Here is a 72089-nt window from a genome sequence, read left to right on the forward strand (position 1 = left end):
TATGTTGACTACGCTTCTTCTTACCTCTTCATTCAATACTATGGCAACCCCTTTGTTGGCGCTCGTCCCCGCCGCTGTATATTATTCAATACTTATCACTCCAGTAATCCCCGCTATCTTTCCATCTCACCTCGCATAGACCTAAAATATCTATATTTCCACTTTCCATCTCTCGCTTAATATTCTCGAATTTCCCTGTCCTCTTCATTGTCCTAACATTCCACGTTCCTATTTTAACTAATGTGGTCTTCGTCTCCTTCGTCTTCTGTCCTGCTGCTGCTGGTTTTCCCTTGCAAGGGTTTCGTGGGATGGCGACCGCGGAAGCCTTGCCTCCCCCGCTGCCGGGCACGACACACGGCCGATTTGGTCGAGCCCCGTAGTTGCCAGGACTCAAAATATCTGTATAGTCCATCATGTTAATCTTGGGAATGATAATTGAGGTGGTTTCCCGTTGCCTTCCTCAATAGTGTTTTTAACGTGACACCATCACTTACTGGCCGCCCCACTGGGGTCAGACGCCATTGCAGCCGCCTCACTGAGGAACAGACGCTGCGTGGACTACCTTTCGTCTGGCTCCTAACTTTCGACCTATCTGGCTTGGTTGATCCTACCAGGAGAATTTATTATTACTTCCGCCAGCACAGCTCTAGGGGTCATTGGAACGCACAAGCCCTTCCACCACGTCAAGGTTGTAGTCCGGGGAGGGACCTTAGTGATATTAAACGATAAATGACAACAATATATGGTTAACATAATGTAATTGTAAAAATAAACTTAAGCTTTTAATAAGGTGAAGTTTTCCCTTATCTGTATCTACGGACTGCATTTTTAGGATGGAGTTTTTCGCCAAGCATTTTCAAATTGAAACTTAATTACTTTGATGTTCCTTTGCCTCATTATTGTGGCTCACGTGACGGAAAAGTGATGCATTGCGTGCTCCGCACAGCTGAAGACTTCAGCTAACCTATTTTCTGGCTGGGCGTTAGGGGCTTTAATCCGCTAATTTTGTTGGTTAGTACACCCTGCGCGTTTCGCTCCGCCACATTCGGCAGTATTGCATCAATAACACGCTATCCGTGATTCTCTACGCTCCTTGATGAATTATCAACCTGGGAGAAATATTAGTTGCAGTGGAAACACATTTTATTCATGTAGCAATAATTTGCCGAATCATAGGATCGCTATCCTCTCTCATCCCACGAATGTTATTTTCGCGATCTAATTTTCAGCGACGGCTGAAACAAACGTGACAATCAAAGGGATAGAAGAGAGGAGAAATTACAAGAGGGTAACAAGGAATATGGGTAACTCGTTAATGGGAAACGTCTTCCACCATCTTGAAGACGAGAAGACCTCTGAATGTCTCGATGCTCTTCAACGTCGTATGCAGGAGTTGAGAGCGGTAAGGGAAAGTTCAATTGTCACTTACTTTATGCTTTCAGACACGTCTGGAGCTCCTTGGGAAGAACAAGGCTTTAGCCTCGAATATGTTTGCGGTTACGGCATTGCTATTACACCCTCGGCCGCATAATGTAGAACGTAAATGAGTTGCCGAAACTCGACGAATAAGTATAATGATGGCCTTTAGCCGGAGTTTTCACTCTAACTCTTTCATCTCTAGGGTTTATCTTTCTCTATATCTAGAGGGTAGGTGGCTTATCAGTGTTGAGTGTCTTCGCGGTGGAGTAGATTAGCGTAGAGCATGCCTCGTGTTCTCAAGAGATACTCCTTTTTGCATTTCAAGAATGAAAAAGCCGGTGCAGGGGCGTTTTGATTCCAGGTGGTAAATATGGCAGCTGACGGATTTGGTTTAGATTTAAACCCCATTCCCGGCGAAGTCGTGAACGGCAGTTCCAGCATGTCGTTGACGTGAGACGTTCACAAACTTGAAATAAAAAGGGTTAGGAGGAAGATCTTAACTCAGGAAGAATATCCCATAAGATAAGGTCATGCACATAAGTTACAATTGAAACGGAAACGCATGGTTTATCTATCGAATGAACTGACGCCAGCCTTTTTACGCTCCAAATGTTTGAAGACTGTTTCGTCCCAGCATGCCAATATGGTGCTGTAAGCACCCACTTTCATAGCTACATCATTTTATGGGTGATGGAGACGAACAGGATGCATATGGTGCGCAGCGCCCAGCCCAAGATTTTAGGTCATCCACTTTCCCGCTACGACTTTTACACAAGATCCTCTTATTCATCGGCATAAAGCCGACTTGCAAGTGATGTATTGCCAACGTCGACAACATTACGACCCAGAAACGATATCTGATTGGTTCTATGACTCTGGAGAAATGTAGTATATCGTGGAGAACGATAAATATTCAATTTAATGGAATTACTCCTCCACCGCCATTCAATTGAAGGCGATTAAGCCGGACACCTTTCTCCTCGACCATCATCTCACGCACGGAATTTTCGTGAAGGAGTTCACAGCCCCGACCGAGGGATCATGAAAGCTAAGGAGATGGAAAAACGGACGAAATGCCAAGGCCTACTTTGCGAACTTCGGGTATTGTACCCGGGGCACTGGGTGGAGGTAAGAGCTCACTCGGAGAGAACGTCAAGTGCATCCCGTCTCGGAGTGATAGCGTGGAAGCACTTGCGGAAGGCCGTCCTATTTGATTTCCTTCGCTTCCTACATGTACATGACACGATAGTAGGCTCGCCATTTAACAGGCGATGGCTTTCGTGGCTACGACAATGCAACATCTCTCGAGTCTTTGTCGTTTAGGGTGGCAAGGAAACCGGATACTTGCCAAAAACAAAGAGAAGACAATCACAGAACAAAACATCAAGTAATAATTAAATGTCATATTCCCAATCAGCCTAAAAAATCAGAGGTGAAAGGGAGGATTAGTCTCATTTGCTCTTCTATCTCTTGCACTGTATGGCGCCACGAACATAGAATTATTTCATCAATAAATATGAATTCATAAGCGAGAAAAAATCATCGCAGTACTTGTTCTCCGCCTAAGTATCGCGGTAGAATTGTCATCGTGGTTCCTCTGTCAAACGCTGAATTCCGCTTATTACATGAGAAATGATGTTTCCTCATTGACAATGTGAATTTAGGTCACAATCAAACCCATCTGATTCTTTGCATAAAAATCGAGGCAGATGTGTCGAGTAATTGCGCTAAAAATCTCTGGATTCCATTTTATTGAGCACTTAAATATTCAATCATTCTTGCATTGACACTACATCATGGCACCACACGGATCTTTCTCATTAATTTTGAAAAATCTCACTGACCCTCCCATGTTGTCCGTGCAACTGGAGGATCCTTCGTTTTGGCTTCATAAATAACCCGTTTTGGCTTCCTAAATAACCCAGAAATATTATAGGATACAAGAATAAAATTCTAAGTAATGAGGATCAATGTTTCATTTTCAAGAGGTTTATGTGGACTAGAAGACATAAGGTGGTGTGAGGCGTTAGATTGGTTTGTGGACACTAGAGGGTTCCTGCTTCATAGATGTGTTGGGGCCTGAATTCGAAAACACCCGACCATATGAACCAACACCTAGCAATATAAGTTCAAAGGTCGAAAACGTTTAAGCTATAAGTTCAAAAACGACTCAATAGTAACTTAACAGTGGTTAAAGATTATTTGTGAAAATAAATGAAAATTCCGCAGACGCGATTAAATCAAATATAACAACTAATTATTTCAACAACACGAAGCATATTATGACTAAAAATATTATAGAATTTTAAACTTTGCATATTTTTAATAATATTTATTCATTTTCTTGGTAAGTAACGGGTCGCAAAAATCGTGCCATCTAAATTTTTGATACTCCTTGAGAAAGAGCACTTTCGCAGAATAAGCAAAAGGTCACGGGTTTACCTGACGCATAAGCACTGAATTTGGCGTTATGACGTTACATTCTCACTGAATGGCGTGAATGATGCCAAGTGTCCCCACCATCGCGAAGAGCACCACAGCCACCTGCAAAGAATCCCAAGGCGGAAGAAAAGGAGATCGTCGGAGACGGAGAATACGGGGAAGGTAGCCGAGGTGAAGGGGCAGTCGAGGCGTGTGCGGGAAATCCGCCACTGCCACCGCACCGTCCCGAGGACGGGCGGTGCGGGGAAGTGAGGGACGCTGCGAATTTGCACGCCGCGATGCCGGGAGAATTGAAGGGGGGTCTACGGGCAAGATTGCTGAAGGAAGGGCGAGCGGCCGGAAGGCGGTGAAATCACGCACGTGCCCCCGCTGGAAGACGGGAGGGGGTGTGGTGGCGGGGGAACGAACAGCGAGGGTGAATGGGGGGCGTCGGAGGAGACCGCCTCCCTCCTCCGGCGGGAGGCGGCCTAGGGAGGGGAGATCCCTTGCGTAGGTGGGGTAAGAATTGAATTGATGCATGGCACCCACGAACAATGGTTCCTTGGGGAGCGGCGAGGGAGATGTAGAGGGAGGGAAGAGGTCACATCTTCTCGCGAGCCGAGACGCTGTGGAGGAGGAGATGGGGCGGGCGGGGGCCCGGGAGTGAGGGGAGGGGGGAACGGCGCTGGGAGGGGAAGAAGGCCTACGGGGTCGGTAGGAAGAGGATGTGACACGGAGCATCCGAGACAATGGAGGGTGTTGGTCGGGATATACACTCGGGGGGGATGCCGGGTCGGGAGGGGAGGCTCTTCCCCGCTGTTCGAGGGCCCGCCCCCCCCCCCCTGCTGCCCCCTACGACCCCACGACCCTGTCCCACCACCCGCGCGCGTTCGGATTTCACGCCACCCCACCCCACGTCACACCACCCCCTCTGAAACCTTCCTCCCTCACGCCTCCTCCCCCTCGCCTCATCCCCAACGCCTCCTTCCACGCGGCCCCTCCCCCCTGGGGACGTTCCAGATACGAAGTGGGCCTCTCCGACGACCACCCGGGCACCGCGTGCGGACACATGAACGAAACTCATAAGCCCTCCGCCCCCGTCAAACCCTACCTCCGCCCCGAGCAACCCCCGCTGCCACGCTACCCCATGCCAAGAAAGACAGGGTTGCCAACCTCCTGGGGATCCGTCGGGACACGGGATAGTTACCTTCCGTGATAATGGGCTATTGCCGAGGGATGAGGAAGGTTCGTGGATTTTGCGGCAGCGTTTGGAGTGGCCCAAACTCAGGGGGAGCTATGTGGTTCTGAGGTGGCTATCGAACCTCGAGGGTAGCAATTTGGCTCGCTCGACTTTAGTATCCCCTTTGGCCCGCCGCGTGGGTGGCACTTCTCTATAGGTTCTTAGCTCCTCTGTCGACTCGCCTGTTTGAATCTTGGCGATCCTTATAGCAAAGGACTCCTCGTATTTGGACGCCATCCCTCTCGAGCATCCGGGCCGATGTCAGGTTTCTCTCCAATTCCTCCCCACACGAGCGGTCGATCGATACCTGACCGACCCAGGCGAGTGAACACTCAAGGAGCCATCCTCCCGTTTTTCCCTCAGTTAACACACCTGCTAGAAATGTTGGTATCAACTCACTTTTTCAATGATTGCATGATTTTTCTATTGATTTTCATGGTTTTTATTGATAAATTTGACCCGCGTTATATGTATTGATAGAAATATATCGGTATGGTATAATATGGTATGTGACCTCAACTCTTTGATCACTGTGCATGCCTTATGTGGATTAAAAACCTTTTGCAAACCGTGATGTTCGATTCCAGGTGTAATGCGGATATATTAGGAGACTTGAATTTGCCATAGGAAATGTTTGCTAGGCCGGGAGTCGAAAGGTTCAACTTTTTCCTCGTTTCTCGAATTCTTTATTGTCTCTCTGCCTATCACGTCATCCAAAAACTTTCAATCTGCAACGATACAAGGGTTGAAATTATTTAGGATATAGTCCATGTAGTTCATTTACCACAATTTGACAAAAAAATAATATTCTAACGCTTCCTACAAGTGAATCTTGAACTTTGATGATGACACAATGATTTTAAACGGTGATTGCATCGTCAAATCCAAATGACACGGGAAGTGTGATTGTCAAAAATATTGAGTCCAAGTGGCGTTAGACCGTGAGTGAAGAGGAAATGTAGGTCAAGCGCCGTAGTGAAAGGGAGAGAGTTGATTTTTGGACGGGATATCAAGAAATTGGAATGAAGTACTTAAGAGGAGAATATTCAAGGGTTAACAAGAGAATGCCTACACGATACGTACGTCGCACGTGTACCCGCATAGCTGTAAAGGAACGCCCAAAGCCTTCCTTGAATGGTTAAACAAGAATATAGCTTTCGTTGTAAAAGTGGAAGACTGGATATTTGAGTCTGAGAATACAGAATAGGAAAAGATACAGGAAACCATGAATATGGACAAGATTACTCGATAAATAGACGAGAAAATGAAATGTAAGAATGTAAACACGGATTTAGGTACGTGTCGGAAAGCATAAGAAGTTCAATAATAAACTGAGGTGGAAAAATTAGAACGAAAGAAGCGTGGCGGAAGACTTAGTGCGAGGATAGGGAAAGCTTTTAAAGGAAGGGTGAAATTGGTGCAATGTACAGGAAGGCGAAAGTTCCGCTAGGGAATATAATAAGAAATCGTTGCAAACAATGAAAGTTAAGTCAGGTAAAATATTAATTGGGCCCAGGAGGATTCAAGAAAGATGGAAGAAATTTATGGAGCAGCTATACGGTAAAGACGTTAGGTCAGTAAGCTTAGATATAAGAAGAGAATGTGACGTAGATAGGGATGTCCGGGCTTTCTCGATGGTGAGATAGAAATAGTATTAAGGGAATTGAAATGAAATAAGTCCGTAGGGGTAGACAATTTTCCCTCAGAACTACTTAAAGGTTTAGGAATAGGCAGGTGGAAGAACTTTTGGGGGCTAATTAGAATATATACATGTATATACATACATATATTTGAAAATATATAAATAAATATATATATATATGTATATATATATGTGTGTATATATATATACATGCATACATACACACACATATACAGTATATATATATATATATATATATATATATATATATATATATATATATATATATATATATATATATATATATATAATGTATAACACTTAGCACTAGTGGACACAGACAAAAACACAGAAACACACAAAAAAAAGAGACTCACTATTTTTCGAATTTTCGGTGGTCGTTGCCACCTTTATCAAGGAAGAGAGGGACAGAACTGAAGGGAATACGAGGGCTGGAGCGATGGATGGAAGGGGAAGGTGGGGAGGGAATTCCGAAGGGACGGGTTTGGAGGGGCGGCGTTAGAAGGGCGGGGAAAATGTAGAAGGTGATGGGGGTGGAAGGGGGATGAAAATGTAATTAGAGCAGGGTAATTAGTGCCTAATATTGATTCCTGGCCAGTTCCAGGACTCCAAGAGCCAGATGAAGGATTGCTCTAGTGTTTTCAGTTTCAGAGGAGGATCAGAGGGTGGGAGGGATGCTATGATGGATACACTATAGCATTTATCAAAGGGAGTGTTGTGTTCGGAGGCGTGTTTGGGGATAGGGAGCATGTCAATTAAGGAAGAGTTTTTGCATGAGGCTCGGTGGTTGTTGATTCTGATATTGAGGGGTGTGGTGGTTTGCCCAATATAATAGGCAGGGCAAAGTTGGCACTTCAGAAGGGTACCTTCTGTATCCGGTATTGAAGAGGGGCTACTTGTAATATCCGATGTTAGATTGTGTTTTATTAGGAGAGGGCAATGAATGTATTTGTGTATTGAAATTGTAGAGCCAAAACCTACCTTAACCGTCAGATTACCAAAACCAATAATATATCACCTAAATACACGCACCTAATTCAAAAGTATCATCCCTCAAATACGTAGATGATTCCTTTTATTTGTGAATGCAAATGAAATTTTTCTCCTTTTCAAATAGAAAAAGACAACTGGTTGAGGGCAAGAGATTGTTTCCTCTATTGAAAACTGACGACATTTCTCGTCTTAATCTTCTATAGTCTTTCATAAGTCTTCTCTTAGTTAGCTATATTAGCACATCATTCAGATCAGAATAATGGGGGTCGCTACCTTGAGCGAAAGTTTTGTGAACGAATTGTGTTTCAATAAAATTTGTTTGGAACTATCAACTAGTGAGACGAATTAATGTTCATGTAAGGAGTAAGAGCGTGAGTGGAGATGCAAACACATTAAGAGACGGGGAAAGTATCAATTGCGGACTCAAAGAAGGAATCCGAGGAGATTCGTTCTATTGTGTAATCGCGAATAACGAAATTTGAGAATTACGGCTGTCGATACGGGTGAAGATAATTCATAAAAAGCAATAATTGTTCTATTAAAAATTATGGAAATGAACTACAATTTTGGAATATCTAATTTAGCATATGCGCCAACCTTATTATAGAATTTATCAATTAAATTTTGTTATGAATGAGTAGGGTTAAGCTTGCCCTGAGCAACTCTACCCGGGCATTAATGGTTCAGAAATAATTTCTTATTTGTCTTTTTTTATAGAGTGCAGGTAAATTATATATCTATTACATGAACAATTGCCTTTAATTCAGCAACAACAGTGCAAATGAAAAAAGAAAAGTAGTTATAAATCAAAATAAAGGAACTGGACAAGGTGCGATATCTCTCCAGCACTGCATGCATGCGCATGCATGTAAAAGTCGATAAAAGAAACAAAAGAATTTGGCATAAAAAGGGTAAAATGAATATCGAAGAAAATGGTATGGACCAATTTGCAAACGACACATCGCAGTGGTGTCTGAAACGCTAGATGATCTGCCAGGAAGTTTTAGTACTCTGGACAAAGTACTTAATTGGGCATAATATTGTGCGCATCATCAAGAAGAAACATATAACCCTCGTGCGAGGAAAAGTAAAGCTGAAGGCTGATATCACAATTCGCGGGATAGAAATTTAGGAATAATTCATCATATTAATAATTCAAAATGTAACTTGGGATGAAAGAGGTTTGGCCAATATCAACTGATAGCTCAAGCTAAGAAGGCGTTCATTAGGAAGAGCTAACTGCTATGTTAAACGAACCTGTGCTTACAAACAAGGAAGCAGTTCTTCAAAACGTTCGCACGGAGTATGGTACCCTATGGTTCATAGACATGGAACGGAAAGTGAACCAGTGAAGTATAGAAAAAAAGCCTTTGAAGCACGATGCTGGATGAGAATAATGGAGATTGAATGGACGGGAAAAGAGAGGAACGAGGAAGCATTAAGAAGGGCAGGAGAGGAAATTACGATATGGAGAGCTTTACGGCAAAGAAGAAATTACACTCACTCTTAATTTACACTCTTTCTTAATTAGTATTACCTACAGAGGCTGCTGCTACCACTGGTTTTTGCCTTGACATATGTACAAACTCTATTAAATTGTATCAGTTCTGTTCATATGTCATCCTGTCAATGTGCATTAGTTAGATGGAATTAAAATTTTTCTTTCAGTTTTAATATATTCTGGTGCGGATAAATAGCTGCCCTGGATTAACTATTCCTTGGAATATTATGAGTTTGTGTTTTTCCTTTCTTTATTTCATAAGTTGTTTGGATTGGATTCTTAATTATTTATTGCGTCTTCTATGATCTCATTGATAAATAATGTTATTCCCTGCACTGGTCAAAAGATAGTGACTTTGTTTTAACCATGCATGTCTGTTGTAAATTAGTTTATGTTTTGGTGTATGTAATGGTAGAAAAGAAAGGGCCTAGGCATAATTGAAATAGTTCTTATATCTGTGTAACACTGGTGAATAATAGTGAAGAACTTACTGATTTATTTAAATGGTAAACCTCGGTAATGTTTTTTAAAACTCACATTTCAATGTTGTCTTTAGTTGCAGTTTTTGCTCAACAACCTACATAAAAGGACAAAATCTGTTACACTCATTTTATAAAAATACCCATAGTTCGCAGTAGGTGGACAAACCTAGAGGCATAATGTGGACATAATAGAAGGGAAAATTGAAGGGAAAACGCTGCGAAGGAGACCAAAAGACCGGTTCATGAGACGAATGAAGGCGGATATCAAAATTATGCTCTCAGGCGAGGAGAGAATTGACGCTAATTGGAGAAAAGTTAAGGGCTGTAATAAACCAAACTTAAATTTAAATACTGATGATGACGATGCACTTCATGTAAACTCTATCTTCTCTAACAATGAAGCTATACAATGTAACAATTAAATCTATTGATAAGACACCATTACTTCGACAAAGTCAAAACATTAATCATATTTGTCTCATGGAACAATCAATAATTTTGATGATACTCATTGTTCATAGGCTTGACAGTACAGCGGTGGACCGGAGAGCCCGAGTTCAATTCCCAGGCACACCTCAAGGCATCCTCTGCTTCACCCAAGCTTTGTGATTTTTAGGAAACCGGATTCCTGCGGGAAAACAGGTGGCACAGGGAAATAAATTCTTCCCGCTCATTGATTTGTGAATTTCACCCGCCATAGGGCTTAGTCCTAGGTGAGTTCTTATCCACAACTATGAAAAACCTTTGGAATGATAGCTGCTCTGATATTGACTGCATAAATATGTTAATAAAGTCCAATAATATTAATAAAGAGAATGACTTACATGAAGCTGTGAAACTACTGTAGGGACGTAAAAGATACTGGGAAATGTTTTATTTTCATTATAATGATGAACCAAATCCACTGGTCGACATTATTTCGAAGCTACTTTCATGAATGGGATACAATCACAAGGAATGTCTGGAATGAAAGAGGCAATGAGTCCAAGAGACGGTGGTAGCAGCGGACGACAGGGCATGGGCGCCATTTGAGCTCACACTGTAGCTCAGAAATGCCCACTTGTGCATTAGTGGGTTTCAAAAATTCCTATGTGGTCGTAAATATAGTAAATATTTTTTGAAAGATAAATATCTCTATGCCTTATTGAAATTACTGCAACTTATTTAATTTGATAACATAATAAAGGAGCTGTGTTGCAAAATGATATATTCCTTCAACTGGAAAAACTAAAAATCAAATGAAAAAGTTGAGATCAAAATTTCCATCATGGCAGGACATTCTATATATTTCATAAATTCACCTGAAATAGACTAGTGTAACCATTCTGATGATAATTTACAGGCTTTCGACTATTAGTACAAAATAATTAGGCGTCGATATCGAATAAGATGATATACAAATAACGAACTGTTTTGAATTCAAAACATTCACTTGTGAAAGACTATTTTTCCGTGGGCACCCAATCACAAAAAGAGACATACATAGGCGCATCCGTTGGCATTCGGCTCACATCGAGTGCGGTAGTTGGCAGCTTTGCTCGTCTGTCATTGGCATCCCATTCCTGTTGCTGCTCCTTCCTCCTCGGTGCACCCCCTCGATCACTCCTCTCGGGTGCCGCCCACCGAAGCCATGTCACGGTACTCGGCCCCCTCCACCTCAGGCGAGGGACTCCGGGGGACCCGATGTGATCGCTTATTGTCGAATGACGACGAAAGCCCACCCCCGCCGTTCCCCACCTCTCTCTTCCTCGCCACACCCCCTCCCACGCGCCCCCCCCCTCGCGCTCGTGTCGAGGCGTCCACTTTATGACGTCTCGGGAAATAATCGTGACGATGGCCGGCTGTGATAAAGGGGTATGAATGAGTAATCGCCCAGAATAGTATTGGCCGTCCGCCGCGGCTTCACTCCCGTCGACGTTCGATGAAGGCGAGCAGGCGGGGAGGACTCGGCTTGCATATCCCCCCGAAGCATAATGCCCCGTCGGAGGGGGCGCGTTTGCCGGGGCTCCCGCAGTAAATTCCCGATGGTCCCGATACGAGTAGGATAACCCAGACCGCCTGAACATAAGTATTAATTGAATGTCTTCCCGTCGTCTGGACAGCTTTTCACCGAGTGGAGTGGACGCGGGATTATCAGCTAGCGCGCACGGGGCTGGCCGGCTCTCTCCTACTCCTTCGCCTCGCAAGCGAAACTATCCACCTGGGTCGTTCCGATAAGCGGCCTCTTCGTGTCTCAAAGTGAGGCAAATAACACGTATTCTCTATGGTTGGGACTGAATTGTGCTGCCATTCATGGAACGACGAAGGGAACCTAACTTTCTTAGTTGTCTTCTTGCTTCCTCGTAAAGCTCCATGGCTAGTTTTGGTAAAAAAATATTCATACTCCTCCGAGCCTGGAAAGCAATTTTTTCTTAATTTGCCATTTTAGAGAATTGTCCCACACGATTATAAAATAATTTTTTGTTTTCCAATTTTCTATAATGGCCGAATGAGAACTGATTGAAATGACTTGAACAAATTAATTGAATTGTTTATAAAGAAGCATCTCCATAATAGCAGTCATTAAAAAATTTATCCTTTTGGTCTCGGAATTCAAAAATGGCTTATGCAGTACTAGGGATGAGCAGTATTAGGGATCTTCCAAAAGTCTAAGGAGTCTTGCACTGCACGTACTATATACTCCTAATTGGTGCTAAAAGTTTAAAGTCGTAATACACACATTTTTAGTATCAGACGAACATTCAAGAATAAAGTTCATTAAGTTCAAGGAATTCATTGGGTTTAATTTGTGAAATTGTGTGGAAAAATCAAAATGAATTCCCCAAAATTCTTGAAAATACTTTAACATTAAGGTTTTTTAATTATAAAACATGAATTTAATTTTCATGAAACAATAATGAAGGCCAACATAAAATAACTTAAAATTTAATACTTTATTGCATTTAAATATTTAAATGCAATGTATTATCTACGTTGTTGTTTCCTAGTTACGTGGAGCTTTAACCAATATTTTTGGGTGGCTGCGTGGACAAAATAGCTCCAACTCTAAAATTGCTTCCGAATTCCTGGTGATACGGTGACTACATTTGGTATTAACGGGAAGTATCCTGGAACCATTCAGTGCAGTATTTTAAAGGGAAGCGCGTCTCTATAATTCGCACGAATTTTGGATTACCTCTAGGTGAATTTTTCTTCAGCTACGAAGCCTAAATTTCGGTTTTATTACCGTGGTTTATTTTAGCATGCTATCTTCAACGACTTGTGAAAATTACAGCTATTGCGGTTGAATAATATGCTTTTCGCCTCCGTTACCTGTTCGTGCCTCTTTTATCATACGCTTTCGGAAAGCAATAGTTGTACTATGCCCAACTTATTTCAGTCACTTGGTATGTAAACCTCTCATGCGATTGACATGTTGTTGTAAGATGAACCCTGGATGAAAGATTTTATACAACGCGGGATTCCTCCTAAATATTTCAATTGAAAATTTGTTATCCATTACACTCATTTTATTTTATTCCGGCAAATATACCAACTTATCATTTTGGATTAAGCATTTTGATACATAGTACTCCGACAGTGATTCTAATTTAAATACCTCGGAAAATCTATGAGACCAGGATGTCGAATTTGCAAATGATGTGCTTTTAGTGAGATAAACTAATAATTATGGTCATTAAATTATCATTATCTGCAAAACCTTGTTGCCTACTTTAACCTACATAATTTTTGCGTCATACGTAATTGAAGTTTAAGGAGCAATGTTGACGAAAACTAAGGGTGAATTGACGAGCCCAAATTTAATTTTCTCAAAGTCTGTTTTGTAATAAATATATTTGGAGATACGTTGCATTTAATCTGCTATGAAATGATAATTTCTTGAAAAACTTTCTTACCTGCCTTATCGGTCAAGAATAAGTGTTAAAATCGAATCTCACGTCCGCATCTCTTAAGCAAGTGGCTCTGTCGCATGTCTTCGGAAGAAATGAACATTTTAAGATGCGCAGCACGTATTTCATTTCTCATCCTGCGACTGAATGAATGATTTGACCCACCTTATAAATAAAAGATCGAAGGAGATTTATGATAAGAGTGGTTTTAATACTCGCCAAAGACTTAGCTCTTCCTGCCGTAGGTGTGACCGTCCTGTCAACCGGAAGAGCTTATCACCTGTGTCAGTTAAATATGGATTAATTGGGTCGTAGTTGGTATTTTATGGACACAATTTCTATTATTTTTGGTATCTATCATTATTTGAAACACGATGGAATCATTAGTTCAACTCATGAAAAGGCATGGTGCTTTCCTAATGATTTTATACAGGCAAAGTTTAATTTACATTGTTTCTTTTGTCTGGCATCTTCTCTTCTATTTACATACTAGTTCCTACAGACCGTTGGATGTGTTCCGGAAGCGTATCATAGGTGTAAATGAGGTCGGAGACCATGTATTCTGTTGCGGTTGGTTCAGTGTAAGCAAACCCTAAGACCTTTTCCAACCGTGAGCTGAAGGATAAGAGACCTGATTATTTTCCCTGCGTATCCACTGAATAAATTCCACCCAAGTCTTCCACCCGATTAGATCATGATCACTTATTTGTTGTTTACATACAATTGAGATCGTATGAAGTTGGATCTTTTTATACTTATATTGTTTTTATGTACAGATTGCCAAGATTATCAGAAAGGTTGGGACTATATTATTATAATTATTATTGTGCTACCGGCTAGGGTAATTTTTGGACGGACAAAGGCTACATTAATACACTGCGGTACTATAATAATACCTTTTATTACCCCATAGAACACAACCTGACATCCATTACTAAAGTAAGCTCCTCTTCAGTTATGCATTCTCCCTCACTCCTTTCATTATGTCCAACACCCCTATCCAATCCTTGCCCCTTTTTGCTTTGCCGAACGTTCTCCCCTCTGTCACAGTCTTCAACATCCCACCGCCGATCAATACGCCCTTCCTTCATTTTTCCTGTCTCGTTTAGATTTTTTCCAACAGTCCCCTCTTCTCTCCCAACATACCTATCACTTCCTTATTCGTTTTCCTTTCAGCCCATTTCACAACTCTAGCGTTCTCCACCCCCACATATCATAACCCCCAAATCTCTGCCTATTACCTTCTCTGCCTATGAAGGCATATTATTCTAATAGGGTCACCCATGTCAGATAGGTCGAAGGGTAGGTGCCAGACGAACGGTAGAGCATCTGTTCCTCAGTTAGGCTGTTACACAGGCGCCTGAACACAGTGGGGCGTCCATTGAGTGATGGAATCATGGTAATCACTATTGGGGAAGGTATTGGGAAACCACATATATTACCTATCCCCAGAATAGTATGATAGGCGTAATATAGGAAATGAGTCCTGGCAACTATGGGACTCGGCAGAATCGGTCGTGTGTCGTGTAGCCCAGTATTTGTGGAATTAAGTCTTTCATCGTCCCTTATCTCACGCAATCCTTGTACAGCAAAAATGGCAGTAGAAGCATTGAAGACACAAAAAAGGCTAAAAATGTTAAAATAGGGACTTGGGATGTTAAAAAGTTTTTGAGGGCAGTATATTTAAAAATATAAAGCAAGATATGAAGAGATATAAAGAAGAAGTTTTAGGGCTGTGGAAGGTGAGATAGGAGGCTAGCGAAGACTTTAGGATTGATAGGCATATAGTTAACATTGAGTAAGAAACTGGTATAATATTACTAGCAGATAAAGATAACAGATTCAGGTTTAACTTTGTGGAATTCCTTCATTATGAGGGTAAAAAGAAACTTAACAATTCCACAATAAAGATTTAATATTTCACGACCATGGTTTCGATGCTCATCAGGTAGCATGCATCCACATTTTTTCAACTTATATAGTCTGACTCCAAGAGGGGAGTAAGGAAGAGGAGAGGGGGTAAGGTTGGGGGAGTAAGGGAGAGGGGGTAAGTTGAGTTTAGATGCAGCAACCTATCAGTGGTCTAGGGGAGGGGGAGGGTATGTATTGGAAGGCTCCTGGCTCAAATCTGTGAAAGTTTATATTAATTAAATGATCGTTAAATGAAGAACACAATGTAACACTTCACCGTTCTTAGAAATAGCGGCGGAAAAAAACAAACACATTGGGTTCTACATTTAATTAGGGTGTGTTTGTCTACAATGGCTTGACCTCCATTAAGGGACGGTCGACGATCATCACTGCCTTGGCGGGGGTGGGGTTGGTGTGGAAAGATATTAGAGTCTTTTAAGAATATTAGGTGGGGGGAACGGGAGAGGTATAATATTTCATTGGCCACTTCAAACCTGTCAGACTGAAGGGATTGCCAAATTTTCAACTCCTTCAAAGCATTCAACCTGTGTCCTTTCATTTCAGTGTGAAGAATGTCTGCTGTGAAGTTACGGGTGTGATTTTTATCTAGGAGGGGTTAGGCGAATTGGGATTTATTGTCTTTCACTGTGAAGCATGAACGGTGTTCCTTGATCCTAATATCTAATGACCTCCCTGTCTGTCCAAATGGCGTTGCAGTCCGCACAATTGAGTATGTTACCTGATGACGATGCATAGAATCGAAACAATGGTTATGAAATATTAAATCTTTTTTGTGGAAGTGTTAAGTTTTTTACCCGTCATAATTACTAGCAGATGTCAAATCGGAAACAACGAACTAGGTAATTGTTCAGGTGTATACTCGAACGCGTTTATTGGTGTTTTGTACCGCAATTGATACAGTAGTGGACACTTGAAAAGGTTATTTTAGTTTGGAAGAAAAAATCACCAAATGAGGATGTTGGCATCACCTGATATTGGCATGTATTATTTTCATATTTGGCAAAACTAATATTATTCTAACAATTGGTATTATTCATACCATTGGTAATTTACCGGTTAAGGTAGATCTTGGATGGACCAAAGCTACACATCGATAGAACGGCAATACCTTTGAGCTCCTAGCGAAACAACCTGATATTCATCATGACTATAGGCTCATCTTCAATTCCGAAAACTCCCATACGACCGCCATTACGTCCAATATCCCTCTCTATTCCTCCCACTTTCTCGTCGTCTTAACATACTCCCCTCTTACGCAATAATTCAAATGCCTATGGGAACGCGTAAGACTCCTGCATGCGCCAATCTTTTAATGGGAAGACTCGAGCATACCTTTCTCTACCAACAAACCTCTAAACCATTCTTCTGGGCCCACTACATTGATGACATTTTCCTCCTTTGGTCCCTCAGACGCGAATCTTTATTCTCCTTCATTTCCTGTCTCCACTACTTTTCGGTATCCTTCACTTCATCTATATCTAATTCTAATATTACTTTCCTGGATATCGAAATTCACCTCCAAAACAATAAATTTAACACCTAAGTCCACATTAACTCGACCAATATCTAACAATACCTTCACTTAAAGAGCTGCCACCAATAACATACAGAACGCTCCATCCCTTTCTCGCTCTGAGTCCATGGCCTCCATCTCTGCAAAAATACCCCCGCCAATCAGAAATAATTGGACCAGCGACACGACTCTTTCAGAAAACGCTGGTACCCTGAAAAGCTATTGAAGAAAAAAATCCTCAAACCGTCAACCCAATACACTCCTCTACCCAAACCAAACCACTCTAAATTCCCTAACCTAATCACCACTTTCTTCCCCGGAACCCTTTGTCCTACCTTCTACGTGGGTGAATGCACCACCACCCTTTCCCTCCGCATGAATAACCACCGCTACTCCACTAAATCTCCTATCTTCCTTAATTATCCAATCCCTACCCACACTGCTTCCCACGACCAATATTTTGATGACTACTTCTCTGTTTCGGTGGTTGAAATTCCTCCTGAATCTGCAAGTAACATAGTGGTGAGAACCCGCGGGAGGGCGCATTTCAAGGTGCTCCAGTCATTTAAATCTCCCGGGTGGAATTCCGACCACAGAATCCATCCAATAGCCGCCTACACACCCCCTTGCAATACCATATGCCCCCTTATTCATTTCCTTTTCGCCCCTTAACTCTCTCCCCCTCTCCCTCTCCGCTCTTCCCCCTAAACGACATTCTGATGATGACGGCCGTGCCGTTGAAACGTCAAAATAAAAGTGTGTATCCTGTTCACGGTAGTCCAGGGGGTAGAGCGTTGGACTACTGACCGGAGGGTCTCGGGTTCGATTCCCGGGAAAGTCTCCGGGCACCTGCAGCTCCACCCAAGCTAAGTGGTTTTTCGTGTAACAGATCTTTCTGGGAAACCATAACCGGTACAGGGAAAGGAACTGGCCTCCCTACCCTGAGTACTGGGTGGACTCTACCATCACCTACCAAACCGACCTTCGGGTTAATTACTGTGTTTATGGTGTGTATATATATATATATTCTATACATATATACACACACACACACACACACACACACACATATATATATATATATATATCATCAGTATCATCATCATCAATCATTCAAACCCAGGATTGGTTTATGGCAGCCCTCCATTCTACTCTATTCAATGTCTATTTCCTCAATTCCTGATACCTTCCCTGTTTTACGTACTTGATTTGTCCTGCATACACGTCTCTTGGTCTTCCTCGTGGAATCTTCCCTTCTATTTTTCCTTCTATTATATACCTAATCAATCCATTGCTCCTCAAGGTATGTGCAATCTATCTATTTCTTCTTTGCCGTAGAGTTCTCCATTTGGCCCTATCCTCTTCTACTCTTCTATATAATCCCTCGTTTCTTACTTTGTCTGTCCATTTAATCTCCAGCATTCTCCTCCAGGACCATGTTTCAAAGGCTTCAATTCTTCGCTGATCCACTTTTCCAATGTTTTATATCTTGGAACCGTAGTGTGCCATGCTCCACACGAAAGTCTTGACGAAATTCTTCCTTCTTTTCTGCCTTAGGTTCTGTGAACATAGTGATTGCCTCTTCTTCATGAATGTGTTCTTCTCTTGGGCTATTCTTCGCTTGATGTCGGTCAAATTTCTTCCATTGCATATTATGCTGCTGCCCAGGTAGATGAGGGAGTCCACTGTCTTTAGTTTCATCCCTCGAATAGTGATATCTGCATTCAGCTTCTCTCTTCCACACACACGTATTTTAGTTTTCTTCTTGCTGATGTTCATATTATATTCCCCCAGTATTTGGTCCAAAGCACTTAGAGTTGCTTGCAGGTCCTCTCGCACTCCCGTCACTACTGCGATGTCATCTGAAAACCGGAGCATGTTGCTTTCTTCTCCATTTACCTTGACTCCTTTGATACCTAATTCTTGTGTTTCTTTAATTGCCTCTTCCAGGTATACGTTAAATATTGCTGACGAGAGGTTGCATCCTTGTCTTACTCCTTTGTTTTTTTTTTTGACTTCTATTTTTCTTCCGTTTTCCGTTTGCATTGTTGTAACCTGATTCATGTAAAGGTTATGGTTAATTCTTCTGTCGTTGTAGTCCAATCAAAGCGCTTCTAGTATCTTGAAGATCTAGTTCCATTCGATGTTGTCAAAGGCCTTCCCCAAGTCCACGAATGCCACACATAATGGCTTATATACGTTTACCATTTTTTGGCCAGAACTCTAAAGATGAGGATTGCATCTCTTCCTCCTCGGTCTTTCCTGAATCCGAATTGCTTTTTCCAAGAGGTTTCCTTCGAGCCTTCCTTCTATTTTTCGGCTTATATCCGAGTACGGATTTCGGATGCTTGAGTCGCCACGCTCAATGTTCTGTGTTCTTCGCATGTATCTTTTTTCGATTTCCTCGGTATTGTAATCCTTATATTTTTCTCGAAGTCTTCTGGTATCTTTCGCTGTCGTAGCTATCTTTGATTAGTCCGAAGAGGGCATCCTTCGCTTTGACCCCGAGTGCCTTGATTATTTCTCCGTTTATATTTTCTACTCCTGGTGCCTTGTTTTTTCTCAGGTCTGCCACGGTTCTCTCGACTTCGATTCTTAGTATCTGCGGACCCCGATCGTCATTACCCATCATGCTTTCATATTTAACTAAGCCATCTTCTAGTGGTTTGGGAGCTTGATAGAGTACTTCAATGTATTATTTCCATCTATTCCCAATGTCGTCATCATCTATTATTATTTTTCCATTAGCGGCTCGGATGTTTTACGATTTTGTTTTTATTTCCCCGAATTGCTGCCTCACCAGTTTATAAACCATCACGCCATTTCAATTTTCCATGTTGTCATTGATTTCCTCGCAGCAGCTTTCTATCCATTCTTCCTTTGCCTCCTTGCACTCTCGTATGACCTGGTGGCGCAACTGTTGATGTAGGTCTTTCTCACTCTCATTTCTTTGATTCTTGTATTTTTTTCTTTCATCTATGAGACCTCTTATTTGAGCTGTTATCCATGACACAGGAAGCTCAGCTCACAAGCTTTGCAGCTTGGGTAATTATATTATTTATTTATTTCCATCGATTTTCATTATTTCCTTCTACTTCCCTTTTGATGGCCGAGGTGAAATTTTCTCTTGCGTTCTTTTCTTCCGGTATCTTTGTGTTTCATCTGGTTTGTTGCGTCTATTTCTCCATTTTCTGGTATCGCAGTCTGCTGTCCATGATCACCAGGTTGTGATTGCTATTTATATCTGCGCCGGGGTAGCTCTTACGCATTTTCACTTGGCTCTTGTATCTATTCCTTACAAGGATGTAGACAATTTGGTATAGTGTTTTGTATCCAGGCATATTCCATGTGTATCGTCTTCTTGGGTATTGGTCGGTTGAAGATGGTATTTGCCACTGCCATGATTTTATCGATGCAGAACTCTTATAAGTCTCTCCCCCGCGGTGTTTCACTTTCCCAAACCAAAGTATCCCACACTACATTCTTCTCAAACCTCGCCGATCACAGCGTTCCGATCTCCAATCACTATGGGGTTTTCCTTCCATTTTACTGTTCCCAGAACTTCTTCTAGTTGTTCGTATACTTCCTCTATTTCCTCATCTCAATGGCTGAGCATATGCATATACACCTGCAGTATCATTGTATTGCTCCAATGACTCAAAATTGCTGGCGGTAAAAGACAACAGAGAAAGATTCGCCATGGCAATTGACAGCAAACTAGGTGATGAAGGAGAAAGGAGCACCGAAGGGAGATGGGATGAACTGATGAGGGCAATCGCAAAGTTGCAGGATTACCACGGAGATAAGGGAACTAATAGAGGAAAGACGACAACACAAGAATACCAGGAATGATGATGAGGAAAGGCTCTACAAGAAGCTTAAGAACAAAGTCTACCGAGAACGAAAAAAGACAAGGGAGAGTTGGATAGAAGGCTGCTGCGAGGTAATCGACGAAAGCACGAAGAAGGGGATTATCGACACAGCATACGAACTAGCTACGAAAAATTTCGGGGAAAGAAAAATGAAAAGCCACCGCATCAATGATGTGAACGGGGAAATACTGATAGAAGGTGAAGATATTGGTAATAGATGGAAGCAATGCATTGAAGAACTCTAACAAGTTCCGAGGCCGATGGAAGAAAACCTGATAAAGGACGAGAGAGAAACGGATGACCAAAATCAGAGGCCACACATATTGAGGGGTGAATTCGATAGAGCAGTAAAAGACACCGAGAAAAATGAAGCTCCTGGAGAAGATAAGATCGACGGAGACATCATCAAGGCATTCGGAAACAAAGCCAAGGACAATCTGTATGGAATAATCAAAGATGGCTTCAAAGATGGAAAACTTCCTCAAGAATTTCAAAGGGGTGTGATGATCGCGATACCAAAGAAGACGAGGACAGAGAAATGTGAGGATCAGCGAACCCTGAGTCTTCTGTCACATGCATAAAAAATACTTATATGAATAATAAGTCGAAGGATGGAAGTGGAAGTTGAACATAACCTATCGGAAAACCAATTTAGCTTCAGGAAAACAAAGGAACCATTAAAGTCATACTCTGTCTGAAAATCATGATAAAGAAATCAATGCATGTGCACAAGGAATTGTATGTGGCATTCGTGGACTTGGAGAAAGCCTTCGACAATGTGGATTGGAACAAGATGTTTGGACTGCTGAAAAACTCGGAATAGATAACGACAGAAGAATAATTTATCAGCTATACAAGAAGCGCGTAATCACAGGGAGAATGAGAGATGGAACCCATATAGAGGCCTGCATGATTCAACATGTACCTGGAAGAGGCAATAAGAGAAGCAAAATGCATCTGATTAAACGGAATTACGATCAATGGAGAAAAAATAAACAAGCTACGCTTCGCCGACGATATTGCAATAATAGCAGAAAACCAGGAGGAGGAGGATCTTCAAAGGTCTTAAAACTTACTGAATCAAGTTATACAACGATACAAAATGAACATAAGACGAAGACTAAAATCCTAGTATGTGGAAGAGAGAAGTGGAATACAGTAGTCACACTGAAAGGTCAAAAACTAGAGCAAGTGGATTTATTCACTTATATTAGAAGTACCACCACATATGACGATAGGAGTACTACATACTTCAAGCGAAGAATAGCTCAAGCTAAGAGAGCATTCACAATGAAAAGACAACTGCTGTGCTCAAAGAAGATAGAACTGCAGACGAGGCAACAATACGTGAAAACATTCGTTTTGGATCAGAAGAATGGACCATCGGACCACCAGAGAAGACTAGTAGCCTTCGAAACCTGGTGCTGGAGGAGGATGGTTAAGATCAAATGGACGGATAAAATGATAAATGAAGAAGTATTTAGAAAAATAGACGAAGAACGAACCTTATGGAACACCTTAGAGAATTGAAAGAACCAGATGGATCGGCTACACCCTGAGGCACAATGGATTCGTGAAGAGTATACGATAATAGAAGGAAAAATAGAGGGAAAAGTCCCAAGAGGAAGCCCAAAGGCCAAGTACATTGGAAAAATAAGGAAGAAAGTGCATTGCAAAAAATACCAGCAAGTAAGCCAATTTCCATCAGATATGGTAGAATGGAGGGCTGCAGTCAACCAATCTTAGGATTGAACGACCAATGATGATATCACTGTATCCCTAGGTTCTGCCTCAAACTTTATCATTATTATTATTTCATGATATTGCCAGCACGATATTATTTTACTTGCCCATTTCTTCGAGAGTATGATGCCTACTCCTGCAACTTTCTGGTCACCTCCTATATTATATCACCCTGTAGCCGTCATTCGCCCCCGCCCACTTACTTTTGCTCATCCCAGGATGTCTATCCCCAGCCTATGCATCTCCATCTTTGCATTTTCTAATCTCCCGCGGACCCCCAATGACCTAACGTTCCATATCCCTATCCTGCATTTATCCACCTTGACTGATGTTCCCCTCCCAGTAATCCCCACCCGGAGATCCGATTGGGGGATTAGTTTACGTCCGGAATATTTTTCCGGGAGAAAAGCCATCATGTCACATTTGAATGATTGACTGCATATTCTAGGGAGACTAATGTGGTGGTTTCTCGTTGCCTTCCACATCGCAGTACTGCGGCCCATTCCGAGAACTTTGCTCCCTATATAATATGTATAAGATGATGGGTTAAATGGAAGAAGGGACCATTTGGTCTCAATTTTGCCCAAATAAAGACCTCTATCTATCTATCCCCCGCCTGCAGCAGTGGCAACTGATACCGGGCCGACCCACTCGGTCTGGGCTCTTAGTGCCTAATGGTGAAACTTCTGCCTTTCACCTTGGGCTCAGGGTAAGGATTCAGTCTCATGCGGCTCATTAGGTGATGACGTTGAACCAGCAGAATATGAAGTAAGCTTCCATCTCTCTCTGCAATATTGAGAATTTGGAGCCCACTTTCAGCATCGGCCGATTTGCGACTGCCAAATAATCCGTCTAAAATCAAGAAGAACTCAGCTATTCTCGTGATACGTACAAGAGACTTATACATCTACATCTACATAATACCCCGCAAGCCGCCGCAAGGGCGTGTGGCGGGGGGTGTTAGGTCACCAACCGTAAAAACGAAAAATACCACATGCAAAAAAACAACACGGAAAATTACACCCACAGCAGCGCACACACTCATGCAAAAATCCCTTCATCCAATACTCATGCAAACACAAATACCGCAAAATAACTAAAAAACTGCACCCCATGATGCAGCACGAAAGCCATCCTACAACACGGAAGCCAGGACACAACAAGCAAGAAATTGAAACATCACTACCACATGAAAATGCACCACGAAACACCCTACCCCCAAAGAGTCTGTTAAAGGCAGGGAATGCGACCCAACATTGCAGGTAGCAGGAATTTCCACCCGCGGAGAGGGACGAGGGATTGAAAGGGAAACTTAAAAACAGATGAACAGAACACGAATGAGGTCATTCGGAAAGAATGGGTTATTATAACAAAGCACATAAGGTTAGTGGAAGAGCATGCATTTAAGTAGAACTAATTATTTTTTAGACGCTGAGGGTGGCAAGCGGAATTTTTGCTATCTATAACCCTGCAGTTGCTATCCCGTATTGTCCGTGGGAAGAAGGAGTCCTTGAGTCGGCTAGTTCTGGCATCTATTTCCCGAATTTTATATGCATGATCCAAGCGACCAATTTATGTAGGAGTACGAATAATTTGCGAGACCTCGGTGCTGAAACATGCGCATCTAAATTTATTTAATTATTTCAATGTTGCATTGAATCGTCTCTCAGCCAATGATTCCCACCCCAAATCCATGAGCATTTCGGTGACGCTTTGCGTTTTATTGTAGGAATTTTTTACAAAACGGGCTGCCCGGCGTTGAACCTTCTCAATTTCCCGAATGAGACCTTTTTCACTCGGATCCCACACGCTGCATGCGTATTCTAAATGAGGCCTTACAAGAGCGTGGTAACAACGTTCCTTGACCTTCGAGTCACTTTTGCCAACAATGCGTCTAATGAGTCCCAATTTTTTGTATGCTTGACCGCAGACTTAACGTATGTGAGTCCCCCTTTTGATGTGATGAATTATCACGCAACACCACCATATAAGTCACTTTCTCGCATGGAACAATTGGATGGTGGAATTCACCCAGTGCCCGACGGCGTGTGAAATTCACACATTAGGGTAGGGGGGCCAGTTCCTTTCCCTGTGCCAGTCATGGTTTCCCAGAAAGATCTGGTACCCGAAAAATTACATAGCTTGTGTGGAGCTGCAGGTGCCCAGAGACTTGCCCAGGAACCGAACCCGGGACCCTCCGTTCAGTAGTCCAACGCTCTACCCCCGGGATTACCGTGACTATATACATATATACATATATATATACTTATATATATATATATATATATATATATATATATATATATATATATATATTTTATATATATATATATATATATATATATATACAAATTTCTATATATATATAGGTATGTAACCTATTGCATTCTTCTCAAGCAGTGACCATCAAGTTATTTAAAGAAAAATGTTTTTTAATGAGGATCTCTAAAAACCGACTATTTCACCTGAATCTTCCAAGTTGTCTTCAGAATCTGGTATGTGGAATATTAAAAGGAATCGAGATGGAGCGATGGCTAACGTACTGGCTTTCCACACAGGGGACCCGGGTTTCAATCCCGGCGAACCCTACTGGAGTTTCTTTGTGGAGGGCACTTTGAGTGAGTTCGCCGTCCGTCGGATGGGACGTTAAGCTGCGGACCTTTTGGCGCCTTTCGTTCAGAGTAGTCTAATGCCGACTTCGAGTTTCTCTCAACCCTTAATCCTTTCCTGTCCATCCCTAATGGCGCCAATGACCTCAGCTATCAGTCGCCTCCCCTAAAAACGACCAATGGAACCTAAAACTATTTGAGGGAGCCGAGAACTTTCTTAGTTCCTCAAATGGTAAATGATAACCGAAGTGTTTTAATTGTGCAAGTTTTGTTTAGAGGCTAATCTATATTCTTGTCGAAATTTTTGCTAAGAAGTGTCAAATATTTTGTTCTCACCAGTTATTTAGCTCCGACAGGACACTAAGATCTTCATGCACTTGACATACTATTTATTTATTTAACGTGTTTTCTATTTTTTACTGTGGGAAAATATAGACCCTTCTCTCACTTAACCCCTAAGTAAAACATAGGAGGCAAACATCCGAGCCCTAGAAGGAGGAAATCCTATCTAGGCGGGAGATGAACCCGCGACGCCCAGGTAGCAGGCACATGGGAGATTTAAAGCGTTTAGAAAATTTACAGTAATTATTTCATATTTAAGTAGAGCAAAGCGAAAAATTATTTTGGCAGTGTGCACTCGTTGTAATTAATCTTCTTAGAATGAAACCCTACATCTATCTACATTTACACAATACCCCTAAAGCCGCCGCAAGGGCGTGTGGCGGGGGATGTTAGGTCCCCAGCACAATCCCAATCATGTCACCTCAACACAAATAATATTTCGATAATGCACTCGAAAAATGTTAATTACACGAAAGAAAGTACTTTCATGCAACAATAGTTAATAACAGGATACGTGTATTCAAATCATGGTTAAAAATATCGGTCTATTGAATAAATAAAAATAAAATGCAGAAATGAACATGCAGGATATCAAAAAAATATATACGCTACCAATTCTAATTATCTCCCACGCGATTTCTGTCAGGTCTATTTTGATCTCTGATGGTACGAAGAAAATATTTTAAATCTACCCGTTCGCTATTTATCTCCCTTATTTTAAGTACGTGATATGATCTACCATAGTAATTCGGGGCCTGTGATATGTAAAATCTTTTATTTTATTACTAAAAATCATTCTATTTGCACATTGTTTTTGTTTCACCAGGTTTTTCAAATACCACCCTTGTTCACTTTATTACCACTTCACTATTTTAGCATTGTATCATTTCCCCACCAAAGTCACTGTTATAATAAAACGTAATGAAAGTTTTCTAAGTTACTCGTCACAATGGTTAAGAATAAATATTTAGGGAAATGTAGAACGTAATAGGATCTAAACTTAAAACCTCTTTTAATTTTACCACGGGCCTCCAAGTCCCTTCTGCTGTGTGACCATTCGGGATCGGGGTAAGTTTATAGGGTCTCAAGCCGTCGCACTACGACACTGAAGGATAATATGATTCATTTTTCAAAGAGGCCACGGGGGATATAGCTAAGTTCCAACGGGGATATAACTAAGCGGGAGATCCTAAGGAATTTCTCGCCAATGTTCATGCATATCCTTGAATCCTTTTCACTGTTTGACACACTCTTTGGGGACCCTTATATAGTGCCTGCTTCGTCACGGCCTGTCACGCCATTTAGGACCACTCACCGCACGCAGACTCCAAACAAACTCCGCCCACTTCTCCCGCAATCATTTTACGCACTCAATTTATTTCGCATTGCGTAAAATATTGATGTAACTTCGAGCTTCTACCGACCTTTGGGAGTCCTACAGAAAAAACACCGGCGGCTCAGACTTAACATTTTTATTGAGTAAAAGCTAGGGGTTAGGAAAGAGCGGATTCCTTAATCTCTAAAAGGAAAAAAATAAATTGGAACTAACTGAAAAGGTTGAAAATCTGTTTCAAAACACCCACTTTTTTGCTTAAATGCATATTCATGAAAAATATTTAGTTCACAAAAGTCCACCGCAAGCCACGCCTTTACGGTTGTTTACAGGGTATCATGAGTTGGTATGTATGTAATAAGTGCGTTTAGCAGAATATATAAATGTTTAACAATCCTTTAATTTGAAAAGGCTCTGCGAAGTCTGTATGTTGCTAGGGCAAAATAGCTTCCAAGAGCAAACATTTCCACTGAAATCTACACCCTCTATTAATATTGTCCTCTCCAGAGATCTGCCATTTAATATCTTAAAAACATCATTTTAATGGTAGATATTCTGCTAATGAAAGGAATGTCCCATAATATCCTCTTTCCCATTCTTACTTTCCTGTTCTGAATGACCTGCCTGGGTATGGTGGAGATCTGTCGAATAAAAATTATTGTAAGCTATTTTTATTCTCTTCTTTTTTGTTTAGGAAATAACTATTTTATTGGGTGACATTCAGACTCACTTTGAATTTAGTTTCCCTCCAGCATGTATATAAACTTGAACGTTTTCAGAGTTTTTCGTGACTTTTTCCCTTTTCCCTTCCAATATCATTCCTCATATCTTGCCCAACCCGCCTGGTGCTTGCGCTCCCTGCGACACACCTTATTGGTCAATCGCGAGGTATTTATATTCAAGTAGAATATCAAGAGAACGACTCTTCAGATTACCTTATTGTCTTGGCTTATTTCTCTCAAAATAAAAGGATGATAAGGAGTACGCAGGTCGCTCTTCTGATACAGTATGTCGCTGAAACGTAGATTAGAGAAATAAATCTTTAGTTACTAGCTCATTTTTTATCAAAATCCCCTTTGTTCATTCATATAATTGAAACGTAGGTGAGAGCTACTACATAAATAGAGACTTATGACATCACAATTAAAATTTAATGATTCAATGATCGGTAATAGAAGCTACACGTTCATAGTAATTCTTCGCTAATTAATTTCCATTTGAGTTTTCTTTTCCCATTTAAATATTCTCTTGGAACTATTCCCTTTGGTGCTTACCTTTAGTCTCAGTAATTTTCCTAAACACTTCTTTCCTACTCCAACTTCTACCTTCGACACTAAATATATTTCTCTTTTTTTGCCATTCCATATTTCTTGCTTATGCTAATTTTGTATTATTTACTTATCTGCCACCGCCGGCTATTCTTTTCCAGATGTGATTTGCAATTTCTGATTTTAACTTCAATCGTAATGGTGCCAGCACTAACATTGGAGCTGCTCCGTCAATATTATTCCTCGAATTCTCAGCATCTCTCTTCCAAATTTCTAATTTCTTCCAAATGTCTGAATTTTTGATATCTGCCTATGGAAATCTTCACCTATTAATTATTTCCTTGTTTCCTCTACATCTGCACAAAAACACCGTTATCTACCGAAAGGTTTACGTAAATGGGTGAAAGCACCTAGTGAGATAAGTAAGGGATAAGGGAGCAGGAGTGAGCTCAAGAGCCCGATGGGGAAAGGAAAAAATACATCCAATTAAAATCCCTGAAAAGGACGGCCATGGTGGTGGCACACATACTATATATACACGTTAGCGGCAAACTTAGTCTTTAACAAATGATGATTTTACCCACAACAGAAATTTGCGGGCATGTTAAATAGGAGGAGATAAAAATTAGCATAAAGTGCATCAAAGCAGCTCTAGAATCAAATCTGTGACGTTTATTGTTTTGTCGTTAAGTTTTTTCAACCAATCCGGCCACTCTATGCTGAACGACCTCATTTTCCTGAAGAAGACCTTTTTCCGTCGGTTCCCATGCACTACATGCATATTATAAATGATGTCTCAAGAGAACATGGTGCATTCCTTGACCCAATATTTTCTCTCACCAGCGATGAGTGTAATGAATTCAAATTTTTTTATTGGCTTTCCAGCAGATTTAATGTGTGTGGGGGGCTGATGATAACTCGTCAGTGGTAGTTGCACCAAGGTATTTGACCGTAAACAAGTGAGAAAACGCGACAGCCGAACCCACGGATAGCTTACGCATGTCTTCTTCTTCAATCACTATATTAAAAACGCGTTCTTTTGATGTGCCCATCACCTCTTCTATCTGTCTAACCTTAATTTGACTGGCGTCCAGTACCATTTCGTGGACTTGTTCGTTGTTGTCGGTAGCAGTCGCAGTTTTCGGCCGTCCAGAACTCTGATCATCAGCCAAGCTGATACGGCACCGTTTGCATTCAGCTGCCCAAATTTTCACCGCGGTGATTATACTGCAGAGTCCCAAAGCTCGTCTTTGATTTACGTTGGGGTATTGTCTTTCAAAAACAAATATTTTGTGACAGCTAGATACTTGATTTTTTCCATTTTCACAAAAGTACCTACAACTGCTCCCTCAAACGCTTGTCAAACTACAACTGAGGGTCCAAAATGACTTAAGTGTTCGTGAGTACTTTCAAACGCATGCGCAAAAACACTCCAACTTTTGTAGAGTAGTGCAGTAATCTCCATGTTGAGGTCGGAAGCTTTTCATACAACCCTAGTATACCAGCTCTAGATCAACTCCAGTATGATTGTGATTAAAACTGGTGGATTTTTTAAAGGTATTTACCAACGAACGTTTGTTATGATTTCATTCCAATCCCCATGTTATATACCGTTGTGAAACACATGCTTTGACTTTATTGGTTAAGGAAATAGGTGTTAATTGTTTTAAGCAAGGGGAAGAATTCCGAAATCGGCCAAGCCTGTTTCATCAGCCGAAAAAATTATATATGTTCTATTGTTATATTATAATTAGTCTCAGATACATATGTTTCATAGTGTCGATTACATCATAAGATCATTTAGAATATGTAGGCATAGATTAAAGACTGAACTCCTTCATCGGATAAGAAAAATTATAATTTAATTATGTACGGATAAAATATTATCATTGTAAGATTTGACAAATAACACATTCTGGAATTAGTTAATTAATGATCGAGTACGGAATTATATAGTAAATTAATGAACAAAATAAATTTCAATGCGAGTAATTTTTCTTCTCAGTTTCGAGGGCAAGTGTTTTACAGTTTGCAGCCTTTTTTCAAAAGACACTTCGTCGCGATCATTTCTCTTACAATTAACCAACCAGAGCCCCTCAAAATTTTCCGGTTGAGAGGCGTAATTTAATATTTTGTAAGAATGTAAATATGCATATAATGGAACAAGAATGTTAAAACAAGAATTTAAAATTCCACTTCAATTGCATATTCTTATTCATGAATTTGTTGACTCTTCATTTTGAAAGACGTGTAAATTTTTAGCAAAATCCGAGGCTTTCATTTTCCCATATAATTAAAATTTTTTTGCATTTTTTAAATTTTATGTTGCACTTATTTACTTGGAAAATCATTTTATGAGCGTCTCGCGCCATGATTAGACCAACAAAGCAATCGGCTCAACATTTGTGACAAAAGCTTCAGTCGTTGACAATATGCAGGCGTGCTTCCAAGTTCATCAAGTTAGATGTCAATTGATAGAGGCTAGAGACATTTATTAGAGGCATGGAATTCCAATGACCTCTTGGCCAATTACCCTTTTTAAAAGTAAAAAAAATGAAACCACTACACTATATATTCAATATGCATACAATAGGGGTCGCAGTAATCCAGGGATAGAGCGTTGGACTACTGACCGGAGGGTCCAAGTTCGACTCTTGGGCAAGCCTCTGTGTACCCTCAGCTCCACCCAAGCTTTTTGATTTTTTGGATACCAAATCTTCCTGGGAAACCATAACCGGCGGCACAGGGAAAGGAACCGGCCCCCCTACCCTGATGTGTGAATTTCACACGCCGTCGGGCTTAGCACTGGGTGAACTCCACCATCACCTACCAAGCTGACGGTCGGGTTGATTACTGTGTTCTTTTATGTATATTATATATAAACCCATGCCAGTGACTTTTGAGTTGCGTAGATCAACTCTCGGGAGTCCCGAAGGTAGTGGCCGAGCAATGAATGAATGGAGAGGAAGTGCTCCAGTAGCAATTGTATTCTTGAACAAAATATGAACTCGGGGCAATTCGTGTTGGACAACTGGTGTGAACAATCCTGCATCACGAATGAGCGAATTCAACCGAAAGGGGTTAGCGCTCACATTGGATCGTCTCAGAAAGTCAAGCGCTGGGCGAAGATATAATGATGTGCCCGTGCGATGTAACTCCGCGAAAATTTGCTCGCGGCATTCCCTCCAATCAAGCGCCTTGTCCGTTTTGAGATGCGCTTCCCGTCCCGTTCAACGTGCACCACTCCTCCCTCTGCACGATTACGCGTCATCTGAATTGGATACCCGGACGCGGGTTCCCTTCCGCCCACCGACCGGTAATTCTATTTCACAATAGTCACCCGGTCGGACATTTAATTATACCCTGCCTCGCGGCCAACGGTCATGGCTTCCTGACTCTGCGCGGGATTGGCGTCGGGGGGAGGGAGGGGGGTGAGTTCGGGGTGCCCCACCCAACCCCTCCCCCATCGGGGAACGCGGCCGCCTTCTTGATCCTCTTTCCCATACGCCACTCGCTCCTCACCCTCCTTACCTCACCACCTTACAGCATAATGCTTATTTTCCCCATCTTGAATCCAGAAAAAAGCATCGATTTCAAACACTTGAATAGCAGTCCCAGGAGATATCCAATGCAATCTTGAGGGGATTTTTTTCTGAACTCGTCAGTTTGATATGAAGATGTTATGTAAAGCTGTTCTGGTCCGTGGAGGAGCCGTCAAATTTACGTTTTTACGAAAGTAAATATCAGGACTCCCTCTGGATTTCAGCCCCGAAGGGTAGATTCATTGCGATTCTGTATGAACCGTATTGTTTTGCCATATTTTTATTATATTTACTTACTACGAAATCTTTCATTCATTTTTTATTCCAAATTATTCCATATCCTTTAGTTTTTGCTGGAAGAACCTATTTTCCACAATGTTACAGTTCAGTAGCTTCAGGCGTGATATGGTGGAAGTAGAATATCATGAATAACTGATCGCAGCACTGATCCACTTGATATCAAGTGGAAAAGTGCTACGATCAGTTATTCATAACGTTAGAGTTGTTGACACAGGAAAAATTTCCGAGGGAATTGGATCAAATTGTTCATCGAATGCTGATTCCAGCGAGAAACCGATTATTTATGCTCGTTCGGATGACGCTGGTGTCCAATGACTTGCGATGGTAACAATTAAACTGTTAGTCTTATCCAATAAACATAACTAATACATTGATTTTATGTTAACATTTATTCCCACAAAAATCCTCAAAAACCAACGGAATGATGACGTAAATTTTTTTCCATTTAAATTTTGCTGTCTTTATCATTTAGTGCAAATTTTGAAATACGTATTTGCGTTCATTTAAATGTAGCCAGAATTATCTTCAAACGATTTTATTGAGCAGGTGGAGGAGAGTAATTTGCTTAGCTTCAGTTTTACAGGACAAAGAGCGACTTCCACATTTACTTCCTCTTCGGAAGTCTACTATCGCAGCGTTTGCTTTCGAGCCCTGCTACTGTCCCCCTAAACAATTCAACTAAGTTTTCTTTTCTTCCAATTCACCAATTTCCAGACCTTACTCTCTAACTGTTCATAATCAATGACCAAACAAAAATACAAAATAATATAAAATTAAAATATCAATTAAATAAGAACAGAGTGAACTCAAAAAAATCCTCTAAATATACATAATATACTAAAATAAATGTTGGTAACTACAAATGGAAAATACGCAGATTTAGAAAATAAAACAATTGAACTAAAGTGCTCTATGAACACATAGAGCATAGATACACCATTGGAACAGCAAATTGGTTGAAAAATTGAACAGAAAATAACCTTTCTTTAATTAATGGAAACAGGTTACAAAATAAACAAACGAAATGAAAAGGAAACAATACTTGAATTTTCAAAATGATAGCGTATCTTGGTTAACATTTAGCGGTATTCATAAAACAACTGCGGATAAATCTGCAAGTAAGATACCAAAATGCTAACGTAAAATAAATTAACCTATGGTAGAAGTACATTTTCATAAAAAAACATGCGAGAATGTTAGTGAACTAAAAATAAACTAATCAATCTAAAGGCCTCATCAAAATAAACTTAAAGGGCTAATGAAAACCAAAGCCAAAAAAGTGTATGATGCTATCACGAAGAGCATTTAACCTAGTATTAAGGAAGTAAAAAAAACTTATATACAGTAATCAACCCAAAGGTCGGTTTGATAGATGATGGTAGAGTTCGTCCAATAGCCCAACGGATTGTGAAACTCACACTCCAGGGTAGGGTGGCCATTTCCTTTTCTAGTGCCGCCTATGGTTTCCCAGAGCCCGCGAATCGCACCCTCGCCCTCAAATTAGTAGTCCAACGCTCTATCCACGAATTACCACGTCCCCATCTTAACAATATATGTAACCTATTATAATAATTCAGGCCAACTGAGTGAAAGAAGCAATTTCAAAGGAATGCACATTCAAAGCTGACATGGGCGCAGAGTTTAGAAATGCTTGGAAATATTGAGAACTGATTCCGAAGTGACTATTTTACGGTGTTGTCAAACGTTGCATACTCAGCCAGCTGCCTGGATACGGACTACATGCATATTAGTTCCCGAGGCTTAGTCCTACCTCACCAACGGTGATTTAAAACCCGTATTGGAAAATAAAATACTTCGTTCTTCCACATATATTTTATTATCCACGACCTAGGTTTGGACATACAAAGTCAACATCAGGTGAAATACAGAGGACACACAAGCTTTATGTACTAGACAAAGAAGAGAAGGGGGAGGAACTGGTTAATTGGGAGGAGGGGAACGAAAAGGGAATTTGCCCCTCGGAAATCCATCAAGAAGTCTATGGCTTCCGAAAATCTCTTGATTCTGATGAAGGAAATTCGATGGTGATACTCGGAAAAGACAGTTATATTCGGAAGTGTGAAGTGTTTATGAATGACAACAGTATTATCGTATTCCAAAGTGATCCAGCAACAAAATATCAAAAGAGTACAAACAAGTTATTAAATCCTGCTCTGTGATATTCCAATCACCCGAAGTGCATAGGCTAGTGCAAATGCACTTTAACACCTCGATTTTTGGGTCTCCCAAAAACTCACAAACCAGATAATTCCATCAGACAGGTGGTTTCCAATGTTTTGGCCCCTAATCACCACCTGAAAAGAAGGCCAAACACCATATTCAAGGAACACACCAAGTTCGCCCCAAAATTTTGGATCAAACTCCTCCGATCTGGCCAGTCACCTATCAAAGTTAGTCCTCCCTCCCAGGGGCATCCTCGTCTCTTTTGACGTCTGCAGCCTTTTTCCGAGCGTCCCCACCCAAGAAGCCCTTCCAATTAGCCGTGGTAATCCTTTTTCGCAAAGGGGTTCCATTTCTAGCGATAAGTGAGGTATGTTTGGTTCTAAAACATGTGAATCCCAGATCTATTTCAAGTTCAACGGCAAATACTTCTTACAAACCCATGGTCTGGCCATGGGATCCCCTGTATCACCTCTACTAGCAAACATCTATATGGACCAGGTGGGAAGTGTTCCGTTCTCCTCTTCCAACATTTTTGTGTAAAACATAGTCTATTGGCACCATTACGTAGATGATATATTTTGGTTGTGGGCAGGTTCACAGAGGCAACTGGGCAGCTTCTTGATGGCTCTTAGTTCCTTGGACAAAAACATTAAATTCTCAGTGGTTTAAGAACTTTACGAGTCCATAAAAATTGTTAGACATTGCTATCACAAAAAGTGATCGGCAACTGGACTTTTCCATTTTCAGGAAAGATACTTGTACAGATCACATCATTCACTTCACTTCAAGACATCATTTCCCATAAAAAAATACCGGCCTTCAACTCAATGGTCTACGATTTGACTAGTATTCTCTTGTCCCCCTAAAATACCCAAAAAGAATTCCAAATTATAAAAATCGTCCCTGAAAATAACGGTTTCTGCTTACTATCAGTTGAAAAATTGTATCAGAAAAAAATAGAAAAAGAGCAGTCACATCCATTTTCAAATCCATCCCCGGGAAAAAAAAATCGAAACGGAAAAGAATTCTCTTTCTGAGGAATTTATCTCGTAAGTAAACGAGACCCTTTCTAGAGACCAGAATGAAACCAGCCTCATATAACAAAGGAAACTTAGGGAACCTTTTATCTAACAGCAAGGACAAAATTCCCATCATAGAAAAGATTGGAGTGTGTAAGTTGCGTTGTGAGTGCTCTGCTATTTACATTGGGCAAACCCGGATGAACTTCCGTGAACATGTAAAAGATCATTACGCCTGTTTCATAAACAGATTCTTCTTTCTATTTTGCCAAGCTCCTACTGGAAAGTAACCACTCAAGTGACTTGGTTCCTGAGACTTTACATTTGTAGAAGAAAGTTTTCAGGTTAGACTTTGAAACGTTTGGAAATTTCCCAGAGCACTCATTATGAGGGTATATTGGTTAATGATCTGATGTATTCCTCCCGCTCCCCCCTCTGGACCTCCCTCTGTTCCACAGCCCCACTCTCGCCCTGATTCTATCCTGAACCGCCCTCTCCCCCTCTCCCCATACACACTCACCCCAGTTTTTTTATCTCTTTCCCCTCGTCTCACTTTACCAGCACCTCAACCCTCTTCTCCTCTGTCTTATATATAAAGCTGTGTGTCCTCTGTATTTCACCTAATGATGACTTAGGAATTCAAAACCTAGGTCGTCCATGATATTTATAAAATATCAAAGTATTTTCTTTTCCAGTATGAATCGCTTCCACAAAGTGACGAATCAAACCATTGGCAGTTGGCAAGATGTCAGAGGGCGCCCGCCCACTGATACTTTTCCTCGTTCCCAGCAAGCAAATGCTGTTAACGGGAAGTTATGGTGAGGTCGGTTTGTGGTGGTAATTAATAAGTTTTATATAATGTTTGATATAAGAGTAGTAGTGGTGTAAATATATTTAATTAATACGAATTTTGGCCGTGGGTGTATTAGATTAGCGTCGTAGTCGTAGTTTCATAGATTAGTTAATATTGAATTGCTGGAGGATTGAAGTGAGAAGTGAAAAGATTTAGTTAATGACATTAATTATGAAAATGAGGGCAAATAAATCAAAAGGGCCAGATTGTATCTCAATTGACTTGCTTAAATTGGGTGATAGTGTAGTTTCAAATTATATAAATCATTTATTCAATGTTACCTAGAACAATAATGCCCTGCCAAATGCTTGGAAGGAGGCATATGTTACGCCAATTTTCAAAGGAGGAGATAAGGCACTAGTTGATAATTATAGACCGGTAAGCTTGACATCAGGTGTATGCAAGCTATTAGAAAAGATAATGGCTGATTATCTCTTGGATTTGTGGGAGAGTGAGAATTGGTTGTATAGCCGCCAATACGGTTTTAGAAAAGGGCACTCTTTCGAAACTCACCTATTAGGGTTCTGACAAGAAATTTTCGACTCTATGGATGCGGGAATAGAAGTGGATGCTATAATAGTCGACCTGTCAAAAGCCTTTGACAAAGTTGACCACGATCGCTTAATGCTTACGATGGGCCAATTGCCACTACACACAGATGGAAGAGTAATCTCTTGGGTCAAAAATTTCATGGAAGGTCAAACACAAAGGGTCAAATTAGGATAAGTGTATTCTGAAAAAACAAGGGTAACATCGGGAGTCCCACAAGGAAGCGTACTTGGCCTGCTCTTGTTTTTAATCTATATAAATGATCTCCCAGGAAATATTAATTCTCAGATAAGACTTTTTGTAGACGACTGTATTATCAACAGGAAAGTCGAAAATGACAGAGACCGCGACATACTTCAAAGGGACATTAATAAAATGGCGGATTGGTTGAAAAATAATGGGATTGATATTAATGTTAGCAAATGCAAATCCATCACTTTTAGTAACAAGGTAAATGGAAATAATAGGGAATATAAATTCTCAGAAAATGTCATTTCTAGAAGTGATGCTTGCAAATACTTGGGTGTATATTTAACTAAGGACTTAGGGTGGGGGCTAAATGTGGAGTACATCTTTCAGAAAGCTTTCAAAACCCTTCATTGGGTGATGAGAAACCTCAAAGGGAGCGTTAGAGCAATGAGGAGGAGTATCAGACCCTGGTAATACCAATTTTAGAGTACGCATCTCTAGTATGGAACCCTCATGAAGAAGGACAAATCAAAAAACTGGAAGAGGTACAAAGAAAGGCTGCCCGATATGTACTGGGGAAGCATAGGAGAATGGAGAGTTTGTCTGACATGCTAGAAACGCTGGGCTGGGAACCTCTACAAACTAGAAGGAACGTAACCAGACTTTGTTGAATGTTCCGAATTCTGAAGGGGGAGAAAGCTTGGGCAGATCTTAGGAAAGAGGCGGGGAACCCAAATTTTATAGATAGAAATGACCACAAATTAAAGGTAAAATGCCGGGCACAGAGAACAAATAAAAAAATTTTCCTTTATAAATAAAACAATTGTTGATTGGAACACCTTACCTGCAAAAATATTCGAGCCCTTTCCTAACAGAGTATACTTTCAAGAAAAGATGTAAGAAATATATGTAATAATTTTATTGATGTGTGGTGCATTGTATTATATTTAATAGCTTAATTTTTTTAATCTATCTTTTTTTCTTCTTGCTGATTGATGGATGTAAATGAGATGGGGATTCGCTTGTTTTGTTAAGGAGATTAATGTTTTGAGGTATGATTTTATCTATTATCTTTTGTGATTATTTGGGACTTGTGTGCCACCTGACACTGTCTATCAGCACATTTGAATTTTAATAATAATATTTTTGTCCACGTTTTCGTCAGTTCTTGATGTTGAAGGGCGGCCTGAACGGGGTTAGTCTTCAATTGATATTTCACCATTTTTAAAACGTGTAAACCACTCGTAGACTCTGATTTTGCTTATGACAGCTTCCCTATAGCTTTCCTCAGCAGTCTTGAGCATTAAAATAGTTTCCGCGGCCGATTTCCCCAATAGGAAACAATTTCACTGCAGCGCGTTGCTCTTGATAATCCGCCATCACGTTTTTCGACGAAATGAAAAACGTTGTTTCACTGAAACAGCTCTCGCAGACGGACCGATCCAGTCACAGCGACGATTCTGCGCATACTGACGCAGGAGGCGTAGGTCTGACGTACGACCGGCCGAACAAAGGCTTCCCTCACTCTCGCTTCCCACCGCAGCCCAACTCCCGTTACTTTTGGGTCCTCCCTTGTAGAGTGCCTGAACTTCACCCTTTTTGCTAATTTTCGATAAGTTTACAACGCTACATTTATTTGGTTGAACGGAGAGTTTTCAAGTGGACATCCAGTCATATAGGGAATCCAGGTGCTTTTATAGGTACTCTATTGCTTTATTAGGGTGAAGTGAGTGGGCGGAGATTGCGGTGTCCTCGGCATAAACAAATAAATTTAGACGCGGGTGTGAGGGAACGTCGTTTACATACAAATGAAACAAAAAAGGGGATAGCAGTAAACCCTGTGGAACGCCAGATGTAATGCGAAATATTGCGGAAGAGGCGTTGGAGACTGACGTTTAAAAGGAGCGGTTTGTTGCAAAAGGCTATAATTTTTTTGAGATTTATTGGGAATGGCTGAGTTGTTATTTTGTAAATGAGGCCCTCAATCCAGACCTTATCAAAAGCTTTTTCCAGATCTAAAAAGGCAACCTGCGTGCACATGCGGTTATTGTTGCCGAAAACTAGCTCTTCGGTAAGGTGGACAATTTGGTGGAGGGTTGTCGTACATCTACAGAAGCCCATTCGTTCTACTCGAAGAATGTCAACGATAAAAGGGCGTAGTCGCCATAGTATTACTGTTTCAAGTAGTTTTGAAAGGGTGGGGAGAAGGCTTATTGGCCGGAGGGAATTTGGATCAGAGTGATCCTTGCCTGGATTCGGTAATAAAAATTATTTTTGCTAATTTCCACGGTGACGGGAAGTGGGAATTTAGTAGACATGAGTTAAAAAGATTTGAGATGAAGTCAATAGTAGAGCAAAGTAGGTTTTTTAGGCATACGTTGGATATGCGGTGCTTTGCGGTGCTATGCAGTGCCAGGTGCTTTCTTCGGTTTAAGGTAGTGGATAAAAGCGGTGATTTCCTGGGGAGTCGTAAGTTCAGGTTCAGAAATTGGGGTAAATTGAAGGGTAGTTACTGAGTCGAGCACCTCATTTTGTAGCGGGGATAGTGAAAGTTGGTGAATTGGTGAAACAGGAGGCTAAGGTATTTGCAAATATAGTCGCTCGTTCCTGGTTTGTCGTTGCTACGGTGGGGCATATCAGAGAGGAGTGACAGGTGCCTTCTTTGTATGGAGCTTTCGGGCCAGGCACCAGACGGAGTAGTCTTAATGGAATATCGAAGCGATGCATTTCTCCCAGCATTGTGAATTTGGGCCCTGATCTTATTCCGCAGTACCTGGTAGTCGATTCGTTCCAGTGTGTGCCGAGTGCGCTAACAAGCACGTCGAGCACGGTTCCTCTCGGATATGGTTTGTAAGATATTCGGCGGTAGGATGTCTGGTGACATAAAACTATTGAGGGGGCGTTGTGCTATGGTGAGGCAGGACTGGATGGTAGTGGTGAAGAGATCGACTGCCAGGTGTATTTCTGTGACAGTATTTAAAGGAAGGCGGTCTAATGTTGAAGTTAGTTTCGTAATCTCGGCAGTGAAGATGCGCCAGTCGGTGCGAGTAGCGCAAGCTGGAGCTAAAAACGGCCTGATATCTACGGAGTAGGTTAGAGGGAGATGATCGGAAGCTCCGAAGTCTAGTGTGCTAGAAGTGGGTGCAATCGGGATTTTGGACGATAGAACTATGCCTAAGATTGGTCGTTTTGGAAATGCTGCTGGAACATGATTTGGGTCAAGAAGAATGGCCTCTTCTCTGTTCCTTCTATCTGTGGCAGTCGGGCGAGAGGTCAGCATTAGGTTAGTTGTCGAAATTTGCACTCCTTTCCGTGCCAGATCCTTTTGGATGGCGTTGATGTTTGAGTCGATGGGAAGGCCCTGGATGACAAAAAACTTTTTGTTATCTTCAGCTAGTTGAAAGCTGAAATACTCCCAGTTGTTGTCGGCCAGGGTTTTGTTCACTGCTCCGTGATCTGTTGGTGTTTGGCACTGCATTCGGATGTTATTTCCCGTCATATTTGAGACTGGGGGGCAGGTACATACTGATTTCATTAGAGCACTTTTCAATGCCCAGTCGGTAGTGCTTTTTAGAAATATTCGTGAAATCTTTGGTCCAGGATGTGGAGGTGCGTAAATATCACTTATTGAGCCTCCCGCTAGACTCGAAGTAGAAGATGGTTGTTTTCTGGATCGATCGATTGGAATCTATTTGCCGTGGAGATTAGTGTCGATGTTTTCTAAGGAATAAACGGAGGGGTATATGCTTCTCGTTTGAGGGCAGGTGTATAGCATATAGTATAGTGTCCATTAGCTCTGGCTGAATGGTAGGATCAAGATTTTCATGCTATTTCAGAAGAGAGCGGGCGTTAGGAATAATGGTAGACAGCGTCAGGTTTGTCTGATTGGTTGCTGAAGGGTTACATGTAGTTTCAGAAGCTACAAATATACGAATTTTTGAGGATAATGTGTCGACTGGTGGTTCCGGATCTGGAGAGGCGGGGCCGTCCAGCTCTGTAGGAACGGTAGATGAGTTGTCAGGCATCTTGAATTGTGGGGTGGGGCGCAAGGGCGCCCCTTCAAGCGATGACCCGGGTATGGTGGTTTGAGCCGTTTGAATAGTGCGCCAGTATTCCCCCACTCTGGAGGAGAGGGGAGAGTAGAAGGGGCGTAACGCGTCCACCTGTTACAATTTGATGTGGCACGCTCTAGTTAGGAAGGTTGTCACAAGCGGTGCTAATGCGTGGACCTATTGGGACGTTTTTTCACTGAGAAATCACAGTTTAACCGAATTATAAATGAATTTTTGATTGGTGATTTCAACAGGCGCAACCACCTGCTGGAGGAGTTGGAGACCCCAATAGGCGCAACCACCCGTTAAAGGCTATTCATCATTTAAACATTTAGTCTGGGGCTCAACTTCACATGGACCGGGAATGTGAGAACCGCTAAAACTCAGGTTTAGCTGAACGATTTATACGATTGGGGTGTAGTTCACCACTGGTTCATTATAAGTAATGATGTGGAAAAGATCTCTAATAACGGTTTTGGGGTTTTGCACCCCAGGAAAGTAAATGGCTCAGATATTAAGACAACTCTTTTGGCTTAAGAGTGAATTGGTGACAATGGGATTAACACGGAATTTTGTTATGAAGGAATTCTTGTTAATCAGAGTGCTACTCCTACACAAATAAGCACTCATTCAGAAGAGATCCCTAAGAAACAGCCATTCAACAAACCTGTAGTTAGAATATGTGGCAATGATAAAATGAAGGAGACGTGCTAGTTTTCTTTAGTGATACCCCACATAGAAACCCCACATGTCTGCCATCATTTGCTGACAATGCCGTGATAGATACAGGAATATCCAATCATGAAGATACAGTATTATTAGCTAACGACCTAAATGCATACCAAAAGTGGTGCGAGACATGGGCACTAGAATTACATTTTTTTTGATAAATTTTTGAGGAAAAGTATTTGAAACGAAATCGCACTATATAGGAAACCTACATAAATTAGTAGAATCGGTAAAATACTTATCTGTAACGATAACTACAGATATGTCCTGGGGAAAAGGCATTCGGTAAATTTGCGAAATAGCACATAAAAAGTTAGAAATCATAATAAGAATACTTGGGAATTCTAATGAAAGGGTCAAGGAGCTTTGCAATTTCACGTTGGTAAGGCTGCACCTTGAGTAGGCTGCAAGTGTAACGGATTCTCATGAGGTAAGCTTAATTTTGGAACTACGTGAATCGAGTGCAACGTAGAGCATCTGGTATGTGACAATCTGTAATGAGCAACGTAGCACGAGGAAGAAAAAATGAGGAAAATTCATTATAAAGGGTTGGCTTTCTAGCAACGGAGTCACTAGCAGTTACCAGTTAGCACTCTACTCATGCAGAACTTCGCAATGTGAATTAGCTCTACAGTGGAAAATAAAGGCTTTGATCTATCCATTCAACAGTCTCTCCCTTGTATTTTGTGACACTTGTCCATTCTGCCGTGTAAATCGCGCCGTGTAAAGTACATCGGGTCGTTTGTCACATCATCTACGTCGGAAGTTTAAGCACACCACAAGATTGGTATATTTGCAATTGGTTTCATGCTCCTCTTCATCTTCGCGCATTTAATTCGATTCCCATCCCAGAACGTTTAGTATGTGACGCTTTGCTCCTTTTCGCTCGAATTTTCATGTGCACGCCGTGTGTACCTTGGTCAATTTTGTAACCAGGGTTTTTTGGGATAGATCCAATATGCTCGTCGAATACTGTTTACAATGCCATCTTCTTAAGGACCCCGCCACAAACAGTGCCCATGTGCTCGTGTAAGATCCGTGGCGATGACGTCACCAAAGAGTATATACTGGTCTGCAGCACTAATTAAGTTCATGACTCTATATTTTAGTCTATAATTACAAACTCCATTATGAACAAAATATTTTAATGTCTTTTAAGTTAATGTTTAGTGTTTAACTTTTTTGTCGTTCGCTATTTCCCTGTACATTACAATGCTGTCGGTAAAGGATCCCACGGTGCTTATTATTTTTAAGCGAAATCATAATATAAATGAAAACAATATCGGATATAAGACGACACTATATGTGACGCGCGCTTTTATGGTACATTATTAGATATTGAGGTAAACATTAAAATCCATTGTTTGTGGTTGGTGAGGTAGTGCTGAATCCAGTTTATTGCACAATCGTTTATTCCGGACTTTTGCAAATTTTTCACCAAATTTCCGTATTGGAAATTATTGACGGCATATTTAACATTAAGAATCCCGCGTTTACTTCTTGTTCCTTACCCAACTCGAGGAAGTTTTTGTATAAGATGCCCCAGAATTATGGTATGCTTTTCCAAAAGGATAATTTGTATGGACTTTACTTTTGGAGATCTTTTTGGGGACATTAAAGTAATGAGATACATATAATATTGGGATCGTGCGAGAAAAAGGTGAGCCTCTGTAATATTTCAAAATAATTAAATATTATGATAAAGTGCAATGAGTTTGGTACCCGTTACGAAATAAATAAATATGTACATTCACTAAAATTTTTCAACCACTATGGATTATTTTCATTGCCATTTCTGCTCTATTTTAATAAGAGATCCATATCTGTATTGATGTGATTCACTAATAGTATTCAATGAGGGTTGAATGTGATTGAAAAGATTTCCCGTTTGTGAAATGACTGGACAATATCTGATAATTCCTCATTAGATCCTAAGCATTGGACGATACCTGTGCTCAGGTGAAGCATAAGGAAATCAACGCTTTCCCATATTAGAGATCGTTGTCCACGTATATGGTTTAGTGCAAAGTACCTGATCTACGCCCTTCGAATTAAAAGTTTTGAATTTTTGCTGTAGGAGTCTACTTTATCTTTAATCTCTCCTGTGTCAGAGACTGTTTACTCTCCCCTACATTATGTTCCCTAGTTTAATGGTTGCATCTAGTTATTGCCTCTATGCTGGAATAAAAATATAACGATTTAACGTTTGAAGTTTGTCGTTGATATACAAGAAATATCGTAAAATGCTATACTTTTTGGACTTTCTGCCCACATTTGACGTTTATCTACAGTTAACTACGATTTATTGGTGGGATATAAGTTTGACCCTTGTCGTACTCTTGGAGCATAAGCATGTGCGCGCAAAAATGTGATGTGCCTGGCAGAAAATTTGCACAATGTGTTCAATCAGCTTCGCCCTTCTTTTTGAAAGGGTCCTCCATCGACTTCTTCTTCTTAAATATTCGCCTCTCTAATGAGAATAGGTCAAGAAGGTTCTAAACACTACTGTTGTAGGATTGTGAAATGATTACCATCCTTTGATGGTCAAATGCCTTGCGATAAACTCGATTATTTCCCCTTCAGCCTTCACTTATAGATGACAACATATGAACTGCGAATGATAATTTGAGGGTCAAATAATTTCCTGATATATATTCTCTTGTTTACCATGTACAGTAAAACTCGTTTGAAACGATCTCACATGCAACGTACTCCCGCCTATAGCGAGGTGACTTCTTGGTACCTTGGGCTGTCCCATGGTCGCACATTAATTATGCTCGGTATAAAGTGTATGGAAAAGACGTAAATGGTGCTATAGTGTACTTTTCTTTGATCCCTTGGCTAACTATTACATGGTTTATGACGGAATTCCCACCTTTTCCATCACATAACCGCCCGAATCGTAAGTTGTTCTGCCGTGTAGCCGTCACTTTAACCTCCCTACCGCTGCTGCGCGACAAATCCTTGGCTCCATGTATTTGAGGCTAAAGAAACTTGACCGAGAACTCCTTAATGCGCCTTGGAATTTTTTATTAATTTTAAAATATACAAGCTAGTATTATGTCGTTAGCTAAAATGACGAAAATTAATGCAAAATCACTGCAAATAGAACAGTTATATGTAATCAACATACAAGCAAGCCATGAAAATTTGATATGTAAAACATGGACTCTTCGTTCATCTCCATTTACGTTGTTCTTCTACTTTAAATTTAGGCCAAAAAATAGTCAATTGCTGATTGGCGTTTCGCAGTGTCTGGAGCTACGTATTCAAGGCGGTAAATCATCCAGGACACTGCCTCACCCACGTTTATCGGGTTCATGTATTGCTGAAAAGTTCCCATTGATTCCATTCCCTCTAAATGTTTCTCTACGAGTAGATTATAATTTTTACCTTCCCCCTGGCCCGAATCCGTTTCAAGGCGGCCACGAGAACGGAGTAACATCTCGAGGATCGACACAGCTGTAATACGCGAAGAGCCGTACTCATTGAAATTTGCACACGAATGAAAAAGTGAGTGCATTTTCTCCCATCCATCGGTGAAACTTCGGCCAGCTTCTTCTTTTGGAAGTTGTGCAAAACAGAAGCGATCCTATTCATCAGTGACTACCACTAATCCCGCTCTTCGGAAGCAGTTCTGAACCGTTTGCGGCACTGCCAGAGCCCACGCCTCCTATTGCAAAGATGGGAATGCGGAAAAGCGTCTAGAGCCGTGCATTTTTTACGATGCTTAGCCCCCACCTCAAGTTTCTTCAGCCACTCACTGAACGGAGTGCCTGTCTTATTTTGGTTCTAATTGAATTTCATTCACATGGAAATGGTTTAATACTACCTTGATCAAAAATTTCCCGGAATTTATTCAGAAAATAAAAAATACAAGTTTATTCATCTAAATCTATATTGTCCCCTTCAAAGTAATCCCCATCGACTGCAACACACTTATGCCAGCGCTTGATCCAATCCTCGAAACATTTTTTATATTCGGTTTTCGGTATGTCCATCAGTGCTTCCTGCGATTTTTCCATTACTTCCTCTCGGCTGCTAAAACGCGTTCCCCGTAATGGTTTTTTAACTCGATTGAACAGAAAGAAGTCACAGGGAGCCAAATCAGGTGAATTCGGTGGCTGTTGGATGGTATTTGTTGCATTTTTCGTCAAAAAATTACGAATAATGATAGCACTGTGCGACGGTGCGTTATCATGGTGCAAAATCCACGAGTTTTCTGCCCACATTTCTGGTCTCTTTCGGTGAATTGCTTCACGCAAACGTCTCATAACGCCCAAATAATACTCTTTGTTTACTGTCTGGCCTTCTGGCAAAAATTCATGATGCACTACACCGTTGTAATCCATGAAAACCGTCAGCATTGCCTTCTTTTTTGACTGAAAACGACGTGGTTTTTTTGGTCTCGGCTCATTTGGTGAACGCCATTCACTTGCCTGATGTCTGGATTGCGTGTCGTACTCATAAACCCACGTCTCGTCTCCAGTAATGATCCTTTTGATGAATGTGGGATCGGATTCAGCCTCGCAAATCATGTCTTTTGCGACGTCAACACGGTCTCTTTTTTGCATGAAATTGAGGTCTTTTGGCATGCTACACGACGGAAACCCAAATCATTAACCACAATGTCTTGGGCGGATCCATAGGCAATGTTCAAGTCCTCCGCTATTTCTCTGATGGTTAATTTGCGGTTATTGACCAACATTTCTTTTACTTTATCAATTTTTTCACCGACTTTCGATGTCGATGGTCTGCCACTGCGTTCATCATCTTCGATTGACTCACGACCACTTCTGAACCGCTCGTGCCACTGGTAAACGACCGTTTTTTTAGAGAATCGTTGCCGAAACACTTTTCCAACATTTCCAACGTCCGTGCGCCACTAAACCCGTTTTTTACGCAAAATTTAATACAAGTTCGTTGTTGCAAATTTAAATCCATTTCTGAAATTGTAAAAAATCGCCAACACACACAGAGATAGATGTACTCTTGGCTACGTAACTTTTGCAAATGTCAAGTTATGACACTAAGATTTAAAGGGAATATCAACAACAGATGTACCAATTTAACAAAAAAACAGAACTCAAATCGGAACGATGGGAGCGCCACACGGTGGTTATTCCGGGAACTTTTTGATCAAGGTAGTATATATATATATATACAGAAACAGATATAAGGAAAAGGGATAGGAACACATATAAAGGACGAACACAATAGAGGTGGGGAAGGCGGAATCGAACGGATCACAAGAGTAAAAATATTTCCTTGACCGGGACTCGAACCTCGGATCTTTCCACTTGCCGGGCGGATGCTCTTAACCATTAGACCCACGGATCTCAGGGTAAATTACGTTTTCTCGATAGCTCAAGTGGTTAAGAGCATCCGCCCGGCAGTATACTAGTATATATACTACTATATACTATATATATACTAGTATATATTCAAACACGAAATACCGCCAAACGGCGAATAAATACTATTATATATATATATATATATATATATATATATATATATATATATATATATATATATATATATATATATATATGTATATATATATATATACAAACCATAAACACAGTAATCAACCCGAAGGTCGGTTTGGTAGGTGATGGTAGGGTTCTCCCAGTACCCCAGTACTAAGCCCGACGGCGTGTGAAATTCATATATCAGGGTAGGGGGTGCAGTTCCTTTCCCTGTGCCGGTTTTGGTTTCCCAGGATGACCTAGTACCCGAAAAATCACATAGCTTGGGTGGAGTTTCAGGTGCCCGGGAATCGAACCAGGGACCCTCCGGTCAGGAATCCAACGCTCTACCCCCGGGACTGCCACGACCCATTTATATATATATATATATATATATATATATATATATATATATATATATATATATAATACGGACTGATTGATGCTTAATTTACATCATGCATCTAACGATAACGCACAGCATTGCCGGACCGATTAGTCTGTCTGTACAATAATTGGATTTAATTAGTAACATAGTTATTTTGATGAACGTGGGTAGTTTCTTTGTCCCAGTGGAATCTGTGATTGGGCTATTTCGCTGATTCTTTGGATAATTGCGATTTGATTACAGGGAGCTCGATGTGTGTCCATCTTTCCGGCTCCTTTTGGAGCTGTGCCAGCAATCCTCTCTCCTCCCCCACCAGCAGTTCCTTGTTTTTTTACCTTTCTTTTCAGTTCGAATTATAATCCGTAAAATGAGTAATTTACCCATTCTCAGGCTCATATAAGGTTAAAATGGAGCACTGGCTCGCTGAACATGTTTAATGAGAAAGGGTTGCGAATGGGCTCTATGCTGAAGCAGCAATACCAAAGTTATATGAATGAAAGTTTTAGCAAAAAGCATTAGTAATTAATCAAATTACATAGTATAGATTTGAATATTTGTGAAAATAATTATATGAAATAGAATTCATCAACCCATCTTAAGGAACCGTCTTTGAAGTTACGCAGGGTACGCAGAAACTTAAGAATATATTTCTAATAGAAACCAGATTATTTTCGTATTAATTCTTATCAGGAAATTACAGAAATCATTATCTCCTCCATTCTCTTTTAACGTGCTTTTTAAATATTCACACTGTGCATAGTATTTTACGGAGACTTCCTTTGCAAATAGTGTGAATGGACGAGGACAATTCTTCCAGTTAAATATATCAGGTTTAAATAGTAAAATCACCCTGCTTTAATTTCCCTGCCATTTTGAAGTCTGGCACTACTGTATATTATTCTTCTTGTACATTTACAATACAAATAAAACTCCTTTTACATGTGTGCATTGATGTATTACAAAGTGCAGTTTTAGACGCCTACATTACTCCATTATATTACAATTAGTCAAATACATTCCTTATCATGCAAAAAATACTAAATGAAGCCTTGAAAAACCAAAAATTTTCTTAAAAAATGTGTTTTAAATTTGTCGATGAAATTAAAAATTCCTAGCCTATTAAAAAGTAGCCCTTTATCATAAAATTAAACAATTTTCGCGACCTTCATTGCCTGAATACTTACAGACTGGTTAAAACGACGTTGTACATCAATAATGCGGTGCCATAAGATATAGGATTGATATAGACTTATTTCTAATACCACTGTCCATGGCTCCGACTCAAAAACAATTAATACACTTCAAATTATGCGACGACCGGTAGTGGGGTGTCTCACCTTCTTAATTACTTACCTCTTCCCCTCTCTAATTCACTCTTCCCAATAACTGCGATCTGAATGCGTGGAGTGATTTCCAGTCCCCCACATCCACTCCTAGTACAAGTTTCCGGCCCTCCCAAAGGTATTCTACCCTCGGGCATTACGTGACTCCTCTCCCCGCCACCCATCCATTCCCCTGCAACATGCCCGCCATCGAATTGTCGTCGATCATGCGCCCCACGCGAATTCTTCTCCTGGGACGAAAAAGAAAATCTATCACTTCTACTGATGCCAAGCATAAAAGTATTAATTGGATGTGAACGCCTTTCATGCTAACAAGCGATATTTTGGCTGATTGAAAAGCCAAATTTACGAATCGACCTCTCTGCATCTTTCTTATCCGCTCCGGACGACGGCTGTCAAAGAAATCCCCGTTATTCATCCTTCGTTAGTGATACTCTTCAACTTTGACAATTGACTGCGAAACGACCATTTCTACTATTGGCTTTAATCGTAGTGAATGTATAATGTGGCATATGGATAGGGCTTTCCTTACTTTGCATGTCAGAAATCAGTTCAAAAGCATTTCATACTATTCTTAATGGACACTTCCTCTACGATATAAATCAAATTGTAAATTAATAAGAAATTTATCGCGAGGCTTTACTTATCCTCAAATTGTGTGGTGCTGTTATCACTGTGTTCTTCATCATTTTCTAGACAGGATGAATATTACTTCGATGAAAATGTCGAAGGCATTAGTTGCTTGGTTGCTGTGCCCCCTTTTCAGGAGTAAACCCACAAGCCATTCGTGTATTTAATTATTTCGTCTAACACATTGGATGACTATGTCATGATATTTTCACCAAATGTAAATCAGGCTTGATATTGAGAAACACTAGGATTTAAGGAGACGATTACATATTACTTAACATGAGCGAAATATATTTACTGTGATGATGTTGCTTCAAGCCGTGTACAATGTCGTATCTATGTGTAAGTACCAAATATCTTCACACGACAACAAAATAAATTAAAGGTATTCTTATATGCCGTTATTCGTTAAAATACCCTAGGCGGAGTGTTTTGGATACATAAAACTCGAGCTCTACGGCCTCGTAAATCAATAAAATAAAACGAAAACTCCTTTAGCCGTAAAAAGTCAGCACCACTCGTCTCGTAATGAAAACAAAAATACTCTTCGTCTTCCCCTGTTTTTTGCTAACTTTGCTCAACTTGAGTAATTTTCTCTAATTAGTGAAGCCCTTTTTTGAATGTGTGAGTGATTGCTTTACTGAGTGCTTGTGAGTGTATCAGCTCTGTGGTTGTCCATAGCACGGAATTTATTCCCGCTAACAGTGACGGATAGTGTATATCTGTTCATAAACCCAGGTATCCTTAACGAAGTCTCTTTAACCTTATGAATAATCCCAATTGGGTTTGAGTGTTTGAGTCTGTAGCTGGTCACTGGTAAGAAAGTAAGATTCCCGCGAACTACTGTAGAAGAGTTTTCTGATTGAGAGGTTGCGTTTGGTTACTGTCGTGGAATTTCTTTTCCCACAAACCATCACAGCAAAAAAATTTGTTTTCATTGCGGGCCGAGTGGTGCTAACTTATTACGGCTATAGAAGTTTTCATTTTATTTTATTATTTCGGGTATATTTAGTACATAGTGTCTTGTTAAGCTGAAATGCATATTCAATGAAGTATTTTCCAGTGATTTGGGTGAGGTGACGAACGTAAAACAAAAAGAATAACACGGAGCAACGCACTCGAATGGCGAAATCATTCATTGCAAAAGGTTTTGCTTAATACATAGATACTTTACCGGGTGAGTGCGAATTTATACCAAATAAGGCCCTACCGTAAAGTGGATGGGACTAAAATTAATCAGTGGTAGACTTTGCCAAGTTAAAAAAAGCTTGGTTACGTCCAAGAAAATGGATATAGCTGAAGCTTTAATTTTTAATTTCCCTCTCGGATGTTAATGAATTAAATTTGAGTTCAAATATGCAACCTACTAGCTAAAACAAGAATCAATGTACCATTTCATCTGCCTTGCGAGTTACTATAAGGCAATAAGTAGTCGTATAATGTAAAATTAAGGTTTTTTTATGCAACCGCGTGACAGGTACTCAGTTGAAATAATACATTTAAGCAAAATGGCTAAACATTATTGAAAGTAATGATTAATTAGGCGTAGTTAAGATGTTAACTGTTATGCATACTTACATGATGAGTCACATTAAGCTGTTTAAATTTTTCTATTAAAATAATTATTAAATTTTCATTGACCTGATACAATATTTATCGCAGAGCATTTTTTATATCATAATAGGTTCAACAGAATTGGTATCACTGAATACTGAATGCACAACAGATTTTCAAAAGAGTTATCTAAAAGAGGTGGTGTTTTCTCTGGGAGGTACACCATTAGACCATTAGATTAGAGTTCAGGGAGAGATCTTTTTTCTTTTGTAACATACTACAAATTATTTTGCGAGTCAAATGGTTGTTTCAACCTTATTTTATGTGATGCGTTTTAGGTTCTTTGAAATTTGTTTTGAGTGGTTTCCCGGTGTATACTTTATCCGTAATTCGTCTTACATTGGACCCTCATTTTAGCAGTCAATCGCCATCACACTCAGTGACTCTGCAGGTGATGTGGGGATTCACTCAATATTAGTGCATAAAATATCGTATAGCGCTGAAGTAGGAACACAAGAGAACCTCCTACACGTATTGGGAAACTTTTTCATTTGGCCACCTTTCAATCCCGGTTCGTTGAAATACCCAGAATTCTTCACCTTGCATATCCCCTGCTTTGCACTCGATCCTGCCGCCTTTGCTTGCCCATCGTGTGCATTTTGGTAAATCCTCCTCCTCATATCCCTCATAGCCATATGGTGATGGTTTAAATGCGACCTTTAAGGGTTGCCCATATCCAAAGGACACTTCCGTGCTAGTTCAAAGGGAGTATTTATTTGTCTCCCAAAAATAACCCCATGGGGGTCATATTTCACGCTTGCATACCAATGGTTTTCTATTCCATGAATTCGCAATCTAACTACTTATCCCAATCACCTATGATCCACATAGGGCGATAATGCCACCGCAATGTAGAGGTGCACTCCTTCAGACATCCTCCCATTGCACCATTGCACTTGCAGTGGAAAGGGATCGTCGTTAGCTTAATTATTCTCAATAGTTTCCATATGCCTTAAAATAGTTTTGCCGTAAAGTTACTCGCAGTAGCCTACGGAGTACGTCAAATTTCAATATCTGTTCTTACGCCAGAGCAACGGTTATGATAACGCCGTCTGATGTTTCAAAGACAATATCATCATATACAAAGAGAAATTATCTTAAATCAAAAGCACCTGCCTGTTACCGATGTCCAACCTCAACAACGGCCTAATCACCTCAAGTAAAATAAACTGTAATGGGGAGATCGTAGGAAGCAGGAACAGTGAACAGAGGCACTTGATACCTTAAATAATCATTTTTGGCACAACTTGGAGCATTTCACGCAGTTTTCTCAGTATCTTTTCATGACAGGTGACCAGTACTACGCCACGACGCCAAACCTAGTGGTGTTTACCCCCAAATTCCATAAATTGGTGGGGCGTCATTGTGCTTCAAAATTTCTGACCGCAATTCTCTCTCGGAACCATAATTTATCTCCCTTCATCATCCACCCTATGGAGCAAGCCATAGATTATATAGATTTCCTTTCTACCTACCTAAGTTTGAACCTCGGCATCTTCGCCCGTCGCATTTTAAAGGTCACGGTTTGCAAAAGCTTCAACTCATCTCACTTACTTTCTCACAGCATCCGCGTTCAGATGCAATTTTCTCTGCATGTACTCCACGGAATGACCGCACTCCGACAATTTGAACGTCTATCTCATGGAGGCCGGGCGGTTGCTTTAAGGCTACATGGTAGGTGATCATGTAGGATTTTTCCAGTAGATGTAAAAGCGGATCTAGCGGACTGCTCACACCACGGTAAGGAGTTCCTCCTCCGTCGTTAATTAATTTCTTCCGCGAAATGTAATCGGCGAGAGGGATACGCTAAGGATCGTTCCGCGCCGTTGATCTCTGGTGAAGTTAGATGTGTCAGCCGAGTTGATAAAGTATGTATAAAAAGTAGGGGTAGGTCAGCACAGGGGTAGTAAATACAGCTTTCTTTAATGACCTCATAAATTCTTCGTTCTCTGCTGCCCAAAACGCGGATCTCTTCTTCACCACCATTGTTAGTGGGCGGGAGAGGAAAACATAATTATCAACTAACCGGATTCAATAATTTGACAAGCCCTAAAGTGATAGAACTTCCCTAAAACAGGTCGGGATCGGAGAATTTTCTATTGCAGATATCTATCTGGTCCTGGATCGATTCCCTCTCTAAATATATAATGGCGTAAATATTAAAATTCTCGCAACGCAAAGTTGCATTTTTCCAAATTTATATATAATTTATCCTCCCATAAATACAATAAAAAATTTCACAGCCAAACTGTATAAAGTCACATGGTTACCCTCAAATAAATAAGGAACTCGGCCGTCTTTAATATTGGCATAAAACCCGGTGCACACTTGACCCGATTTAACCATTTTCTTGCAAATAAAATGAAGCATGTTTGGAATATCGAAATGAATTCATGAGTTAAATGTTTGATGAGTGTGAGAAACATCCGAATTGAGAAGATTTTAGGCTGACAGAATAGGGATGCCGTTCACAATGTAACGGTGAGCCCTCATTGAATGGGTGGCTGATGCTATGAAGCGATATTCTTTGCAAATCCCCACGTTCGGGCATCACCTAATATGTAACGGTCGCATAATTCGTACACTAAAGAAACCTGTGGGAATGAATTTAAAGTTCATTACTAAGATCGTCTACAGAAGGGTTTCCCAACCTTTTTCGGGAAAGAATCACTTCGTAAACCTGGTTTGGCAGAACACTTAGCTAATTTTTAGGTCGGGTAGTTGTATTTGTTAAAATTTAGTAAACATTTTTCCAAAACAAATTATTTATTTAGTAATTATTTTTAAACTAAACTATGATAATATAATATTGACAAAATAGGAATAAAGAAAGCATTTAATAAATTTTATGAGTTTGAATGTTTTAATTACATATCTTCTTAATATCAGGCAGATAGGTATTACCAATATATAGGGAAGTTGTATTCTAATATCTGGTCTGGCGTTGAGCCTGTCCCTGCATTTAGTCTTCGTTGTAGCATAATAAAAAAATCCCCTTTTGCATAAATACAGGGTTCGTCCGGAAAATAAGTGTACTGATTTTTTCCCGCCGCTCCAGGCGCGCCCAGCACCGCTCTGACGGGCTGCGATTGGAGGGGGGTATGTTGGCAAGCGACGCTGAAAAAGGCAGTTCGCTCTGAGCTGTGGTGTAGTGAGGAGCTCTGTTAACGCGAACCTCCACGCTCGACCCACGTCACGGAACGCGATGCCGAAGTTTTTGGAGCAGCGTTATTCCATCAAATTTGCGGTAAAGCTTGGGAAATCGTCTACCGAAACTGTCGGTATGATTAACCAGGCTTACGGGGAGTCAGCCATGTCCAGAAACATGATCTTTCGGTGGCACAAGATGTTCGTGGAGGGCAGAGAAGAGGTCGACGACGAACCACGGCCTGGACGCCCATCAACTACACTCACCGACGAAAATATGCGAAAAGTTCGCGATGTACTGAACTCTGATCGTCGTCTTAGTGTTCGGATGATAGCATTTTACGTCCAAGTGCTCGACAGGCTTCGAAAACGAGTCGCCCGCGTCCGGCCAGCGATCAAAAACATCTGGCGGCTGCATCACGACAATGCGCCGTCTCACACCGCGCTTGTCGTGTCGGACTTCTTGGCCAAGCACGGCGTGGAAACGCTGCCGCACCCGCCCTACAGCCCGGACTTGGCACCACCGGACTTCTTTCTGTTCCCGAAGATAAAGAGGAGTTTGAAAGGAACGCGATACGGGACTTTGGACGCCGTCAAAGAGGCCGTGACGACGTGTCTTCGAGAGGTTCCCGATGATGCCTTCGCGGGAGCGTTCCAGGAATGGGAACGCCGCTGGAACAAGTGTATCGACTCACAAGGGTCCTATTTTGAGGAATATTAGCTTAAGATATGTAAAAGTGTAATACATTTTTTTTCCTGAGCTCAGTACACTTATTTTCCGGACGAACCCTGTAGGCCGTAAATGATGGAATTAAACAATTATGGCTTGTCCTGATATATTGGGTACTCTTCTTACAAACTTGCCCAGAAAATAATGATGCCTTGCCCAATGATTGGAAAAAAGCAAATATTACACCAATTTGCAAGAGAGGGGATAAAACAATAGCCAAAAATTATAGACCGGTTGGCATAACCTCAATTGTTTGCAAAATAATGGAAAAAAGAATCGTTACTACATTCGGGAATGGTGGACAAGAGATAGATGGCTATTCAAACACCAACATGGGGTTTAGAACGGGATACTCGTGTGAAACGCAGCTTTTGGGATTTGGCCAATATATCGGCGACGCATTAGATGAAGGAAAGGATGTGGATGCAGGAAATGTTGATTTTTCGGCAGCTTTCGACCGAGTGCCTCACGTTAAATTATTGTTAAAGTTGGATTCCTTACCATTGGACTTGAGGGTAAAACAATGGATGAAAAATTTTCTTAGAGGCAGGACTCAAAAAGTAAAATTAGGGGATACATTTTCAAATGAGGCGAGCGTTTTAGCAGGAGTTCCACAAGGCAGTGTTCTAGGGCCATTACTCTTCCTAATTTACGTAAACAATCTACCAAACAGTTTACATTCCCAAATAAGACTCTTTGCTGATGACTGCATTATATACAGACGGATAGAGCATGTAAATGACCGCGTAATACTACAAAATGACATCGATCGCCTTGGTGACTGGGTTACAAATAATAATAATGACATTAATGTAAGTAAGATTAAGCATATACATTTTTCAAATAAAAATAATGCAGAAAAGGAAATTTACACCCTCTTTGGATATACCAGTCAATGCAAATATTTAGGCATTTACTTAACTAGGGATCTTGGGTGGGGGGGCCAAGTAGATAATTTGACACGGAAGGCATTTAAACTATTGCATTGGGTAATGAGAAATTTAAAAGGAAGCAGCGTAGCCACAAAAGAAAAAGCATATAAGGTACTGCTTATCCCTATCCTAGAATACTCCTCCATAGTATGGGATCCATATGAGGTGGGACATATTAAAAAGTTCAAAGAAAGGCAGCAAGATATGTACTCGGTAAAAAAGAACAGATAGTGTTACAGAAATGATAGATGTACTGAAATGGGAGAGTTTTAAAAATAGAAGGAAAAGGAGTAGGTTAAGCGCGATGTATAGAATTGTTAAAAAGGACGAAGCGTGGGAAGATTTATGGCAAGGGATAGAAAAGTCTAACTTTAGGAGAAAAACGACCATAGTTTCAAAATAAAAATAAGGACGCAAAAAACAAATAAGAAAAAATACTCTTTTTTAGATAGACCTATTATTGATTGGAACCAGCTGCCTGGAGGTTTGTTTGAGCCCTTTCCATCCAATTTTAGAAGTATAAATGTAAAGCAGCCACTGGGTAATTAACTGCACTGTAGTTGTTAAAATATTGTTTCTATGTGATGTGGAAGTTTGTTTGTATGTGATGTGGAAGTGTCATTGTGTGTAAGAATATTTTGTCCCTTATCTGTTTTTATAGTGCGCATATGTATGTAATTTTTCGTTGTAAGAGTTATCTTTGATCAAACTTGACCGTTGCCACCAGGAACATCGCCTAATTGCAACAAAAAAAGAAAATAAATAAATAAAATAAATAAATAAATTTACAGGTTGATCGTTGTACTTTTGTTTCAAATCAGAGTAACTAATGAGATCAATTAAATTTTGAGTCACTATAAGTACTACCTACTGGTTTAGCTGTCACGGAATGTGGATTTCGAACCCAAGAATTGTCCTGATTGGCTTCAGGAAAATATTGTGAAAGAGTTGATTTCAGGTTATGTTGATGCTCTAAAAATACTTTGAAAAAGTAGTAACCTTCTTTAAAATTTAATTCATTCAAAACTTCATGTAAGGCAGGAAAACAGTCGAAATTATTAGATTCAGCTGATAAAATTAAAAAATTATATTTTTTAAATGAAAAACTGCATTTTTATTTCTTGTATTAAACACTTTAACTTTTTAACCTTGTAATGATAAGTTGACCTCATTACGCTTGGTCAAAATGTCTACCGCATATGCATGTTTTATGAATAATGATGAATTTTTTATGTCTTCAAGAAATATTTGTACTTGTACTGAATTATTTTGTATCTTCAGGAAGACCAATACCTCATTTCGAAGTTCATTAAGTCTTAATAGTGCCTTCCCTCTCTACAGCCATTTCACTTCAGTAAATAATAAAAGGCTTTGTGCCCACTACCGATTTTTTTGAACCAACGTTTTATTAATCTAGATTGAAGTGGTCTTGATTTTGTATAGCTTATCACTTATCACTTCATCCATCAATTGTTTTTAAATTTGTGAATTTTTTTAGTCTCTAATACTTGCCTATGCAAAATGCAATGACTTCTGGTGGCTCTTGTAGTTACTTTCTGAATGCGTGATACAACTTCTTTCATCGTTCCTACCATAACTCGAGCACCATCTGTTCAAATATCAATTCACTTCTCCCAAACTATTTCTTGGTTAGTAATATTAGTAATCATTAATGCAGTTAAATAATTCTTCTCCTATACTTCGCCCATAATATTGTCAAATGAGTAAGCCTTCTTCAAAGTTTTTTGTTATATGGATAACGAACAAACACTAGTAGTACAGATAGTCCTATAGTATCTGTAGATTCATCCATTTGCAATGTATATTCAATGCCAAGTCCAAGACGACGAATTAACTCTTTCTCTATGCTAGTAGAAAGACCTTTAATGCGTCGTGAAACGGTATTATTTGATAATTTTATTTCAGCTATTTTTTCAGCAGCATGTTCGTTAATAATAAGTAACGCCATGACTTTCGCACATGGCTTAATGAGGGTCTCCCCAATCGTAAGAGTACCATTGAGTGCAATATGATAGCTCACGCAATAACATGCTTCAGTTGTATTTTCCTTTTTAGTTTCATACATTGTAATCATGTGAAGTTTTGATTTTTCTAGTGAGCCACGTTGTCTCTTAAAAACTTTCATATATTTTTCTTTATAATCTTTGTGTATCGTTTCGTGCCAGCGGAGTTTTTCTGGAGCCAAAGAACTGTTTGCGACATAAAACATACTTTGCATCAGTAGCATCCGAATTGCCCATACACTCAAATGCCAAATTAAAATAACTTTCATCGTGCTTCCATTTTGGCCTATTTATAGATGACACTTGTTCTTTCATATTAGATTTTGAAGAAACCACGGTTTTTCGATAATTTTCTTCTTCAATGATAGACGTGTTGGATGTATTAGCAGAATTACTTGGTCTGCCTTTTTCAAAGTTCCAGTTTTTTAACCAAAAACCCATTCATCATCATCTGTAGCTCTACAGCCTGGTGTGGGCCTTGGCTTCCTCTATGATATGCCTCCATTTAGTTCATGTTCTTGCTTTTTTCTTACATCTTGTAACTCCCAAAGCCTTCAAATCATCCCCCACATCCTGTAGCCATCTCTTCCTTGGTCAACCTCTTCTTCTGACCCCTTACATCTAACTATTACGTTTATTAAAAACCCATTGGTAGTTTTTAAGTATTATTTATATTCTGTAATAAGGACAAGTAGTTCCCTAAAGTACTGGAGGGGTTGAGAAATGCCGTTCGGGTCCCATTCCTCAATGAAGGGAAATGTCCAACCACACCTTTTCGTGGGGGATGGGTACCTAAGGGTGGCTAATGTGGCACCTTTGACTGAATGGAGACCGATATAAACCTTCTCCGTCCTTCGAAGGAGTTGGGGCACCCTCTTGTCCAAGGGACTAGAAACAGCCCAAAAGGCGAAGGAGTCCCAAAGATGGCCAACAGCATAGGATGAGAAGGCAAGGGGAAATCACTCCATTAAAGATCCTCAAGGATATCTCTTATTTATGTAGCCATCGACAAAGGATTATGGATTGTGTACAAGGGAATATTACTGATTGTGGACTTCGGAACCCATGATCCGTCAGGAGAAGGAACAGGGCTGCTCAGGCCGTCATCCATGGAAATCCCTCTAACAAAAAGAGTAAGGAAGGTATGATAATAGGATCCTGGAGTGTGAGAACATTACTTAAGGTAGGTCAATGAGAAAAATAAAGAAATTAATGCAAGAAAATGCTATAGATATACTAGGGATATGTGAAACCAGGTGGGTAGGAAATGGAATATTTAGTAGTGATGCTTTTAAAGTAATATATGGCAGAGGTGAGAAGGAGATAAACAATTGGGTAGCAATGATTATAAATTCTGAGTGTGCAAAACAAATATCTAAATTATATATGGTAAATGTTAGACTGATGATGATTGTAAGCAAAAGCAAACTTACTGACTTGGTAATTATAAAACCATACTTCCCAAAATCAAGTTCAGAAGATATTGAGATTGTAAGAATGTACAAGGATGTTGTTGAGTTGATTAGGATGTCTAAAGACAAACATAATATCACTGTAATGGGGGATTTTTATGCTATGCTAATAATAATGTTGCGGGATATCACATTGGCATGAAAACCAAGGGAAATTCGGTTTAGGAAACGTCAACGATAGAAGAGAATGACAGCTTGAATTCTTCGATCAACACTACATGGTCATTACAAATACAATGTTTGAGGTATCGTTGAGAAGAGGGTATATTTTGGAAGTACCAGGAAAAATTAAAAGGTATCAGATTAATTTCATCATCATTAAACAACGGTTCAGAAATCAAATGAAATCCAGCCGCAGTTACCCATATCCGGATTTGGACATAAATCATAAGTTAGCTATGGCAAAGTGAAACCTGAAGCTCAGGAAAATTGGATGAGTAGTTAATAATAAATTGGCACTGGAAAAACTGAAGGAGGGAGCAACAAGGAGAAAGTTGGAGGAGAAGCCAAACGAAATAGCTGAGAAATGAGAGGAAAGAGTAAAGTGGAATGAAATGAAACAATGAATAGTAGAACTGGTGATTAAATCCTAGGTGGGAAGATACTTGAAGCTCGGAAACCTTGGATGACAGAGAAAATTTAAAACTAATTGAAAAGAGGAATAAGCTATATAAGAAAAGAAGGATAAGGAAGAATACAAGAGAGTAAACAACAAGATAAAAAACATTGGAGAAGAAAAGGAGAGGTGGAAAAAACTATGGGTGAAGGAAATAGAAGAACATATCCAAGTAGGAGAACAAGAGCTAGTCTATCGGAAAATCAAAGCTCTACATTATCAACAGTGATTAATAAAAAAGAGGGATGGTTATCAATAGATAATTATAGATAAGTATGTCAACCATGGAAAGAAAACATGGAAGTAGCAATACCATGGTGAAGGTAAAGTTATAAAGAGGAAATAATATTGGTAGTAGAGAAAATGCTGGAACAGATAGTGCGTACCCAATCACGAAGAGGCAATTTGAAGGTGTCCTTCAAAGACTAAATGCTGGAAAAATGACATGTAAGGATAATGTACCGGCTGAGAACTTAAAATACCTTGTATAAAGAATGAAAGAAAAACACTTTAAAAAGCGCATGGATATTATGAAAATGGGAATATACTTGAAGATTTACTTAAAAGCAAAACGTTTATGATACCAAAAGCAGGGAAAGTCATTGAATACATGAATAACAGAGCAATTGCTATTCTGTCACAAGCTTCCAAGGTTCTTTAACATACAATTCGGAACCAAATCAAAAGGAAAGTGGAGGAAAATATTGTAGAAGATCAATTTGGCTTCCGGGAAGGTAAAGGAATGAGAGACGGAATGCTGGCACTGTGCTTGATCCTAGAGAGAAGGCTAGAAATGAACACAAGCGTTTTCCTTCCTTCATTGATTTGGAAAAAACCTTCCATTCTGTAGATTGGAATCCTATGTTTAAAACCATGTGGAGAGAAGGAATAGACTACAAAGACAGGAAGCCTATATTTAAGCTCTACTAGAATCAAAGCACTCTAATAGAAGTAAATGGATGTGAGAAAGAGGCAAAGATTTGAAAAAGAGTGAGGCAAGGATGTCAGTTTCCGTCATATCTATATAACTTATATATTGAAGAACCTATGGAGACAATGAAGGAGAAAATAAATTTTATATAGATAAATGGAAGAAAGATAAAATTGCATTAGGTTTGCAGATGAAATTGTAATCCTGGCAGAAGCAGTTAAATATATAGATAGAATGTTCAAAACCCTGTCCAGAGCTTTGAAAAAATAAGGAAACTGAAAATAAATGTGAAGAAACCAAAGCTATGCTAGTTTCTAGAAACAGGACAGAACTCCCTGTAAATTTTTGATAGGGAAATCAATTATAAGCTAAGAAAATGAGTTCTGCTACTTTGGGAGTGTAATTACAAGGGACAACAAATGCACCTCTGAAGTGAAAAGAAGGTTAGCCTTGGCAAAGAAGGCATGATAAAATAGAATTCATCTTTTAGGAAACAAACAAATGAAATTAGAAAATCCTTAGTAAAAACACACGACTTGCCTTGCCGTTTTTAGGCGGCTTTGTTTATCAGAGGTCGCCTAGTTGGGCTTATGCTCTGTGTCTCAGTATATAATTCCTTTTTCTTTCTGGAGCACCACCAGCATCGTTGTTTTTGCCCTTTTTATATTTATTTAATTATTTTCCGTATTATTATTGGAGTGTGATATTATTAGGTCTCTTATATTTATCATAGGGGCCTATTTTATTTATTTTTGTGTATGTCATAGCCCTATTTGGGTTTTCTTTTAACTTATCATAGTATGTTTTACACCTTGTTAGTAAGAGATCTGAGAGTTTTTCTATGCCTGTTTTTTGGTATACATTCTCATTTTCTTCCCAGGGGGGGAGCCCAAAAGCCAGCCTCAGGGTCTTCCTTTCTGTGCTATTTAATTTGTCCATTAGGGATCTACTGAGTAGTCCCATCCACGCAGGGGCTGCGTAGGTCAATGTTGGTCTTATTATTGCCGAGTATATTAGAATTTTTATTTCCTTAGGGGTGGCGTTTTGTCGGATAATCGGTGCCAATTGCGACCTTATTGCGGCCGCTTTATCTCGTATCTGTTTGATATGTATTTCAAGGTCAGTCTGTCATCTAAGTCCACTCCTAAATATTTGATGCTTTGACTCCATTCAATCGGTTGTTGTCCAATCCTGATACATTCACAAGATGCTTTACGTGATCCTGGGTGGACGAAAAGTATTGCTTTGGTTTTTTGGGTATTTATCTGCAATTTCCATTTTTTATACCACGATATTATCTCGTCCAATGCATCTTGTGCTCTTTCTTTTACTGAGGTCATGTTTTTCCCTTTTACCAGGATTGCGGCATCGTCAGCATAGAGGGCAGTTATACTTCGCCAGTCATTTCTGTGCTTTGGAAAGTCGGCTGTTCTTTTGGAGTACATTATTATATGGAAGTGAAACTTGGACTTAGGGAAAGAGGGGAAAGACTCGATTGGAAGCAATGGAAATGTGGATTCGAAGAATGATAAAAAGAATAAGTTGGACGGACATGAAAAGCAATATTCCTATCGAGTATTTCAAGTATCAAGAGGAATTAAAGAGGTAAGGAATCTAATAAAATAGGCGGGGAAAAGGAAAATTAAATTTGTTGGAAATGTTTTCAAGCGTAACAATTTCCTGGAAAATATAATGGAAGGGAAATGTATAGGAAAGGAAGAAGAGGAAGACCAAGAAAGTAATTTATGGAATAAAACTGTCTCCTCCAGCATCTGCTCCTCCTAGACTCTATGGATTACCCAAGATTCATAAAGACGGCGTGCCCCTGAGACCCATCGTGAGTGCCATTGGGTCACCCACCTACAATTTGGCCAAACACCTCACCGGAATCCTGTCACCTCACGTCGGACTGTGTGAACACCACATCAAGAACTCAGTGAACTTCGTTTAAACTTTGGCTGAATTTCGCCTCGAAGAAGGATACCTCATGATCAGCCTCGATGTGGTGTCGTTATTCACTCGCGTGCCTCTCAAAGACACTCTCAGACTACTGGAAGCCATGTTTGATCGTGACACGGTGAATCTCTTTCACCACGCACTGACTTCCACGTACTTCAAATACGATGGCGAGTTCTTCGAGCAGACCGATGGGGTGGCAATGGGATCTCCCCTGTCTCCTGTGATCGTCAACTTCTTCATGGAAGATTTCGAAGAAAAGGCCATAATATTAGCCCCTCTCAAACCTAAATGTTTCTTCCGGTACGTGGATGACACATTTATCATCTGGCCGCATAGATCGGAGACCCTCAAGCAGTTCCTGGAGCACATAAATAGCCTGCACCCAAATATACAGTTCACCATGGAGGTGGAGGTCAACAATAGCCTTCCATTTCTCGATATAATCGTCCACCGGAAAGCAGACGGGTCATTGGGACACAGCGTCTACCGCAAACCGACGCACACAGACCTTTACCTCAACGGAAGAAGTCACCATCACCCCTCCCAGAGAATGGCGGTTCTATCAACGCTTATACACCGAGCAAGAGCAATATCTGACACAGAAAGTCTTCACAAGGAGCTGCTGCACCTTAAGAAGACTTTCAGGCAAAATGGCTACAGCGAGAGAGAAATCGCGTTGGCGCTTAAAAGGACCGTCAAGCCTCGGGCCTCCACACTGAAGGAAGCCGAACCAAAACCACTGGCAAGGGCGGGTCTACCCTTTGTCTCCACGGTCTCGGGCAAGGTCACGAGAATACTGAAGAGGTACAACATCGACACCTACTTCCGTCTCTGTAACAAACTCAGGAACGAATTAGTAAGGGCAAAGGACTCATGTGGCCTCATGACCCCTGGAGTATACCGGATACCCTGCGAGTGCGGCCAAGTCTACGTGGGAGAGACCGGAAGGACCATTGCTACAAGGTTAAAAGAACACCGGAGACATTTCAGACTGTGCCAACCTGAGAAGTCGGCCATTGCAGAGCACAGCATCATCTCCGACCATAGCATTCGGTGGGAGGAGACAAGGATCCTGTGCCGAGAAGAGAAATTTTGGGAAAGATTGACTAAGGAAGCAATAGCGATCCGGCTCGAAAACAAATCCATTAACCGAGACAGCGGATACTCCCTCAGTAACGCGTGGAAACCCATTTTGAGGAACATCAAGGAAAACAAGAGGCGGAAAGCGTCCGACCAATCAGACGTGAACTGACCTCCTGACCAAACTATATAGGGCGGCCAAATACCTGAGCAACGGCATGCCCTGAAGACGATGGACGACTCGGCCATCGAAACGTCGGCAAACCTACGAACGTGGACCTGGTGGGACACCCGAATAATCTTGGAAAAAATTTATAGATGATATAAAAAGCAGTATGAGGGTGACAATATATAATAAACTAAAAGGAACGGCAATGGGGAGAGAAAAATGTCTGCAACGACAAGGCTCCGCCTTTAGAAGATAGTGATGAATAAGAGACTTATCAACTAAAAAATTTAGTTCCAAGCCAACCAAATTTAAAGTGAAAAAACAGCACGGACTTACAAGTACTTAAGAAATTTCCTGCTGACCTTTCCCTCCCAAATTAATGCACTGATGCCGAAGGCTGTCTTTTGATGAAGAGTGGAGGAGAACTGTGATTTCATTTTTAAGACATTTCAAAGTGTACAAAGATGGAAAGTGCTTCTCATGTCTATTAAAATATCTCAGATTAGATGTGTGTTTGATTATAGTTCAACTAGCTGCCTAGAGAGAGCAGCACTGAATTACAAAAGTAACTCGGGGGAACGTACGAAGGCCCGAAGGTGCATTGATAGTGGCAGCAAGCATTGTTTACACGGCGCCACTGTTTCTTAAAATATCCGCACACTCGTATACATACCTTTAAATGTATTGCAGTGCATAAAATCCTTCCAATTTGTCGCAGAATATCTATTTAAGTTTAACGGAACACCAGTGCTCCACGGAGCATAGTATGTGAACCCCAGGTCTACATCGTTCAATGGAGTAAATCCTATATTTTTCGAAAGAGAAAGAAACGACTCTGATGAAATACTCTTGTATGAGAGGCATGTCCTCTGGAAATTTTTTTAAATATGCCTTAAAGTTCATTGACTTTTTCACCGTTTCATCAGTTTTGCACAGGATTTGACACAGGGCAAATTAAAAAGTTTTGGGTCCACAATGAGGGAAAGGATATTGAACTCTATGAATTTACATCATTCACTATTTGGCCATGAAACTTATTTGAGCAAAATTTAGGGTAGATCAGTGAAAACCTTCCTTTCTTGTAATGGCGTCTGAATCCGTCCATGTTTGCTTCAACCTCGCGATGCTTTACTTTCGCTGCGAACAACCTCCATAGGTACGATATGTTCGCAAAACCATGCATTTGATTCTTTTAAATTTTAAAGTTATATGATCGCTATCAAATGTCAAATCTTTAATCTCTAACTCCGACTTCCACCTAAATTTTCACTTATTTCTAAGGGATTATTATTGATTTTTTTCCTGTTAAATCAGTGTGTTACCGAATCTGTCAGGTTAATAATAAATGATTGAATTTTCGGATTGAATTGTGAGGTTTTGGTTGTTTGTCTAGTAACCTCTCGTTTCCGCCCAAACCTCTTTCCATGGGACACTAACCTGATGTGTTCCCAATCATTCCTCTGAATACAAACTCTGCTGTGCGTAAAAGGATTCCTTTGCTGAAGCTTTCGATCATTACCAATGCTTGGTTTTAAGTGCTTCCCTTAAATGTATCGACTGACTCTTCGTTCTGACGAAACCATATCAAATTTTCACACCTTCATATCGCTGAATAACTTCAGTTACATAAAATTCATCCAAGTTCTTATGAGTTTAAGAGAATAAACACAATAAGTAACCCGAATGTCGGTTTCATAGTTTAGGGAACTCCTATTGCTAACCCCGAATGAAACGTGATAATCAGACATAAAGAGGGCAATAAGGGGAGCCAGTTTATTAAATCTCTGCCATCTACGGATTACCAGGTTGATCGGGTTCATTAAAAATAATTCCGAATTTGAGAAGCTTTGAGTAATCAGAGGTGCCACTGGTAATCGAACTCAGAACTCCCAAGTCAATAACCCAGTGCTCATCGTCAGTGCACTAGGCTCTCTTACCTCGATCAAACCAAGTTTACGTTTTATTCATTTCTTTAATTTTGGAAACATCATAATTGTTCGCTTCTTGTAATCGAATAGAAACACAGAGAAGCCTGGTATTGACTCCAGTTCTTCGTGTATCAGCGTACTTCATTGAGTACCCATGTATTCAAGCTTATCTAATCACCCAAGTACTCATGTTTTCATCCTCTCCCGATTTTATATTTTCGTTAGCCTCACATGAAAAGGGGGGGGGGTTGGTGTTCTCTCGACGGCCCCGCACGCGCCACGGCGAAATGGCTCACGGGGAGAATATTTCATCTCCCCACCACCCCCAGGGGAGAGGAACGATCTTACCGTGCGGAGCGAGATCTCGTCGAAGCTAGAGGACCGTTAAAACCTTCCTCGAGAACACGGGTGGGTGGGGCGGTTGGGATGGCGGGGGCGATCCCTCACTCCCCGAATGAGAGGCTGGCTCCTCCCGAGGCGGGGGTAGGCAATGCCACGCGGGCCAACGAGGAAATTGTTTCCTTCCCCTTCCAGGACGCGCGCGCGCGCCCGGCTCTGGCGGCCGTCCTAGCGACCACGCATCAGCCGCTCTCCGGGTTCGCGACGCAAAGGAGAAAATAAAATCGAAGCCCTCGCACTCCCAGGTTGAATTGAATGGAGTGAAGGTTCGGGTTAAGAAAGAAGTATTATGGCTCTCCTCTGCTATTTGTCTTCCCGCGAGTGTTGGAGGACTTAGCGCCTTCCTTCCTTACTTCTCCTCTCCGTCTCACTCCATTCTCTAGATCCGTGTGCACGCTCGACCGCTTACGCAGATTGAAAATGTATTCGAATTTTACTAGAGCATGCCATGCACACTCGACTGGGATATCAAAATCATGAATATCATCTTTACAAAAAAGTCTAAAGTTTGCTCACTATAGTAAAATACCAGGGTTCACGGTGCAATTCTTAAAAAAGTTTAAATGCAATCTGTAAAACATTATGGCAGGCAACATTAAGGCATATGATGTTAATGAACGTGGTATCACGGCTAACATAAATAAATAAACAAATAAGTACTTGTAATTTTCCACAGACTTTATTTCACAGTACAACGCGTTTCACTGTGAAATAAAGTCTGTGGAAAATTGTAAACCCTTTTAATATGGACATCGAACAATTCCACGAAGTGAAGCCTGAAAGAGTTATTAAGTATATAAATAAGTACTTATATGAACAAAGTAGTAATTGACGTCAAAGTTGCATTGGCAGTTGAAGGTAGAACTCACCTATTACTAAGCCCAACGGTGTGTGAAATTCACACATCAGATAATAAACATTAAAATGCCCATTTCTTTACCTACAAGGTTGGTATAAAAAGTATCGGTAACGATTTTTTCCTAACTTGTGCATGAGTGCTGAATTCAGGCCGTCGGTGCATACCGTTCTCACTGACATTTGGCAATGCGAAAGATCTGTACTAAACTAGTCCCGAAGGTCTTGACGGACGACCAAGGGCAGAGTCGAGTGTCTGCTCGCGAAGACCTGCAACGGCATCGCGAGGATTCCCTAACCCCCTTGCACTCCCGACTTGGCACTAGCAGAATATTTCCTATTCCCAAAAGTGAAATTGTCCCTCAAAGGACACAACCATGGGACCCTAGGTGCCATCGAAGAAGCTTGCACGCGTGTACTTCATGACCCTCCGGAACCCGCCTAAAAGGGAGCTTCTGAGTCGTGGAAAAGCCGGTGGCAAACGTATGTCGACGCTTATGGGATGTACTTACAGGATTTTCGACTCATTGTATGAATATCTGAAATAAATCTATTTTTCCAAAACTTTTCCCGATACATTTTATACAAAACATGTCTTCCACCTGTGGATTCCCTAAAAGATTTGGTGCCCGAAAGTACACGGATTGGGTGAGGATGAGGGTTCCTCGATGCAAAAGTCGTAATTAAATCTTTGATCTCTTATCTGTAGCGCAGTGCCTATCATTCCTTTATAAGCACCCGTTTAAAATATTAACGTGCTGAAATCAGTGAAATCTAAAAACGACCAATAGCCTGATAAGTTAATTTTAAAACGCAGATACATGAAAGCTCGGGATAGATCAATTAAATTGACAAGTAACACTTCAACATTTAACAGCAATATGTGGTAAACGAAAACTTAATATTTTTGAACTGCTCTCCAGAGTATGCGATATTCAAAAAGCACGTGACAGAGGCACAGATCGGCTGGAAATATGACCAACATTCTGTTTCCATTGGTACAGAGGAACAATGGAGATATGATTACGTAATAAGGGATGGAGCCCAGCGGAGCGGAATATAAAGAAAATCCAGAGAGAAATGGGAAAGCCCATAGCTTCTTCCATCCGGGATAATGAAGGGATGGTAAAGCTAGGCTTTGCGCTCGTTTCCGTGGTCGTAGTGAATATGATATCTTAAGAATGCTCTCTTTCGTTGCTCACTCCAAGAGCGGCGAATAAGAGATGAGAAGGGGATGAGGAACGAGATGTGAGAGGAGAGATGGGAGTGGATAGGAGACAGAGAGAGAGAGAGACAGAGAGAGAAGGGGAGAGGGTGTGAGAGGACGTTTAAGAGCGGAAACTAGGCGTGGATGTGCTCCGGCATGCAAAGTAGAATGGAATAAACCGGTATCGCTTGGAGGAAACTGGTCAAAAGTTATAATATGTGCTCCGGCGTGAAAATGAGTCGGGAAGGGGAGGGAGGCGTGGGGAGGATGTTGGGTAGTGCGGGGGTCGGGGTGACCCCCTCCCTCAAGAAACCCATCGATGGAGGAGATGGAGGCAGAGTGGGGCAGGGGGAGGAAGAGAGGCGAGAGAGAGAGTGGGAGGAAGAAGGAAAGGATACTAGCTCGCTGAAATGTGAAGGCTCTCTCTCTCGCGAGAGGTCGTCGCCTGTAATGGCTGTCCCTTCCCAGCCACCCACCTGCGCGCACCTGCTCCCCGCCGCCTCCCGCCCCTGTACGTAGGGCCACTCCGTTCCTTCCTACCTCCCTCCCCCCTCCAATTCCTTGGGCCGGTCCATGCGATGCATTTTATTGCACTCTCAAAAGCAACGGATCCTCCTTAACGTTTCCGTCTTCGTTTCCTACGCAGGGGGACCCCTAATTTCGTAAGGGAGAGGGATATAGATAAACGCTGTTCATTTTGTGAAGAATTGATATGGAAACATGTCTTGAACATTTGTCAGGGTGTCGTCAAGCATCAGTCAGGATGTGAATATTGCAGTCGTGACCAGTATTCTCAGAAGTCGCAGATTTGCATCAATACTCCTCTTCTAACAGAATGAAAGGAACTTGTCATATATGCATACACCTGTACATGCCCTGAGGGAGAAGTTCAACTGAGGTCACAATTTCTCTTTAACGTGAGTTGGCTCGCTAAGCTTCGCTAATTAGGTGGTCTTTTGTGGTGGGAATTTGCAACTAGCTTGATAATTTTATAAGCAAATGCAGAGCAAAGACGGTACGAATATATTTCCTAATTATGAATGGTAGTCGCAAAGTATTATAGAATCTTTCGATTTTAACCATGTTGTGCGAACGTTTGATTCTAAACTTAGGGTTGGGTCGAAGGTTTCTTGAGTTTAAAATAGTTTGTTGAATTGAGAGGAGTGATTAGTGCCGTGTTATGCGGGGCTTTGAAGTGCTTATGATAGTGCACACACACAGAGATAGATGTACTCTTGGCTACGTAACTTTTGAAAATGTCAAGTTATGACACTAAGATTTAAAGGGAATATCAACAACAGATGTACCAATTTAACAAAAAAAAACAGAACTCAAATCGGAACGATGGGAGCGCCACACGGTGGTTATTCCGGGAACTTTTTGATCAAGGTAGTATTACAATAGGCAATTTATAATAACTGTTCTACTGGAACCTTGAGAATCACCAAACGTCTGCAAAAGATGATTGGTCGCCAGATAAAAATAATTTAGTGTACTTATATAATTCTGCATGGCTTGTTTTCGGTTTAGGAATTGGCATTTAGAACCATACTTTCATATCGTCGAAGAATATTACATAATATATAAGAATTCACTACAACATAGGATCACTCAAATTTTTGACTCTAAATTAGGATCTCTTTGACGTAGCAATAGCTTGTATAATGTCAATTGAATGAAGAATATGTTTGCGCTTCACTACAGGGAACAAGCGTAATTTCACCTGAAGTTATGATAACGAAGAATTGGACGAAGGTTTCGGAAGAGGAAACGAACAAATAATCTATTAAAATAAGTAGGTGGCCAAAAGTTTTCAATCAATTACATTTTATAGTTATACCGATCATGATGGTATAAAAATATCATTACAAAGTGACAGATAACGTATTACTCATTCTAAATCTATGCATACGTCATTCTAAATATTTCATCAGCTAATCTTGTTCACTTAAATAACGTGATATTTTGATGATTTTTTCTAAATCTATTTGTCGGCAGGCAATACTATCACCTATTATCTACTGCAGCTAATATCCATTACCCGCTTATATCTACACTCAAATGATTTTCCATATGCACGTGCTTGGGGTTTTTTCTCTAAAGGCGTGTGAATACATCAAAACATAAGTTTGAGAGAATAACGTTTTCCGAATAGTATTATGAATGGCAGAGTCTCTGAACACGTTTTGTACCGAAAAAAACAAGGTGTCACATTCATATATTGAAATATGAAAATTTTTTATATGATAAATATACATCTAAAAGGTATTTGAATTCCTGTTTTGGGTTCTTTCCGTGTTTGACTGACAAATATCTTATCTGGCTCAAAAAAATATCCGTCTTTATGCAAAAATGCAGAGAGATAATTGTATATTACCTACCCATTTGTGAATCCTATACTTCTGAAAAGGAAATATTTACAAAGGCTTGAACAATTTTTTTCATGCATAATTTTCCCATGGTTCCACACATATTCTATGATAAACCATGCTATAGATTGCTCACGCTATAACCAGCTCTAATTCTTATTCCAGTGGGGCTTTGCCGCATGCGTATTTAACCGTTGAAGTAGTGTCCCGCAAGGAACTCGAAATACTTGTCAGGGAAAATGCAAATATTTTTTTAATTAGGTCCCTTTGTTCATAAAAATATGTTTGTTTGAAAAAGTTTATATTAACTTTAGTTTCCTACAAATCTGCTTCACTTTTCTACTTGATCGCCGTTAACTTATAAGCACTTGTAACGGTGCACTATCTTTAATCAATTGAATTAGAATATTGCTACCTGGAAAATGAGCAAGTCGACAAAGGCGGTCTTGAGTTCCTCGTCATCTTCAAGCCATTGTCTCCCATGCCATTGTGTCAATTGCAACAAGAGGAAATATTGGCTGATTTCAAGGTCGGCAGGGGGATAGCACTCCAAAAACGCTTGTCCACTCGTAAAACAGTAAGCTTTTTGGTACACACCTTGCACCCAACTTGCGATATCCGGGATTTTTCGTAATAATTGTCTAAATAATGATGCGTTCAACAAGAGTACATTTATCAGCCAGAGCACTTATTTACAATTGTCGATTAGATCGCAGTTTTGGTCCACTTGCTTAAAAATTGCACCGAGTCTAGATACTGGACCTGCCACTCCACTCTTCATCCATTTTTCTAGCCTCGTACAGTCATGTTTCAAGCCTCGTGGGATGTGGTATACTGCGGGTAGAGTACTGATTGACTGACTGAGAAAGACTACTGACCGTATGGACTAGGCTCGCCTCTCTGGGCATCCTCAGCTTCACCTAAGCTGAGCGATTTTTTATGTACCAGAACTTCCTCATGAACCATAGCCTGCACAGAAAATGGCTCTGCCGTGCCCACCCTAACGGGAGAGTTTCACATGCTGTTGAGCTTAGTATTGGGTGAGCTGTATCATCACCTATCAAACCTACCTTTGGGTTGATATCTGTGTTTATGGTTTTAAGTCTTGACACCATTTTACAACCTTTCCCTCAGTCATTACTGTAGGTCCATAAGCCACGATGAACCTGGACAGGTGGTGATCCTTC

This window comes from Hetaerina americana, unplaced genomic scaffold, assembly GCF_022747635.1.
Source record: "Hetaerina americana unplaced genomic scaffold, ioHetAmer1.1.p SCAF_31, whole genome shotgun sequence".
NCBI lineage: Eukaryota > Metazoa > Arthropoda > Insecta > Odonata > Calopterygidae > Hetaerina > Hetaerina americana.